The sequence below is a fragment of the Lathamus discolor genome, chromosome 9 (assembly GCF_037157495.1).
Source record: "Lathamus discolor isolate bLatDis1 chromosome 9, bLatDis1.hap1, whole genome shotgun sequence".
NCBI classification, from domain to species: Eukaryota; Metazoa; Chordata; class Aves; order Psittaciformes; family Psittacidae; genus Lathamus; species Lathamus discolor.
In genome coordinates, this window is record NC_088892.1 from 4,433,216 (window position 1) to 4,498,404 (window position 65,189).

Genomic DNA, 65,189 nt, shown 5'->3' on the forward strand with positions numbered 1-65,189 from the left:
TAGTTGGATCTCACTAGATTCTGCCAGTCTTTCTCCTCCAGGAACCCTGCTGGGCACTGAGCCATGGCAGCTAGCATAAAGATCCTAAAGGCACGTGAAGGTGTTCAATACATTGTGCGGATGAGAAAACAGAATCACTTGTGCAGGCTTGCAGCAGCTGTTACTATAGGGTTACTCGCACCCTTGGAAAGAGAACTTTTGCATGCCTCTTGGACAAAATGGGCAAAGAGATTAAAATCACCACAGACAAAAATAAGCACACATGTCCGTCCGTGTCCGTCCCCCCCCCAGTTCCCTCCCCTTCTTTTATCCCCTCCAAAAGGCCATAGTTACTGGATTCTGTGTGTCAGGTGATTCTGAACTGTAAAGGATGGCAAAGCCTTTTTGGCGAAGCTGTTTTAGCAAAGACAACCAGTGAAGGTATTTTTAGTATCAGCTGCATGGAAAATACTTCTCAGAGGCTCTGGTGTCTTAGAGTGAAGACTTGTTTCCTCCTTTTTAGTTTCTGCTGAAAAACAGAACTTCAGCATTAAATAACAATAACAAAAGAGCAACGGTTCTGATGGGCAAATACGTGTGGCTGGCACTGGCAAGCCCCAGATTTCCCACAAGAAAAATCTGCATTTCTTCCATTTCCAGAGTTCCAAGGTGCTCAGCTGGTCAGAATAAAAGCTGGGCTGAGTTTCCATGGTTTTGGGTACCCCACACTCGAAAACATTCCAAGATTTCCTTTCTCTTTCTGCTGTCGGAGAGGAATATTTTTGTTACCAGAAAGACTTGGATGTGAATGTTTTCAATTCATTATCTATTCGCAGTTTCAGGAGCCCACGGAACGGAGTGAGTATTGTGGGATGTGTTCAGTGATGAACTAAGGCAGACCCAGCAGGCTTCTCTGTTAGGAAATGTTCCCATTTTGGATTAAAAACATATCTATTTCAAACAGAATCTGCCTCTCCTTTGGACAAAAGTAATGTGTGCATCTGTATTAGGACCAGAGGAAATTATTAGCAACATGATTTAACCGTGCTATGCAACTGTAGCTCTGTAACAGCAAAAAAGTCACTAATGAGCAATGATTTTTCAGTTGCCATAAAAACACAGGCAGGCAATTAGAAATTACTTCTCACAGTACACCCAGTTTTTACCTTTTCAATATGCCTACTTGTTTTTTGAAAAGGAAAAGCTGATTACCATCTGGGGGCCCAAATACGCAGATAAAAGTAGAGAATGCTGAAATGTTTGCCATCGTGTGTTCCTCTTTCTGTTATCTGATCATAGCATTCACGAGGGGTTTAGAATAAACAACACATTTATACACTTTAATCCGCATATATGCTTTTCACTTCCTAAGTCATTGTACTCCTTTAAATATTCCCGTCTAATTCTCCATCAGAAGCCAGACAATCAGGATAGAAATACTTACTTTCTGCTTGTTATAGTGCAACTTTTGACCAAACTCATACAAATTCTTGGTATTATCTTTCACTCAGTATTTGCTTTTACATACTACGGAGGCTTGAGTTGTCAGCAGAATAGATTTGCTGTCCATGCCATGGCATGAAATCTAACTCTGTGTCTTTATTTCAGGCTAATGTTAATAATCATATCATATTAGTGATATTAATATTAATTTAGACATCGAATTGTTTTTCCTCTGGCTCCTACTAAGGGCTGTAATTTGTTTCTACATGTTTTCATGCATTCTTGCACATTACAGTAACAGACACACAAATGTGGAGCTGGTTTTTTCATTCAAGCCATGAGAGCGTGTATTGCTTAACTATGCATCACAGAACAGCAGCAGTGCTGGCACCGATGTGCTGCAGCAGCTAACGTCCAGGCTGCTGCTGTGGTGAAACCCTGATGCCTCCCAAACTGACTGGGACCTCTACAGGCTGCAGCATCTTGGGCATCCTCTTCCCAAGGAGGCTGCTCCAAACAAGGTTCTCATCTCCGTGGTGGAGGACACTAAAGACATACTGCAGACCACCTGGGGAAAGGTCCACAAGTGACCGACCCAGAGAGCACAGGCACAGCTGAGGTCCAGCCCCTTTTCTGAACTCCAGGAAATATTGCCCATGTTCTGCAGGAGCCAAGCTCTCCTCTAATATAGGTAATTATGGCAGCGAATATGCCTGGCAAGCTCATGATTCCGGTAAGCAGCAACCAAGAGCAGGAACAGTCTTTGGCATGCTAAAATTGAAGTTTTAACCGCATAATCAGGGAAAATAGATCTATAGGGAAAGTACATCTTCAACCAGTATAACTGTCTGCAAAATCCCTCCAGTAAGTTCAGGTTCTTAAGTACACAGTGCGTTTTCACAAGCATCCTTTTAGATTCTTACAGTTGACTTACGTCACTGCAATGTTTCACATGTACAAGCGCAACTATAATCAACTTCATCTTTCCTTGCTACAGAGACTGCGGCTATCAATCAGGTCTATTAGTGACAACCGAGTGAGAGACGGAAGCTCATGCAGAGAAGAGAGCACCTGCAGAAGATGTGATAATGTTTGCTTTCTGCAAACACTGGTGGGGTCAGCCAGGGAATTGTTTCTGAATTGCTGTTCCCAGATCAGGCTCTTCTTAGCTTGTTGGCCTGCGGAGTGTTGCGCAGTGGTTTTATATTAAAGACAACTTTGTGACTGGATCAATTCCAGCAAATATGTTTCCATTGCTGACAAACTTTAAAACTCAGCTAAACAGGATGTACTGATAAACACCGCAACATTGGCCAAAAGTTTACTATTGCTTTTCATAAAGCCCATATAACTAATCTGAAAATAAACATCTGACAACCTCCTAACTTCTACCAACCTCCTTTGACAATTGATGGAAACAGGACTGTCTGTAAAGCACAGCACTGCATTTTAGGGGGGGGCTATTGTGGCATTCTTACTTGAATCAGAGCCATTAGTTCTGGGTTTCTGAGGTTTCTGAGCAGTCAGACATCAACAACTGTATTATCCCCAAGTTAGGCAGTAGCCACAGCGATGTTCTACTTCATGGTCTTAAACCAAGACAGAGAAGAGAGCATAACTGCTGAGCCACAGGGACAGTTGCATACTGTAAGCCAGAGGCTGATCCTGAAGAGGCAAAACAGGTCAGATTTTTGGTGGCTTCATGGAAATCCGAACAATTAGATCTTTTAAGTGGGCGAAGTCCTAGCCTTGGTACTGTATTTACTGCCTGGGATAAGAGTGAGCCTGGATTCCACTCTGTTGCATGAAACAGTTTCAGAAGTGCCACTGTTTGACCTCAATAGCAGCACGTTCCAAGTGTAAACTGAGCTGCCTGCTTATTTAGTTCAAGAGAAATGTCAAGCAAAGATCATAGGAGCGCTATAAAAAGCCATTGGGAAGTCAGACTTCATCAGCAAGAGGACTTTGTGTCAGGTGAAACAGAGCATGCACCAGCTGAAGTTCACACGCAGCAATGACCGGCTATAGCCTGGTGGTCAGGAGGCGAGAGCAAGGCTGAACTTCCCCGGGAGAACCAAGCAGAAACCTTGTGAGGGTTTCCATGGTCAGCTTGGAGCTGTGCTTGGAAAGGAGGCAGGGGTGCTCTGCACAGAGCAGCACCCAGCTCCGCTTAGGACCTTCTTCAACACAGCAGCCCAGGAGATGCTGAGCCGTCCCAACAGAGCAGCAGCAGAGGGAACATGTAGGACCAATGTGATTTTGGGGCAACCGTGCCTACGCCTGGCTGGGACCGAACTCAGCAGGGCCAGGAGAGGAGCAAGCAAGTCCCACAGAAGCGGGTAGGGGCTGGGAGCAGGCACCCGCCCCAGCACTGAGCCACAGGCAAAGCAGCACCTTGCAGCACCCCATGATGTCATGTAGGTCGTTGTGCTCGTGTAAACAAGGCTGGTGTGGTGCAGACGGGACGCTCCACTTCCTCCCGACAGCACAGTCGCATGTAGCTGGGTTTCTGCCTGAAAAGGTAAGGCTGCTTTTAAGCTCACTCTTTGCCATCTAGAACCAGCGTTAATGAGCCTGTGCTGCCTCCGATGAAAATGTCGCGCTCTCCAGCTTTCCCCTAGGGGCTGGCTCTTTCCAGGAGGAAATTTGTGGCACTTTGAGACTTGAAAAAACCGGCAGCTCTGCATGTGCACCAATCCTCTGTGTGAGCACATGGAGGAGTTGAAACAGCAGCTGCTTGAAATTGCCGTTGCACGAGAAAGCAAAATGCTGTAACGTGAGTAACTAGTGGTTCTCCATCTGCTCTGCTAGGCACAAATTCCTTCTTTTGCCTGGTTTCTCAAGGAATATGTTTTATTTTAAAATCATATTTGACAAAAAGGGAATCTTGCAAATCTGTTTTTTCTGATGGTGGCTCATATTATCATGAAAAAAAGAATCTACATGCTGCATGTCTTTGTGCCATCCAGTGCTCTTTGACTGAGTTGCAGCGGTAGGAAAGTAATAATAGTCAGGGGTCACAACATGACTAAATAGCAAGAGTGCTTGGACTTGCTTTTGTTAATGAAAATCTAGAGGCAGTCTTAATTCATAATTCCAACTGCAGTCACTGATCAGGATTAAAACTTAACTTCATGCACCGAAGCTTTCAAACTGTACTTTGGAAAAGGTGCTTTACTGATGGGCTTGCATTCACTTGCACTGGCAGCTTGGCTCTGGGAGCCCAGGAAAAGAGCACATCTGCAGTGTGGCAGCTCCAGCAGGATTCACAGTGGGCAGCCCCAGAATCCGAAATTTCTTAAAGCAAATCAAAAGGGAATCACACCGAAGGTGAGTCGGTGTGTCAAATCTAGCTCAATGTAGGAAAGGACTTCAGTGGCAGGCTAGAGCAGTAGGATGCATGAAGGAGGAGTGCGATTTTTATTCAAGGGCATGTTTCCTGGTGTCAGTGAAAGTTCTGGGACCTTGGCACTGGTGCAAACACCACCATCCATGGAAACCGCACCCATGATGGGTGTCCATCCATGGTACAGCCCTCAGCCAGCCTGGAGCAAGCGCCCCAGCAAGGCTGCCAGCATCCTGCTGCGTGTGCATGCCCTGCCCTTCAGCTGCCTGAGCCCCAGAGATGAGAACTGGACTAGTGTTGCAAAACGAAAACAACTCATCACAAGGGATCAGCAGCCCAGATCTGTTCTTTGATGTAGAAGAACACCACCGGAAAAAGTACCCTTAACTGTAGAGCGTTCCACTTCTGACTGCAGAGGTTTCATACCGAAGTATGAGTGCAATAGCGCAAGACATCTATGGCCGTGCAATGAGGGCAGAGTGGAGAGGCACTTGTGTCTCCCCCAAATCAGTTAACCTGTCTGCTGATGGACGTTCCTATGCTCCTCAGTCCTATCAAGATTTTTCCTAGAAATGCCACATTTAGTTTCCAAACATTCAGCTGCAATAATGTGCCCACTTAATTATGTCCTTCTTGCAACAGCCTCAGAAATAAGAATAAGCTCCATCAAAGCGCATCTTTTCAGCACTCTTCTACCTGTAAATACCAGCAAGGAGAAGTATTTCTGGGAGTGTTTTTTCCCCCTAATATCAGTTATTCAGCAACACAAGAGCTTTCCAATTTGGGGTCACCCTGGAAGTTAGCATCACAAACTCAGGAGATCGTACTCAAACTTCCGCCTCCCACCACTCAGACAGCCCTGGTCCTGTGAGGTTTGAAAAAATACCTTAAAGAGGAGGGCAAGGAGATGAAATCTTGATTAACTCTGACACCTTGTGGACAATTAGCAAATGAAGACAAAGGCCGAGGGGTAACCTCTCCATGCTGTGGGCTCCACCATGGTCCCAGGCATGCTGCAGCCCAGCCCTGTGCTGATCCACATGCCTGGACAAGGTTGCTGCAATCAGAAAGTGAAGGCTGAATTCTGGTGTCAAGCATGTGCATTCAGCATCACCCTCATGTTACAGCAGCTGCATCCTGGACATGGTGGTTTATTGTAAATGGCTCCATTTAGAGGCTGGTTTGAGTCAGCAGCCTAAACTTGATCATTCTGATTGCTGACCCTGCAGTCTGGTCCTTAGCTGTCACATGAAATGTAAATAAGGGCTAACTGTACCTAGGGATCTCAATAAGCAAACTGACTGTTATGACTCATTTGAACTGAAGAACACGTGTCCAGTGGCCAGCATTTAAATATAAGTGCATCCCTAAAATAGAACATTTTGCAAATGTACCTAATCCTCCACAGTTTCAACGGCCACCAAGCACTTGTGATTTGCAGGAGCACCAGGCAGTCAGTGTAACCTTGACATCCAAGGGAAACCAGGCAGCTTGTAACATTGGAAATGGCTTTTTAATGGCTTCTTCACAAAGTGGGAGGTCAACCGAAGGGGCAGAAATTGGGTGTAGTGAGCAGTGCTCTTACTGGAGACAAAGGCAGCTGATAGCATGTCCAGTTAGAGCTGCAGACAAACCAGATGGAAAGGGAGCACAAACTCCCCGGGCACCAGAAATTCATAGGACTCTCAAAAAATGGGATGTAACCTGAATTTACTGCCCTGAGAAGCAACACCCTGTGTGAACAACCCAGGGCTCATCTCCATGCCCTGTCCATTCCCTGTCAGTGTCCTGATGGAGGTAAGGCCATGGACCAGGTGCATCTTTTCCCTTGTTTCCAGCACCTTCCTTCCTAACAGGCATACTGTGGCCTCATGAGAAGAGCAAGGCTGGGGTGTTCTGGGTGGAGAGCAGCTGGGAGCATGGAGCAGAGCATCTCATCACAGAGCTGCCTTGGAGCGAAGGTTCCTGGGAGCAAACAGCAGACTGGAGGGATGCCCTGGAGGGACAAAACCAAACTGGGAGGGCACCTTTCCTCCATGCACTTGTGCCATCTTGGTCAATGAAGGTGATTAGATAGCGGGTTTCTTGACTGCAGCATTTCTTTGATGTTTGGTGTAACTGAAAGATGCAGCCCAGCTGCTGAAGCTGGGGGTGCTGCAGGGGACAAACACGTCGACCTTGCGTTTTGAAGACTGTGGGAGAGTGAAAGACAAGTTTAAAAAGAAAGTTGGCCTCAGCATCTGTTTGAGGAGCCCTCAGAAGCAGTGGTTAGGTGCCCCTGCTCACCATCAGCATCAGCCAGAGCCACTGCATCCGTAGTGAGGGTGGCCTCTGTGCCATGCTGGGATCTTGCCATGGCCTGGGTGTTTCTGGGGCCTGAATTACAGCCCTTCAGTAGCAGCTTTGAGCAGTGTCTGTACGAGCTGCCAAGTCCAAGCACTGCTCAGATTAACAAGCTGAAAAAACAGCTATTTGTGTTCTTTGTCACTTGAGAGCTCTAAAGTCTTCTCTTTTTGTGTAACATGAAGGAAAAAAGCATTAGTAATAGGGTACAAGTTACTAATATGCACCTATAGAGACGCTTCTTCTGGCAAATGCCCCTTGCCAATGGAGCAGGATATGAGTCAGAAAGAATGAATCAGTGTCTGCAGTGCCACATGAAATAGGAAGCTGATATTCAATGTTAAATGTTCTGTTAGACACAGGAGGGAATCACTATAATGAAAAGCAGAACCCTATGGGGAAACACCCGATAAAACCAAACTCCTCCCGCCTGTGTTGCCTTACTGAGACAAGTCCCAGTTACACAAGCTGACAAAAATATGGCCCAACAAGTCAACATGTGACATTTTGCCATCCCTACTTGTGTGAATCAAAAGAAAATCAGAAGTTGGTAGTATCTAAACCCAAAATTATCTGATGGAAAATAAGAGTTAAACTGAGGCTGATGGAGTGGTGAGAAATGGAAGTTCAGGATCAGATTAGGCCTCTGCTTGTGATGTTACGTCAAATACGTGGCAGCACGTTTCAGGAGCATTTACATGGCTGCATTTACACCAGCCAGATTTCTCAAGCCCTCTCACTGCTACCCTTTCCCACATATCCTGTCCCCATTGTGCCAGAGAAGGGGGGTCCATGAGGTCCACTGATGGGGTCAGGAGACACACCACCCACCCAGTAGTTAACCTACAGCTTAATGACAGCTATGATTCAGTGGTTGGCACCCACCTTTTGCTAGTTGGGCCACGTGGTTACTCACATGCAGAAGCTGGGCTGTGGCACACGTTTCTTCCATGTATGCCTGCCCTGCTACCCAGAGACAAAACCACATACGGCCTTGAGGAGATGGCCAAAGGGGTAGGCAGCTTCTGCTGCTCCTCTGTTAGCAATATGGCACAGCTTCACCCATGCTTTGCACTCAGACAGCTGGGAAAAGGGACTGACACAATAGGAATGGTCCCCCACCTCTGTGTGAGTAGCTGGAGTCCTCTGAAAGGGCAGCTGTGGGGAAGATAGCAGGATGTTTTATATAGAAGACATTTCCAAACCTCTACTTCGTATAGAATAGTCCAATAGGAAACGCAAATATGAATACTGACAGCTCTTGCAATGCCTTTGCCTTTACGGCTCCTATTTTTGTTCTCTACAGGAATGATCCACCCACCCTATACCACAACAGATGTTTCCAGCAGCGCAGTCATGACACACAGCAACCAGACCTGCTCCAGCCACAACATAACGTTCAAAAACAACCTGTACGCCACCACGTACACCCTCATATTCATCCCTGGCCTCCTGGCAAACAGCGCTGCCCTATGGGTCTTGTGCCGCTTCATCAGCAAGAACAACAAAGCCGTCATCTTCATGATCAACCTGGCTGTGGCCGACCTGGCTCACGTCCTCTCGCTGCCATTGAGAATATATTATTATATTAACTCCACGTGGCCTTTTGGGAGATTCCTTTGCTTACTGTGCTTCTACTTGAAGTACCTTAACATGTACGCTAGCATTTGTTTCCTCACCTGTATCAGCATTCAGAGGTATTTCTTCTTGTACCAGCCATTCAAAGCCAAGGACTGGAAGCGGCGGTACGACGTAGCCATCAGCGCTGTGGTGTGGGTCTTTGTTGGGGTGGCATGCTTACCCTTCCCCATCATGCGGAGCTATGGGCTAGCCAAAACCACAAATACCTGCTTTGCAGACCTTCAAGTCCGGCAGATTGAGAGCAAGCTGGCCACTGTGCTGATGATGGGCACAGCAGAGCTCTTTGGGTTCATTGGCCCACTCACCATTATTTTATTCTGTACTTGGAAAACAAAAGACTCTCTTCGAGGCTTCCAGATACCACTTCAAAACAGCAGTGAGAGGCGGAAGGCTTTAAGGATGGTTTCCATGTGTGCCATCGTGTTCTGCGTGTGTTTTGCACCATACCACATCAACTTCTTTTTCTACATGTTGGTGAAAGAAAACGTCATTACAGACTGCTTCCTGAGTACCATCACGCTCTATGCCCAGCCTTTTTGCTTAAGTCTTGCAAGTCTGGACTGCTGTTTGGATCCAATCCTGTATTTCTTTATGACTTCAGAGTTTCAGGACCAGATATCAAAGCACAGCAGCATGGTCATCAGGAGCCGGCTCATGAGCAAAGAGAGTGCCTCATCAATTAAGGAATGACAGGAAAGCCAGCTTAAAAGGATGAAGTTATTTCGTATGAAATCTGGGACTGTTCCATGATACTTGATGACCAGCTCCATTGTGGAAAATCCTGCAAGTTTCTGCAGGAGAGTTTTGTGGCAGTGGAAATCTTTTGGTGTGCAGAAGATAAAACTCTGTTTAAGACCCAGTTGTAGGAAGCTGAAGAGTGGCCTCACTGGCGTGACTACACTTAGTGCTGTGCCACACATGCCTGACCTATCTGGGCTAGAAAAGGTACAGGAGGGAGTGACAAAGCTTTCGCTAGGAAATGGTGGAGACCTCCCAGAAGTTTTTCTTCTACTTTCCCACCTCCATGGCTCTATGATCAAGCCAAAGACAATCTCAAATTCGTACACTGACATCTGCTGAAGCATCATCTCTGCTAAACACACACAATGCATACAAGAACCTGAAAATGGCCAGTAACAATAAATGGCATTATTCTTTCTGCAGTCAGTGCTGCAGATGCATGAAGGTTGGCAGCTTGCTTCGGCATGGCAGCCTCGGCTTTCCACTGCTGAGTGCATCGCACTGGTCACCACACTTACCTCTGCTTCGTCTTCCCTCACTCCCCCTCCTGCTCTCATTCATTATTTCCTCCTCACCAAGCTCTGAGTTTGCTCCTTAATTGCTGATACATCCTGTAACTTGCACCTACTGCGGGTGTGAGACCCTCTGCAAGACAAATTCTCCCAATGGCTCCTCGAAGATCTTCTTTTTCTCCAAGAAACTTTCTTCCCCTTGAAGCTGCCTGTGTTGGCAAGGGGTGCACCAACACGTGGCCTTTGCCTTTGGATCCTGAGAAACAGGATCGCCAGGAGCATGCTGCAGACTGGGCACGGTCGGACTCAGCACTGGTGCCGGTGGATCTGATGACACCAGTGGTAGCATTCAGGTCCTTGCTCTCTTCTGTGTGGTGTTTTTGGGCCCAGAGGTACCTGCAATGGCTCTGCCCCACAAAACCTCAGCTCCATGAGTTCAAGTGGCACATCTTCTAAAACAGAGAGGTGTCCTTGCCAAGGTGACTTCGGTAACAGAGCATAGGCTAATTCCTCAAGTAAATTATTGTAATTTTTTTTACCAGCTCCTCTTGTGATCTTCACAATTTACACTTTCAAAATCAGCTATAAAGATATCAAAAAGCAGTGACAAGAAAGGATGCCATTCGCCCCTTACTTAAAATTAGTGACAGCTCTTCAGCCAAGTTCACCCACTTTGTGTAATGTCAAGGGTATCCTTATGGCGCCTGGAGACTGTTTGGCTGAACACTCACACTGATTTATTGCCTCTGAAAACCCATGTTTTTTTCAAAAAGAATGTGTACAGCTCTCCGTAACCACCAGTATCTTACATGTTGCTACAAAAATAGAAGAAATACCAGAAACACTCGCCAAATATATATTTTAAATCTAACTACTCCATTCTGCTTAATTACATTTTAACTCAAGCTAGAAATTTTCTGCATCTTGTATTTTCCCACTTGACTGATTTACAATAAAATGGGGAAAAAAGCAAACAATAGGCAGGTTTAAATAAGCATTACACTGGCGCTCCTCTAAAAGACAGTGAAGACATACTGATTCAATACAATAAGCTCTTGTAATTCTCCTCCCATTTGTGAGAAGACGATGTGGCTACAGTATGAGGAACTTATCTTTCATGTTTGTAAGTGAAAATACCAAAATAATGGCTATCTGAAGGAGGTAACCGTCACAAAGAGAGTACTATTGAAGACTTGTACAGTTTTCTGGAGAGAGAGCTGCAGGGAAAGCAAACAGTCCACCTCCCAGTGAAGTCAGTGGAAATGTTTTCTCTGGTTTAAAGGGCAGCTTGTTACGCTGATGATATACACGTTCACACACTGCAAGCAGTCTCTTAAAAATGTGAGCGGAGATCGATGCTCAGGTACACAGTTAAGCATGCAGAATTGTTGCCGATTTAGCAGTTTTCTCATAAGCGGAACACTATATAGTATTGTCAGTGAAGGAAACTAGTTCCAGTGGTTGTTACGAGGATTTTTACTGACCTTGATCACTTAGCATGTGACTGAGAGCTGTTTACTGTGATTTCTTGTACACTTCTCCATTTATCAGGCGAAAGCAAGTCAAAGGCACTGTTATGGTAACTATGTAGCTTGTTCTACATTTTTCTTTCCAAAACCTGATGCTTAAAAAATAAATGCATTTTCTTCAAATATAAAGCTGAATTTCATAGCTATCACTTATGGGATCAGCTCCTCCTTGAATCAAGGAGTTCAAGTGGTGAAGTGCATCAAGTCTTAATATTCTTAAACAGATTGCTTCTTTGCTTGCCTGCAGAAAGATTTCTACCCCATATGACTGGTGTTTATACATTTTTTAAACTACAACACTTACATTAGATTTAGAGGTACTTGGGTGAAGAGAAAGGTCCTCCATAGGAATAGCTGTGCTGTGGGTGGTGCATGAACATGTGGGGATGAGTGACTGCAGGACTGCAGAAGCCACTTCTTTCGATCTCATTCAGCAGTCTTTTTGCAGATCCAAAGCTATATGGCTTAAAAAAGCACTCACAGTGCTGACAAGATTAGTAAAGCAAAAATTGGTTTCTATAATCCCCTACATAATGAAAGTTGTAACACATCATGGGCATACCTGCTCCAGCATCTGAATGCCCAAAGAGTGATGGTGGCTCTCCCACTCTTAACAATGAATTTGATGTCTCCATGAGGGTTAACATTCCCCATCACCATGATGGCATGCACCTTGGTTACTCATGTTCTCCTTGTCTTCCTGCCTCATTCTCTGAACTCCATTAGACCCCCCTAGAATGGTCCTTTTTGCATACTGAGCCCCAGCCTTTGTGGAAGTCACACACTCAACACTTTCAGCCTTTCAAGTCAAACCACTTTGATGTGCAGGAAATGAGACAAATTGGTCTAATGCTCTCTTCTACTGTGTGGGAAAATGCACTGGTTTTGGCTGGGGTAGACTTAAGTCAGCTGTGTGGTGCTTCACTACCGGATGGGGTTTAACCACAACAGAAAGTTAGACAAGATGGTCATGATGGTGAGCTAGCCACGAGAGCAACAACACAAAGTAGAAGAGATCTGAAAGCAGGTAGGTTATCAAAGATCATCAATTTGGCCTCCACAAACCCATATGTGAAACTCAAGGTTCAAGTCTTCCAAAACTTCAGCAGTGTGCCTCAAGAGAAGAGTAGACAAATCCAGTCTTGGCGTTGAAGACTGTATTTGAGCTGCCTTCATGGCTGAGAACTGCTGGATCCAATGCAAGATGTGGGGCTGCAGGTTCTGGCTTTGCATGCCAGAGCTCTCACACTTTCAAAGGCATAGCGTGCCCAGCTCCAGTTCCTGTAATTCACCCCATTTCCTGTGACCGTAACCCATGGAATTATTTCCTGTTGTCAATATAATAAACATGATATTGCTCCTGGGTTATCTCTTGTGTTGGTCACACTGGCCAGGCCCACCAGCTACAAGGAGACATCTTCAACCTTCTTGAGCAGACACAAAATGAAGTCTTTGGACCAACTTGGGGCTTTCTATGACTTAAACAGAGATGCCACAGGAAGACAGCATTTAACTGAATCAAGAGGCTGGGTACACCTATGCAGGTTTGTGAAGGATGGACCTGAAGGGCTCCACTGGCACCTGGTGTGGAGGAACCCTGTGTCAAGCCTCATCCCAAAAGGAAGTTCACAGGACGGAAACATATTGAGGTCTCCAAGCCACCTGCTCTGACAGCAGTGCATGTCCCCTGCTGGCACAGCCCTGTGCAAAACTACAACATGATACATTCTTCCTCTCTAGAACAAGAGCCATGCACTAGCTAGCAAAAGAAAACGTGCTTCTTTGCAGTGCCAGCAAATGGCCACCCCTTCTTAACCGGCATCAGAGGTCTGGTAATTCCTCTCCTGCTTGAGAAAGGGCCTCCTGTGCTTGACATCAAATGTACACAGAAAGAAACCCCATGAGATTTAACACCTCTTTGTAGCCTCAGGTTCTGAGCTGCAGGAACTTACTGGTACCTCAGCTTCATTTTCTTTCCTTAAATAAAGTTACTCACTCTGCGCACAGTAGAACACTAAATATGCTGTAAATGCAGGATAACAGCTCAACAATATGAAACCCCTTCACTGCATTTAGAAGATTTCAGAGATGTGACTGGTGCATTTTGACCAAAAACGCTGGGTCTGTGACAGGGCCTTAGCCCGAAAAGGTAGGACCAACAATTATTTGCTGTAAAAATACATCAAAGCTTCCTGAAAATGCTGCCGTGTTGAGAACAGTGTGCAGTAGCAGGAGGGTCTATGTGCTGCAGGACACCAGGGACTCCCCCAGCCCCATGGGCCGTACGCCAAAGCTCCAATCAAGCTGCAGTAAGTCTCTGCACAAGGGTGAGTTGCTTTGCGTGGGCAAGACCTCCTCCTCCTGAATGGCCTACTGTTTTTCATACATCCTTCAGGTGCATCCTGTCAGATATTTCTAAGTGCTGAGTGCTTAAAGAGATGCTGATCATATGCATTTGGCCTTCTGCCCACAGGATACCAGGCTAAAGGTGAAGACAACCTTTATCTGGAAGCCTTAGATAAAGTCTCACAGCTATTTAAAAATTCCTTTGTGTCTTCTGCTTTTGAAAGTAGAACATTGTATGTGTAAAGTGCATGTTTAGTGTCGGTAACGAGCCAGAAGGACAGAAACGCGAAACAAAAATGTGCTTGTAGTTGAAAAAAGAACAGAAAAGTTGATTAATATACATAGTAGGAAGAAGCTTGAGGCTTGTCCATCCATCAGTCTTTTACAACCAGGACCATTGCAATGTTCGGCAAAATTACTCCAAAAAGCCTATGGGCAGGGGAAGGAATCAATGTGGTTATGAACCCTGAGGTGCAAGTATGACCCTCCCCATGGTCTGACATCCACTGACAGCCAGATGTGCTGTAAATACATTCCTAATAATAGGGCTCGGAGAGGGCTGGATACAGCGCTGGATGTGTGCTGTGGACACAGAAGTAGGATGTCCTAGGCAGGATATCCTGATACGATAGCCACTTTGGGATAAAACTTTAACCTCTGGAGAGGGATAGGGCACGGTGCCAACCTCTCTTCTGTGAACGCTTTGCAAATACACAAGCACTCTGCTTTCTTCCAAGGATCACATCAGCTGCTGAGAAAGATGCACAGGAAGAAAACCTGGAATGATAAATAACTCCAACGTCTTTTAAAATCACCTTGTTCTCAGCTAAGAGACGTGGGGATTCACAGGTAACTAGCTGCTAGCAGGATGCATTTACATGATGGATAAGCAAGTGGTAATGAAGAAGCGCATAGATAGGTCTATAAAGGGTGGTATATAAACTGTATATAAACTGGTCTTGCCTTTGCCTTCATGAGGATGTTGACCGATGGATTTAAGTAACTGCATTTCCACTGACCACAGGACAGTTCATGTCCAGGGTCCTCTTTTCCCTCCACTACTGTCATGAAGCACCACTTCAGGGCATGGGAGCACACTCAGGTCCCCACAGTCAGCATTGCTCCCAGCACAGAGAAACCCTGAAACGGCACAACCAGCAGAGCCAGTGGGTTCAGACGGTGCAGAAAAAGCTGCTCGCTTGATCCCAGACCCTGAGCTGGTGACTTATTCTACAATTAAATGTTATAGTAGCTTCCTTCTTTCATTTCTCTTCCATAGTTAGGCTTCTGTTAATTTTGTGGGGTCATAGGACCAGTTACAGAAACTAGATGAGTACAGCAAGAATAGTTCTATTTATACATTACCTACAGTAAGAATGGGAAAGATGCCAACAGCTGTATTGTCTTCACAAGCCCGGGGCTGTAAAAGGGGACCCTATATATCAGGTAAAACTGTTCAACTGGAAATGAGGCAGCTCATAAGAAGTTACACTGCAATATATGCCTACCAGTTTCCAGCAGCATAGAAAGAAGCTGGTCATGCTTAGCAGGCAATAAGAGGTCTAAAAATTATACATATGCAGATATATACATACGGGAAAGGAATTAAAGGAGGCAAAAAGAAAAAATAAATTGGGAATGATGCACGTTATGTTTTGTGGTTTGTTTTTTTGGTATTTTTAAACAATAGTATTTTGGGAAAATCTCTACCTTAAACCATTATATTATTTCAGAAATAAAGCCCAAGCCCATTAGCTTTAGCCTTGATAGTCTGAGGCTAACCAAACCTCCAAGAAAATAAAGGAAAATTACTACCTTCCAGTAACTTGCACTGGCGCAGGTTTCAGTTTTCCTTTAGCAAGTACTTATTGGAAGATGTTTGCTTCTGTATTTTATAGTTTTTAGCAAGCAACTGCAGATACAAGCAGAAGCAGCTGGACCGAAAGACGGCATCGCCTAACACAACTTCTATGCGAGACAGAAATCCATGTCCAAGGTCTCTATCACACGGCACTTGGATCAAATGATGTCATCGCCTTCCCAGTTGTTTTAACGTCATTAGCCGTACACGTTTTGCGTGGTGAAGAGAAACAAAATACAGGATTTCCTGTTCTGCTACCACTCTACTGGGCTGCAGATGCCGGCAGGATTCCAGTGCTCTGAAAACATGTGGAAGTTTAACAAGGAGTCGCTGGGGCTGGGATTGCTGCGAGAATTGGTAGCAAATAAAAGCGGAAAGCTTGCTCCTCCTGCTGTGTAGCATGGATGTCAGCCCCCTGAAGGATGGGAGTCACAGGAAGGTAAGCTGGATTTTGCTGTGTGCTTTCATCTGTAGATCGACACTATCGCAGCTTTGAGCAATGTTACCTATTAGCTGTTTTAGCTCTTCCTCAAGAGATCTTATCAGGCAGAAGCTGGTGCAACATCCGCAGCAGCTTCTGACTGTGCCCATGTACTTCTGCCTCACTCGGCTCCGAGGGGTGGGCGAGTGGAGCCCAGTGCATCCAAGCAGGCTGCTGTGTACGGCAGGGCACAGGGAAAGCCGGCTTTATCCCAAATACTCCAATTTTGACATTACTGACAGAAGCTGCCATCACTGACCAGCTCTGTTTGCGTACTTCCTATTAGTGCCTAGATTAAACAAACAAGATTATTGCTTAAAACAAGAGTTCCAGAAAGCCTCCGCTACCTCAAACCAGGAGCCTATTTCAAGCCAAAAGTGTATTTTTATTTCCTGAACTGCTTTTCTCTCCAGCATCCCAGGCCTGGGCAGGGTTGAAGGGAGGCTGCTCTGCCCCACTCCCCCAGCCCTGGGGCTCTCCAGGCATGCCTGGAGTGCAGCTTTGGGCTGGTTTATCCAACCAACCCATGGAAAAGATGAGGATGAGCTTTGCCAGTGGATTTGGGAGCAGTAAATGTAGTACCGCAGCAATGTAGGGCTGGGTGGGGCGCACAGTGATTCAGAATAGCCAGGCAATTTCCAATACTGACAGCCACATACGCCTCTAGAAACAGACACTGATTACACTCAGAAAAAGAAATACAGTGTTTTAATAGTGCCTTAACCACCTAATTGATTGCAAAGTTAACTGATGTTTAATTAATTGTACAGCTGCATCCACAACCTGTGGTCTTACTCCTGTGGCAATGATATTGGTCTCCCCTCTCTAATTTCAGTGTGCTGCTGGATAAAACTCAGCTTTGCCACCTACAAAGTCACCCCTCACCTCCCCAAGTCTTGCCCATGTATATCTGTGCCTGGATGAAATAGGAAAACAATCAAGGAATGGCAGGGAGTATTTTATATATAAAGTTGCTGAACAAAACCCTTGCCAAAGCCCGTGGAAGCATCTCTGCCCCAACACCAGCATCACCAACAGTAAAACATGGAGGGAGCTGGAGGGGCTTGGGGCAAAGAGCAGACGGAGGAAAAGCAAAAACTGGGAAACAATAATAAATACAACAACCCATCCTTTCAGGAAGCGCTGCAGTGAATGGGCACTGGCTGAGCCCGGACCAGCAGCGGCTCGGTGGGGGCTCCACCTAAGAAGCAAAAGTGCCAGGTACCAGAAGTGACACCCGGCTCCCCCAGCAAGAAACAGGCACTACTGCACTCCTGGGAAAGCCAGCAAGGAGGCTCCCCATGGTCACACCTGCAGGGACACAGATTAGGATTTGGGCTGGGACACGTGGCAGGGAGGAAATGGCAGGACAGGGACACCAGGCACTTTAGTCCTTCCCACAAGTCCAGACAAGCAAGTGCCACCTCTGTCACTGGCAGACCACGACATGAGCTGGGAATAGCTGCATTTCCCCATCCTCTGCAGCAGTTTTTCCCTCCCCACTTCCTGCAGGGATGTAAAGACCTGTTGCCTTGCTATTATTTTTCCTAGGATTAAACAGACTCCGTGCAAAGGGCACCAGCAGAGAGCAGGGCCAGCGTGGAGCACAAGCCCCTTGTGCTTTTCAGGCAGGTGAGGAGTGCGTGGGGATGCTGCACAGGCCTAAGAGTTTTGTTTGTCACTGTCCCCTTGTGACAGATGTCCCTGCTCCCCTGCCGTGTCCCAGCTTGGTGGAGAAATCAGAAAGCTCTGACCTGGCACTGCCAGCTCAAGCAGTCTGCAACCAGAAGGCTCACGAGTCCAGCATCAGCCAGGGTTTCACTTCAGCCTTGTTTTTTTGCAGCCAAACCCTGGAGAAATAAGCAAGGGGGAGAGAGCAATTTGGGAAGGACTCAGTTTGGAAAGCAGGGCATCTGCACAGAAACACAGGGAAATGGACCAACACTGCGGGCAGTGAGCAGCCAGCTGAGAGGCAGTGCCTATATTTTATACATATATGTATATATATATATATGGGTATGTGTGTATAAATGTAGAGACTCCCTCCTGAAACTGAAAACGCCACAATCCCTCTGGAGAGCTGCCTAGGTGAGGAGGAGCAGGGTAGAGGAGCCTTCACCCTGCACCTCGAAGCAATGCTGGGCTCTGCCAGGCAGTCCCTGGCTGCAAGCGATGAGCTTTTAGAAATCCTTCTCCATGGCAATGCCAGGCTCAGGGCTGTGGGAAACAGCACCAGTGGCTGCTGCTTCATTAAATACCACTGTTGAGGGTTTCGGTGGCAACAGGAATAGGTGCTCAGGGCTCTACCAGATCAGGCTCTGGTCTCCAGAAGGGAAGGGGAGGCTGCTCAACACTTCGCAGGCAGCTACAGGCTGTTTCCAAGGGGAAAACTGCACTGTTTTGATGCAGATGATGCCCTTGGTTTGTAATCTCTGCTGCTAAACCACCTTTTCCTGAACGAGCAGACCATTTCCCCCAAGCTCTGCTCACAAATGGCAAAATCCATCACCTGTCTGAAGAGCTGCACAAGTACCTATGAACTCCCCATGACCCACTAATACCCTCAGCTGGCTCGAGGAGGTGAAATGGGCAAATGGATGAAAAGAATTCCTGCTGTAACTCAAAGGCAGATGTATTCATCTTCCTTCATGTCCTGAACTGTTGCTGGAGGATAATTTCTGTTGCTACAACACGATGCCTGCACAATGTGCCATGAGTGCCGGAATTGAGTTAGCAGGACCGGCAGAGCAGCTGGCATGTGTTTGGCCAGCTATTAGCTTATAAATGCAGCCTTAAATCTGGAGCCAGAGCTCTGATAGATCTGTCTGCACCTCTTCCACTGGCCTCTGCTCTGGTCAGCTGCCTGCCAGCACCATCGTTTGCTGATGTTAATTATTGCACTTGCTGCTGATTTTATCATACCTCTGCATGGATCCAAAAAAACAGTATCGAGATCCATTTGAAATCCCTATTTACAGTCCTACTAAGATTGCTTGTAGACAGAGAGAGCACCAATTTGATGGGAGCTTGACAGAAAACTAGATGCAATAAACATGGTCCTGAAAAATCACAGGGAGCTGAAGTAGCATTCTGGCATTAACAGTAAAGAGATTAATGATATAGACCTCAATTGCAATGTCACTAAATTGTGGCATCACCTTAAAGGGTGGCAGGGTATGAAATCCTGCCAAGCGCATCCAAAAGTAGCTGCATGGAAGATGCCCAGGATGCTGCCTGTAAGTGGGGTCTGGGCCTGCACTCTTCCCAACACACAACTTACTCTTCTGTACTGAAGTGCATTTACTCCATGTGGGGAAAATATTGGAGATGTTGGCTTTACAGCATCTGATTTTATTCCTTACAGAAACTCTTCACCTGCCTTAACTGCCCCATGAGTGAAGAGACTCAGCCAAGATGGAGAGCAACGCATCCTTCGGGAACTGTACCAACCCCCAGATGTCCTTCCAATCTACCCTGTACGCCACCACGTACACCCTCATATTCATCCCTGGCCTCCTGGCAAACAGCGCTGCCCTGTGGGTCCTGTGCCGCTTCATCAGCAAGAAGAGCAAAGCCGTCATTTTCATGGTCAACCTGGCTGTGGCTGACCTGGCCCATGTCCTCTCACTGCCTTTAAGGATGTATTACTACATAAACCACAGCTGGCCGTTCGGAAGCTTTCTGTGCCAGGTGTGCTTCTACCTGAAGTATCTCAACATGTATGCCAGCATTTGCTTCCTCACCTGCATCAGCATCCAGCGGTACCTCTTCCTCCTGCATCCCTTCAAAGCCAATGACTGGAAACGGCGGTACGACGCAGCCATCAGTGCTGCTGTCTGGCTCTTCGTTGGGGCAGCTTGCTTACCCCTGCTTGTAGTGAGGAGCCCAGCCTTGTCCAACAACATAAACACATGCTTCTCGGACCTGGGGGTGAAGCAGCTCAGCCCAGGAGCCTCCATTACACTGGTGACGGTAGCAGAGCTGTTTGGGTTTGTCATCCCCTTCAGCATCATTGCCTGCTGCACTTGGAAGATGTGGCAGTCCCTGCGGGAGGGCCCGACTCAGCTGCAAAACACCAGTGAGAAACAGAAGGCTTTGCGCATGGTCTTGATGTGCGCGGCTGTCTTCTTCATCTGCTTCACCCCCTACCACATCAACTTTCCTTTCTTCATGATGGTGATAGAGAACATCATCCAGGACTGTGCTATTCACAGGAGCACGCTCCGCTTCCACCCCATCTCCCTCTGCTTGGCGAGCCTCAACTGTTGCCTGGATCCAGTCCTCTACTACTTCATGACCTCCGAGTTCCAGGACCATCTGCTTCGCCACAGCTGTGTCACCCTGCGAGCTTGGTTCACGCGCCGCGGAAACCTCTCCATCGCTGAAACCAGCCACGACATTCGTATGAAGAGAAACCTTCCACGCCTCAAGTTTTTGTCTCTTCCCAAGTTCTTTGGCCGAATAAACAGCATGGAAATCCCTGCCATGCCTCCTGATGAGCTTCTGCTGGAGTCCATCTCTTGAAAAGCATAAGCCGGTTTCTGTCCATGTAGGTGCTTCTCATAGCTCGAGTGAAGATTGTGTTAGTTCTCCAAATATGTCATTACCCTTGTGTGCAGCAGATGACAGGACCTGACCTAGAAGGATATTTTGATGCTGGTCGAGTTGTTGCTGCTGGGGACTGTTTGTCTTACATAGTTCTCTGTTGTGATGTTAAAGTACCCAAAACAGCTGTCATGATGCCAGTAATTCTCTTGTGCTGAACTGCAGCCAGGTTCAGATCCCTCGTTTCTCTTGTTTGAATGCTTCTACGTACTTGTCATTTGCGAAAACCCTTCTGAGTCCTGAGGTGTAAGCAGGCGGCTCAGCCTCAGCACAGCTCGGGCAGGAAGCACTGGGGGAGTTTTGGACCCCAAGCTGCGCATACCTGTGGATCACAATGACTTAAAGCATCCTCCATGCTCACATGGGGCTCTAGATCAGGACAGTTCATTATCTCCATGTAGACTGAACCTCTTCTCATTGCAAAAAGAATCAATCACCTGGACCTAATCTAGATTGAAACACTAAACTTTATCAACATCTATCAAGCAAAGAGTATTAACCCATGTCCACATCGGTCTTGAAGGGAGTTTTCAAACAAACTGGGCTCAGTTCCCACTGCTGAAAAAGGCACTCAGAGCCAAGCAAAGGAGTCCACCTGGCCCTTGGGAGCTATGGGATTCTCAAATGGATATGAGGGGGTAAATAACTTGGAAAACAGACAATGACTGGATATCCCATGAAAAAGGAGGAAGGATGAAGGATGTCTCCCCCAAGGACATCTACTTGCAGAGACCCAAGGCATGCCACAGAAGGGAGGAACAGTAGTTGGTGTTGCCATGTCTTGTGTTGTTATTAGGAGCCTTGTGTTATTTGGCATTTTGCTAAAGCCTGTGGTTGCAGATTAAGATGCTATCCAAGCCTCTCAGTTTTACTTTAAAAACCAAAAAAGGTCCCAGCCTTCACTGGGTACTGAGAAGAGTTTACAAAGCTGACCCAGCTGCGTCCTTAAAGCTTCAAACTCGGGAGGAAATAAAATGATCTCAACACATATTTTAGCATCATGGGTATTACTTTAAGTGCTTGTAAATGGTCTCATTAGTCACATGTCTGCTCTCAGAGCAGTGACACAGTCTGTAGAGGGGGACACCCCAGTCTGGGACCCACAGAGGTCCTGTTGCCACCGTGGCCCTCCGCACAGTGGCCAAGCGGCCAGAGCAGGGGCTGTGGGGTTTCCTCCTTGTGGGTTAAGGTATTGATGGCTGCAATGCCGAAACCCCCTCAGGGAATTACATAAGTAAACATAGGCAGAGGGGGTTTGATCGGAAACAGCTTTGCCGATAATTGGATGCACATTTCCAACCCATGCAGCGTTTCTGGGAAGCGTGGAGCAGGCAGTGGTTTACTCTCACGTTGCCAAGGCTGGTCTTAGATGAGAGAAGATCCAGACAACCTGGAACAATTTGCTTTGGTACTTACAATGTGCCAGCGACAGGCAGAAAACACGCTGTCCTGCAGCTCACTGCCCCAGACCAACTCCTCCCCTCAAAAAAAGGGAAAAGAACAATAAAAGGACACATTTTCCTTGTTTGCTGGCGGGGGGAAGGAGCATTCAGGGCTGAAAAAACTCAGCAGCGTGCCCAGGCAAACAGGAAACCTAAGCAAAACCTCTCCAATGCCGTGGCTGGCAAGACCCGGCTGTGGGCAGCCGCCACAGACAAGACAAGTCAAACCACCAGCACCTTAACTGGGAGTCTTAACTTTGTCCCGTGAGTCTTTTGGGAACAGGACAACCCTGAGTGGCTGTTGGCTGACACCCAGGTAGCCCTCCATTACCACAGCTAGCTGTTCAGGAGTCCTGCCGACTGACTGCACACCCCATTGTTGCAGCTCCAGCCTTACTGGCAGCACCAGCTCCAGGTTTCCCAGTGGCTCCGGTCACCACCGGGACCTTGCCGGCTTGTTTTCAGGTTGCACAGCACTTCTGAAACTTCTGCCACGTCACTTCCCCCTTCCAAAAAGAAAACAGGAAAAAGAAAAGCAAACCAAAACTCTCACTGATCTGTCACACGCAAGCGTAACCTCAACCCTTACTCAGGCTGCCCCCGCTGCATCCTGGGCTTGCCGGCACTGCAGGTTACATTGGACATACAGCACAAAACCCCCTTCCTGGGTTAGATGCACTGGATAGCAAGGATTTTGCTGGCTTTTACGCAAACCAAACCCTGAGGGAATACCCTTTTCCGGTGCAGACTGATGCTTTCTGCCGTTCGGAGGCCACAGGATGCCTGTCAGCCCTCCTGTTTTATCACGGTCCACCCAGTTCCACTACCACAAACACCCTGGCTGGGTGCCAGGACCCAAGCCACAGGGATTTGGGGTCAGAGAAAGCCTGGATGCTGTGAAAGGGGATACAGATGGACAGGGATGCTGCCGGTCACTGCTGCTGAGATGACAGTGCTCGGGAGTTGCAGGGGGCAGCAGGCAGGAGTGGGCTGGCGATGTTTGGCTCTACAGTATCCCTACGAAGACTTAAGTAAAAAGCTGCTGCATTGAAGACTCGTTTTCCCAAGACCAAGGTGTGAACCAGCTTCTTACGAGGGAAAAACTCGAGGCTGAAGGGAGAACAAGGCACTGGGGGCTGACATGTGGGGAAAGGAAGAGAGGGCAGGGTGGATGAAGAGCTTGTCAGGATTTCTTTCTCAAAGCAAAGAGCAGCAAAGCCAATGGCTCAGCTGGACCTCTGCCAGCACCCATCACATCCATGTACCCTGAGCTTTCCACATGCAATTGATTATTCTATATGGATTAATCCTTTCTGACCGGCTGTAACTAGAACTGCCTAGCTGCTTTTGTATACGTGTGTCCATCCATATACACTTACACCCCTGCACACACACTACACTTCCATATAAACTATGCAGTACTTGGGCATATCCTAGAAGATGTGTCTTGTGCACAACGCTTCCTAAGGCGCCACAAGGAAAGAGGGAGGGTTGCTTTGCTCTTTGCTAAAAATACCCTTTTCCTCCCTCCGTGACCACACGCTTCCAGTCCAGCCCTAGCAAAGTGACTTTGCCTCTGGAAAACCACTCATCCTCAGCTCCTGGCGAGGCTCACACCACCTACCCGGTGGCAAGACTCAGCCTCTCATGAAATTTGGCACAGAGCTGACAGCCACCACTGCTGGCAACGAGCTGCTCCTCCATCCACCCACCAAGAGAGGGGGAAGCGCTGGGCCTGGCAAAGGAACAGACAGGCCAAAAACATCGATTCTGACTGCAACCTAAATGCACGGAAAGTGAATTTTGCTCCTTTAAACCGAGCCGAGCCAGGGAGCGGTTTCCCAGACAGTCATGATTTCATCAGACCCGAGTCCAGCTTCTGGATTCACAGGCTCGGCCAGCAACACCCTGTGAAGCCCGAGTGTTCAAAGAGACAGCACCATCTGAGAGACCCAGGGCTCTCCATCAGTCCCCTCATGCAATGCAGGGTCCTGTTCACAGCACAAGGGAAAGGGTTTGGGGAGCTCTGCGTCAGTGCCATGTTCAGCGCCATAAGGGTGAGTTCTCCCCAGAGAAACAAAGCCTCAACCTTGCAGCAGCCAGCAAGTCCTTTCCAGCAGGAACTGCCATGCCGATTGCTCAGTCTCGCTCCTCTTAGCAGGGGATTTTTTAGTCTTTAAAGACATTTTCCCCACTGTAGGTGGATGGGGCAGGCACCGAGGCTGGGGAGGGAAATCCAGGACTTTCAGCCCCGAGCCTGCTGGCAGCATCATGGCTGCAGCCCTGGCTCCTGTGAGCCCCACTGGAGCTGAGAGCTGCGGGCAAGAACCTGGCACAGCAGCAGGGCCCTGTCCCTGCTCCCCCTTTGCGTGCATGCTCCTGCCCAGTGCATGCCCTCCCCTGCTCTCCCTCTGGGTGATCACCGAGCAAAGCATCGCAGCCATGTGGAGTGAGGACATTCAGCCTGTTCACAGGAATTGTTTCCATTAAAGCCTGCCAGTACAGATCAGAAAGGACTCTGCTTTTGTCTGACGATCTCCTACAAGGTCACGAAGCACAAGCTCGGATGAGCTAAAAGTTTCCAATTTTTCTAAGATAAAAATATAACTACAAAACAAACTACAAGAAATATAAAGAAAACAATAAGTATTATATCAATTTTTCTGTTATACTGTAAAATAACTGCTTTGCGATTTGGTGCCCAGCTCCAAGTTCTCCTGCTTTCTGGTGGCCTCAACTTTGGCAGGTTTGGGGAGGGTCTGGCCAGTGCTGTCACTGTGCACCCCATGCGAGGGGACATTCAGCATTCAGCTGCCAGGAAAGAAGTGGAAGGAACCATGTGGTTCCAACCCACATACCCTGAGAAGGGGCCATGCCAGCACTGCCACACACAGTAGCTCCTGGAGTGACAGGAAACAGGATGGATGCTGGCAGTGATGCGCACCAGCGGCACAGAGTGTGGCACCAGCAAAACAGGATATGGTTATGCTCTGAAAGGTGTTTTTGAAACACGAAGTCTATCTGTACAGTAAACACAGTTGCTGCCCCAAGCCCATGCCATGCTTTCTTATAAATACACTGACTTCTGCAGAAATGAAAGTGCAAAACTGAGCATCCATCACACGTTTGATTAGATAAAGCCAAGATCATGTCAGAGCCCAGGTGCTATGCAGCCATGGGGGGTTGGTGCTGCATTATCCTTGGGACTGGCCTCAGTTTTGTTAGTAGTGGTGCCCAAATCATGCCCCTGGTCCCCTTGAGAGGCAGGGGGGTGCCAGGGTTACGCAGGGAAAGGCTGGTGGGGTAGGGCCTGGGGACTGCCAGGTTTTGCATCACAGGATTTGGGGGTTAAGAGGAGGGAATAAAATGGGTTTTAAAACCTTTTAAACCCTTATATCACAATGGTGAAAACACCTCGCAAAGCCCAAGAGCACACAGCAGAAGAAGCTGCCAGGAGGCATTGGCAAGCACAGGACAAGTTTTGCACCCCAGCTCCTGCTGCAATTAGGGAAACACGCCAGGACTAACATGAACTGAACCAGCATCCTGCACCGAGGGCTCAGAACACCTCTCAGGAGGCTGCAACAGCAACAAGCCCCGTTTAAGCAATAAACCCCAAACCTCCACAGCTTCTAGTCCAAAAGCATCAGCAGAGTAATCCCTGCACCCAAAGGGCCAACACTGCAGCGAAGATCCCACAGTGCTGAAAGCTCTCGCTCCCACACAGCATTAATTAAAACACATTACTCAATCAGCAGGCTTCAAGTAAAAGGCTAGCAGCTTTAGTGAGAGCATTGCCTGCTGAAACAGACACGCATCCCGCAAAGCATATTTTGAGAGATGCGGTCTGCAAAGCCCCAGCAAGGAGCTGTGCCACCGCAGCGATGACAATCCCAGCACATTTCAAGGCTATAGAAGCCCACGATGTGCCCAAGAGATTAACTTCCTATAAACCACAATAAGAAGTAGTATGTAGAGCTACAAACCATGCCATAAGGTGAAATTATACAAGTAAATCAAGAACGCTTTAAAGCAGGAGGTACCAAAAAGACCCTGGTACCTGCTGCAAGTATGGAGTGCTGTGGTGCAGGGACAGCAATGGACCACACTGCCTGGCCCCATGCACCCATACATCCTTCTGTAGAGATGCAGCCCTCCCCACAAGTCGTGATGTAAAGTAAGGCCTGCTCTCCTCAGCAGACAAGCAAGAAAAGTGAGCACACACAAATTAAGAAGTTGCAAAGGCTACAGAAATGGTTAAAATGGCTAAAAAAAGGTCACTTTTTCGAAATAACCGACTGAATTGGGAACTCTCTCGGTACTAAGCTTTGCTCGGTACTTCCGAAGGTGGAATCGGCAGATGGAGAGCTGCCAAGTGCTGCCGCTCACAGTCATCAGCCCAGCAGTGCCCTCTGCCGGTGGCCATGGGCCACGGAGCGCCCAGCGGGTGCTGAGCCGGGGGCCGCTCATGGCAGCGGGTGACACTGCTTCACGGCACAAGCGTTAATCTGAAAGAGAACAGACCTCGGCTCTGGCCCTGGTTTGCGAGCGGCAGAAATCCACTGAATAGGAAGATAACGACCATGGAGCACCTCCTGCTTTTTGGGGAAGCCCAAACGATCGGTTTCGATGGGACTTTCCAAACCCGCTTAAAGTGCTGGGGCAAAACCATCCAGATGAGAGTGAAGGCTCCTTTCTCAGCCAGCTGGGGGAGGGAGAGGAAAATAACTGATGAAGCATCTTGCTTCGTTAGCATCGTCAGCTCTGCGGCTTTAGCAGAAGGGGGCTCTGCCAACAGGCGCTTGCCCCTGGGAGCCGGCACATCGAGTCCCAGCAGTGGGGGAGGCTGCTGGGGTGACAGCAACATCACGGCAAGCAGCCTCGGCTGTGACACTGCAGCAGTTTCCAGGACACCCCAAAACCAACAGCGCCTTCGCGTACATACGTACATATATATGTATATCTATATATAAACAGCCATAGGAAAAGACAAGCAAGCGAAAGGGCCAGGTCCAGCTCGGCCCACGGGCAGGAGGAGCGCACAGACGGCGCTGCCGGCTGGGGAGGGCCCCGCTCGCCTCCCGCGCTGCTCCCTCCCGGCACTTGCGCTTTTGCTTTACACATCGAGGGGTGGGACCGGCCGCCAGCACGCAGGCACCGGGGCCGCGGGGTCACAGCGGAGCAGCCCGGCAGCAGCGCAGAGGTAGGTCCGATGTCCCTTTATCCCAGTCACCTCTAGCTCGGGATAACGGGTTGGTACCGTGCTTCATCTGTTATTGCAGCATAGACTTGGTGTGTCTTACTCGCAACACGCAGTGCTGAGGGGATGGGGACACTGCGCCAAGAGGCAGGAGGGTGCAGCGTTAACCCTCCTGCCCACGAACCTCCAAAAGTAAATAAGTAGAAGCAAGGCTTACCCCAGGTACAGGTGGGTGAGGAGCCAATATCTCCATTTATCAGAAGAATGAGCTGCTGTAAGTGCTCACTAATGGCTAGTGTATATGGGGGAGACAAGGGTACAGCTTAAGCCAAAATAGCCAGCCATGAAGTTTCAGACCATATTTTCTATTACAGTTGCATGGGTTCAATAAGCTGCCTTTAAAAATAACACCAACTGCGGTGATTCTGAACCTTTGCAAAGCTCACAGCTGGTGTAAAGGGACTTCCTATAAGTCGACTTTCTGAGGCCATGCAGCCCCATCTCCAAAAGCACAGGGATAACTGGCCTGATTTACTCGTTGCTCCAGGTCTTTCTTGTGTTCATCCCACTGTATTTGTCCACTGGGTTTTCTTAAGTGGTCTGAAGAGGCAGCACATTGACTTTCCACTGAATTTACACTTAACCAGAGCAGGAGGTGGCAGGGTTGTCTGTGCCCGGTGAGCACATGGCCACGCATCCCTTGGGGGCACACGCTCATCGTTTGGGTGGAAAACCCACAGCTTTGATACTCATTACCACATACATCTACCAGGGGTGTCAGGGTGGGCCAGTAAGGGGAAGACTGGTGGGGGATTAGGCTAATAGACAACATTACTGCTGCGGGTTTACTTTCCATTTTTAACCAGGATAAATATTAACAAATGAGGACAAGAGATTTTGCAAGGGATTAAAGGCCAAAAGCATCGTATTTCACGTGGATTAAACCAGAGTTTGTTTTTTCCTGCATATTCTTGGAATTTACCCAGCCAAAATCCCCCTGCTGTCCCCTGCTGCCTGCCTCCCCACCCACCCGCACAGCCAGGGCTCTCCATCCCTAGGGAGCACCAGCAGGGCTCCAGCTCTACTGGCCCTTCCCAAAATCCTCTATTCCAGAGGGAAAGTCTCCCCGGAGCAGGGTCCAGCAGCTCTGCCACTCCTCCCAGAATAGACATTGGTGGAAAGGCAGGAAGCACGAGCAAGGCAGAGGGTTGGCATGCTACAGTTACCTTCATAATGAGCAAATGAGAAAGAACAAATGGAAAGAAACCTTTTTGTCCCACTGTGCCAATGCCCTCCAGCCCTAACCTGTAAAAGCTTGGCCATTTCACTGCTTTTCCCCCCCTAGAGCAAGTATTCACCAACTTTAGTGACTCATGTTTGAGGAAAACCACAGAAATTGGATAGGATGAACAGGCGCTTGCACTGGTACTCTGCAACTAAGTCAACGTGAAAAAGCTGCTCTCATCTGTAGCGCTTGCAAACACAATGTTAGCAAATATATTTTGGCAACTCAGAGCGTGTCTGGTGTGGGATGCAGAGCAGACACGGCGCAAGGAGAGGGATGCTCTGGAGGCTGGTGGTACCCAGGCAGGGAGGTGCTGCTGATAGGATGCCAAGATGCCCAGGCTGGGATAAGGTAGGGAGGACATCAGGGCTCCTGCTGTCAGGACAAGCACAGGAAAGCACAGGAGGCTCAGAGGATGCCTGACAAAAGTACCATGGCCTCTGTAGACAGATGCTACCAAAAAGGACATAAAAGAGACATCTCCACAGTTAGCACAGCAAGAGACAATATTGCTCTTCTGGAAGAGGATATAAAACCTGAACATCTATCAGAAAACTGCTTCAAGGAAGAAAAACCTTTATCCTCCCTTGACATTTTAAAAAAGAACTGAAGCACAATCCTGCGCAATGGTCAGTTTATATTTCTATTATTTCTATTTTTAGCTAATACCTTATTAATTCTTACTGCTAGCAGTTATCTCTGCCGAAATAGGACAGTAGCACTTCAGGCGACCTAGAAAGCAGTTACCAAGAGAAGCCTGGCAAAGGACAGTGCTGTCCTGCTCTGGTCCCTGGCAACCTCTCCTGTCCCCACATGCACAGGGAGGGACAGAGCCACCACTACACTGCCTCTGCTTGCGCAGCTTCAGCAGGGAACTGCGTTTCTATTTGCAGTTACCCCTGTGCATGTTCTGCTTTTATTTTAGGCTGTGGAGGAGACAAAGGAAACCCGAAGAGAGGCTTCAGCCAGCAGCACGCCCAAGGCATCCCCCAAAGGGTAAGTCTGCAGATGACACTGACCATGATGACAGATGACTGGTGTCAGGCGCAGCACCAGCCTGTGTCACCCCTACCGCAGGCTTTATGTGTTTTTACAGCACGAATACCAGCCCCACACCAAGCACTGGGGGCCTGCACACCTACTGCTCACCTGCATCGCTCCTTGCAAGAATGGTGCTTGGTGGCAGAGTTCATCCAGGCGCTCTTTTACCCTGCTCTTGGGAGGGAGCAGGAGGTGCTGGGCAGCATCCTGGGTTCTCTAAGGAGAGGAACAACAAGGCACAACGCTACAGCAGGGGCAGCACCTACAAACAGTGCCCATCCATGGGCTGCCTTCCTCCAAGCTGGCTTTTCAGAGCTGCTGTGGCTTTGCTTCCTGGGGTAAAACCCAATGGATTTGCTAACGAGGGCCCTGGGTTGACCTGGGACAGTTATAACCAGCCTCAGGTGTGCAGCCTGGGGGGCATGGGGCAGAGTCCCATTGCACTTCAGGCCCACAGGTGCTGTGGCTGCTCTCCCCGCTCTGGCACTCATTTGTATGGAGAACATGGATAGATGGCTGTCATTCCGCATGGGGAAAATACGTTACACCACATGTGCCGGGCTTTAACACGCATTAACCAACAGCCTCTGTGCTGGTTACAAAGCTTACCTGGTGTTTCTGGCTCATTAAGTACAAACAAGGAGCCCTACCCCAGTGCCCTGGTGTGCCTGGCTGTGGGGTCTCCTTGGCAAAACAGGGCAGGGGGAACCATTCAGGAGACGAAGGAAGCCATGCCTGGGCAGAGTCTTGCACCTAACGCAGCAGCCAGCCCCCTGTGCCAAGGGGAAGTGAGCGCAGAGCATGTGAAACAAGATTTCCTCTTTCTGGGGCTTTTTTTAGCATCCTGTTGGTTTTTACATAGCGCGTTTGGCTGAACTTTGCCACACTGCTGCTCGGGATTTCCAAAGCGCAGTTTCTCGTATTGTTGTTTTCACCCCCGTTCCGAGGGTGGCCGCTTTCACAGGGACATTTCTGGGTGCCCTGGGGTGAGCACCCTCACTGCTCCCCAGCTTTAGCTGGGCTTGCTGGGAGCTCTCATAATGTGGGTTCACAGCCCCAGGGGGAGGCAGAAGATGGTGCAAGCACATCCCTGCCTTGGGGCTGCACTGGGGTGTTGCAGGAACCTTGCTGTGCAGTGGGGAGAGGGGAAATGCAGCCCTGGTGAGGGGCAGCAGGAGAATCGCGAGCGTGCACGTGTGTGTGCACTGGGCTGTGAGCAGACAGATGGGCTGTGACTGCATTTTGTCCTTCCCTTTGCATGTCTCATGGCCCAGCGATGGAGGTAAGGTGAACTTACCCCCACAAGGGATGCAGCCAGAGGAGAAGGAGCATGATTCAGCCTCCCTGACTGGGAGCCCCGGGGAAAGAGATGAGAGGAGAGGCATCTTGTTTAAAGAAAAAAATGAGTTTTAAAAGTCACTGGAAGGAAGAGCTGGGTGCAGCAGGCTTGGGGCTTTATCTTGTGAGCATGCCTGTAGGTGTTCCCCAGGCAGATGCAGCATTGCCCAAGCAGTGTTCACAGGAGCAGTGCCAGCATCTGCAGGCATGGGACACCTCAGTGGACAGTGAATGGTGGCACTGCAAAGTCCCCGAGCTCCTCTCTGCTGGTGCTTCAGAGCAATCATCAGGCAAGAAGCTGAGACATTGTGGGTGAAAATCAGCTCAAGGTAAAGCTGTGCAGCTCCTTGTGAGCCACCCTCACTCTGCCCAGCAGCTGCCCCCTTCTTAGTGAGTGATGCTGGTACCTGGGAAGCCAAGAGGAAAAGAGAAGCTCTCCAGAGGTGAGAAGATGCTCCGGGTCAGTCACTGCTGCCCTGGTGCCACTGCCTGGGCGCAGTCCAGGGACCTACTGAAGGCAAAGGGGGATTTGAATGGAAAAGCTAGAGCTGGGAAAGACACAGCTGCAGAAACCTGGCAACAAGTTAAATATGCCCCATGACTGGGGATGACTTGTGCTCGGTGGTACAGCACAGGAGGCTGGCTTGTAGCAGCAATTAAACACGTTTTCTATTTATTGCGCAGTAGTTTTGCACCCACCGTCACTGGGCGAGGCATAGTGCTTGTTAGGTGGGAGAAGAGCTGACACCACAGATGGGCATAGCCATAGGTTTCTGTTAGAGAGATGCTCTTACTGCTTTTGCAAGCTTTTTCGTACCTTTTGCTTTGTAAGACCTGTGTCTCCCCACAGCGTTATAAATGAATCTTTCTGTCTTTCAGCTGCAGGGCCGCTCTGGTTGTCAAGCTCCCGTGTTGAAAGACGTGCCTGAAATGCCACCCAAAAGGTGACAGAGGAGCAGTCCCCGTGGCAAACTGTCAGCTGCTTTAGCACACGATGCATTTCTCGGTGTGGATCCCCTCTCTGTCAGTCCTGCAAGCAACTAGAGCGAGGTCTGGTCATTTCTGACACAAAGCATGAGCAAAGCACACGAGCAGGACTTTGATTAACACCCTATAACTAAGCTTCTCCCCACAGTGGATGTGATGATCTGGTAACTAAAGCCTCACACACGGATGCCAGGGCTGAACCTGCTTATTTAAGCACCGACAACTCAAGAACAACCTGGCTGCAGGATCATGCTACCATGCTGGGGCTGAGCACGGGTCTGCAGCACAACCATGACAAACAGTTCGACCTGCACTGAAACAGACCTCAAGCCCTACTATGCGGTTACATACACTTTCATCCTGATCCCTGGACTAATAGGAAACACATTAGCTTTGTGGGTCTTTTATGGGTACATGAAAGAGACTAAAAGGGCTGTAATATTTATGATCAATTTAGCCATTGCTGATTTATCACAGGTTTTGTCCTTGCCCCTGAGGATTTTCTATTACTTGACTGGGACATGGGAATTTGGAGGAGGTCTCTGCATGTTTTGCTTCTACCTGAAGTACGTCAATATGTACGCGAGCATCTACTTCTTGGTTTGCATCAGCGTAAGACGATATTTGTTTCTTATGCACCCATTCAAATTCAGTGACTGCAAGCGCATCTGTGATGTGTATATCAGCATCATTGGGTGGGTCGTGGTCTGTGTTGGCTGTTTGCCTTTCCCACTTCTCAGACTCCAACAGGATGCTAAAAACACGTGTTTTGCGGATCTCCCTGTAAAGGAAGTTGACCTTCCCATCTCCATTGTAATGATGACGATTGGAGAATTGGTGGGGTTCGTAACACCCCTACTCATCATCCTATACTGCTCATGGAAGACTGTCTTATCACTAAAAGAAAAAAATTCTGCTTCACATGACCTTGGAGAAAAGAAAAAGGCTCTAAAGATGATTCTTACCTGCGCACTGGTATTTCTGATTTGCTTTGCACCTTACCATATCAGCTTTCCGCTAGATTTCTTCGTCAAAACCAAAAGGATTGAAAACGGATGTGTCCAGAAGGTGATCTCAGTGTTTCACGTTGTGGCTTTGTGCCTTGCCAGCTTGAACTCCTGTGTGGACCCAGTCATCTACTACTTTACTACAGATGAGTTCAGGAGACGCCTTTCCAGGCAGGATCTGCAAGACAGCATTCAGCTCCACAGCCTCAGTTACGCAAGGAAGCACTCCAGAGATGTGCTCAGGAAGGACACCATGGACTGCTAATGCTGGCCTTCCACAAATGGTTGCCAGGGCTTCAAATGTTCGCTATAGTTGGGGGTTTGGCCCAATTTATTTTTTCCAACCAGTTCCATTTCTAGCTTGAAAGCCATATGGTTTGAAGCCATATCGCTGCCTTGGATAAGCTTTAACCACAGGGCTCTGCTTCAAGGGTAGATGACCATCAGGCCCTTCAGGTCCTCTTTTCACCAAAGAGAGAACAAATTATTTCTCTCACTGATAACTAACCCTGCACCATCACGCCTTCATTAAGGGCAGCATCATTAAAGCACAGAGGAAGCAAGCCTTTAAGTTTACTGTAATGGAAACTCACTATAAGCAGTCAAACGTGCCACCCAACAGGCTATGAGAGATTTTTATGAAAGGCTCAAACGTGGATGTATTTGTAATAACAATTTCTTTAAAATCAAGTAACAGAAGGTTTGGGCTGGACTGGCATTTCATTTGCACCTTCTTTTGTAAGACTGATTTTTCTGTGAACATCTGAAATGTTACATTTTGAAACGCAAAAATACTGTGATGGTATTAGGCTTTATTTAATGCAAATGTTTTATAATTTATGGGAAAAAAATATATATTTTGTAGAAAAAATGTGAATCCCAGAGAGCACTCAAACACAAGGACTTATTTTCTTTAAAAAAACCCTTTTAGATAATAAACCCAAACTCCACCTCCTCATCTCCACAGGAGTCTGAGCCAGTGTGTCTGTACCTGAGTATGTTGCTGGGTAAGGACGGATAATTCATGGAAACCATGAAGGACATTGTAATTCATTCACAGCAATGAAAAAGGTGTTTTTTTTTTTTTTTAATTTCCTTTTGTATATGATTAAAAAAATCCTTAAAAAAATTATTAAATGTAATTCTTGGCCGACTCTCCTGTCTGTAACTACCTGCATCCCCAATACACACTAACACAGACCAACATGTGGCAGCGCTTGGACGCTGACCCCTCTCAATCACCTGTAGAACATTTCAGGTGCCTTTTCGGAATGATTTCAACCTCCTTGAACTGGGGAGAAAAGCAAAACACGGGCTCACAAAGGGACAAAACACATCCCTGAACAGCGCAGCAGCTCATCTGCCCCCCAGGGAAAGGCTTACCAAGACACAATGAATTCCTGTCACTGAAGGCCAGCTCCAGCGCAAGCCCATCGCTGTCCTTTCAGGCCTCTGTCCCTGTGGGAGGAGAGCAGGATGGCCCTGTAGAACCCCACAGAGCTACTTTTAGCTTCTGAGGGGAAAAGATGCTACACAAAGTGGTGTCAGGAGTTCAGAAATTGTTCAGTAAGAAAAACCTCAACAAGCTTCAGTTTTCCCACCTAGAAAATGCTGTGGGTGCACATGAGCCGTTTCGTCTGCTGCCATAGCAATGTGGTTTATTCATATCAGCCTTAACGGTCTCTTTCTACAGGAAGTTTGGTGTAATACAGTTGCTCACATGAGCCACGTTCAGGAGGGACCTGCCTGTCCCCTCCTGCAACAGCACCTCTGCCCTGGGTGGGGTTAGCTTGGGCCATGCTCTCCATCACAAAGGTCTCACAAGCCCTCTGCTGATGATGCCACAGACATCAAGACATTACTCAGATTAAGGGCAGGTGTATTTTCATGCCCTGTTGATGGCTCAGGATCCATGATATCAGCCCATGCTTGAGCCCTGGAGCAATCACACACCAGCAGAGAGACGCTCTGCTGCATTTCTGCCACCCAAGAAAGCTTCAAGTGGGGATGACACATGGCACACAGGGTTTGGGGAAGACAAGTGATACCCAGCCACTGAAGCATCAGGGAGCACTTACTGTTTGACCACTTCTCTGCCCAGCTTCGAGCTCTGTGCTAGGCAAGATCTGATTCTTCACCTGGACTTGGCTCAGCTCTGGCTGCAGGTCTCCCTTAGCCTGTTCAAAGACAAAAGAAGCTGATAACTCCCATGGAATATTTTTCTCAGGAAAGCTTTCGCGTAATAAATCTGGTCTGCAGCACTGGACTGGGAACCTGAATGACAATAACCAAGAGTAAAAAACAACCCCAAAACATCCCCTTCTTCTGCATGAAGTATTTCCCCTGGTTGCTCAAGGAGCACCTCTTCCCCAAGAGGATTGTTGTACAGGTTGTTATACTGAGAAGCAAAGCACTGAGGTCTCTGCCAACAACCTCACCAGGCAGACTTGGTGCTGAAGCAACAAGCGGCTTTTTGACCCAGAGTTAGGTTTGATTTAATGCTAAGAGAAGGTACTGTGGCAAGGACACAGGCCCAGGGAATGTCTCAGGGAACGCTTGAGGCCCTGAAGCCGTTCAGAAGCACCATCAGGTGTTTCAGGGAAGTCTTATTTACACCTGAAACAAGGCGAATGAGGATGACAGAGCGCTGGGTGCAAGCAGAGCTCTCGTTGGGTTTCTGAATGCAGCACAGCCCCGTTTCCATCGACTCCCACACAGCCCCGTGCCTCTGAACCCACGCGCTGCGGAAAGAGCAGCGCTGGCTGCAGCGGTTTCATCACCTCTCGGCTCCCTTTGTGTCGCTGTCATTGTGACAAGAGAGGATGGGTCTTTTTTGGTCTTCTTTTTTCACACCGAGACTTAGAACTGCACTGCAAGCGGAGGCTGCTGCGGAAGTGGGGGAGCGCGCGCCTGCCCTTCGTCCTGCTCTCCTCTTGGTGCCTTTGAGCCAGAGCACAGAGCACCAGGGAAGCTCGCTTGCTGCTGACGGTGGGCTTGGGGAGTGGGTGACAGTCCTGCCCAGGCACAGCCATCCTCCACCGCTGGTTGTGAGGCTTCCTGCAGCTGCACTGAAACTATCGTGTCCAGAGCCATGAAAAGCTCTTTTCCAACCCATTTGACCAGCATACACCTGAACCCACTGATCCCTTAAGCCCAGCAGCAACGAATTCCCTACTTTAGCTGTATCTGGCTCAGAGCAGCCACCTGATAATATCTTTCTGTGCCCCTTCCTCTTGCACCACGAGAAAATGGTTCCCTTTTCACCCCCTCTGCCCAACTCGTGCCTCAGCAGAGGCTAGCTCTTGCCTGTGCTCAGGGCCCCAGCTACCTCCTGCCCGATGGCTGCCACCGGGTTTAGGAGCAAGGAGGCTCCAACATTTCAAACATCCAACATCATCTTCTCTGCCACCACCAGCCATGGCCTGTGAGCTATCCATGTAACCCAAAGATCCGGGGCCCCCAACATAAGAACATGGAGCGAATCCAGGGGAAGCCACAAAGATGCTCAGAGGACTGGAGCACCTCTCCTCTGGAGACAGGCTGGGAGAGCTGGGCTTGTTCAGCCTGGAGAAGGCTTTGGGGAGACCTTAGCGTAGTTTCAGTGCCTAAAGGGACCAACAAGAAAGCTGGACAGGGACTTTTACAAGGACATGTAGGGACAGGACACAGGGGAGTGGCTTTAAACTGACAGAGGGGAGACTTACGTTAGATGGTAAGATGTTCTTCCCTGTGAGGGTGCTGAGGCGCTGGCACAGGGTGCCCAGAGAAGCTGTGGCTGCCCCATCCCTGGCAGTGCTCAAGGCCAGGTTGGACACAGGGGCTTGGAGCAAGCTGCTCCAGTGGGAGGTGTCCCTGCCTGTGGCAGGGATTGGAACAAAATGAGCTTTGAGGTCCCTTCCAACCCAAACTGTTCCGTGAATCCACGATTCTACAACCTCCTTTCTGTGTGAAAAGGCTCCTCTGACCCAAGCAGAATTTTGCTTTCCCCTTATGTGTCTTTTCTCCCCGCAGCTCTAGCTTTTATTTGCTGTTCTCATCTGGTTGCTCAACGTCCTCCAAAGACTCCCCATTTCTCAGTAACTGGTGGCGCATTTTCCTGCTCCATTTAGGGCTGCACCAGCAGCAGACTTTGACACTTTGTACTTCACTGTTCACTTCCTTTTTCGCTTTGCTGCTAGAGGCTAAAAAAAGAGCATCATCCCCAGCATCGTGAAAACAGCTCATTGGCCGTAAAGACACACAGAGCATCAAACACAGCATTGCTGGACACCACTTGTCAGACCACAGTAACTAGAAAAACCACAGCGAGTGAGGCAGGTACAAGTCAACCCTGTCCAGAACAAAAGCAAAAGAAGCTAAAATCTTGTCAGGGATGGTTTGATAAATACCCTGATGAAAAGAAAGCAGACAAGCTGGACCTGTATGGGCAGCACCTGGTTCACACTGCCAGTTAAGTCAGCACAGAGGCGCTCCAGCATTTGGGCTGTACTTGCCACAGTAACGTGTGTGTCGGCCCAGCAGCTACCCTCAGATCAACCTGTTTCTCTCACCCTTCCCTCGAAGGCAATGATTTGCTCTACAGAATTTAATGGCAGGGATTACACAGCTGAAACAGACAAATGGAGGAGGACTTTCTGAATTTCTCAAAATTCAGAGAAAAATATGCCACAAAGTAGAATGTTTGGGAGACTTGGTGTGAAAACATGACATTTCAGTTGAAATGGGAAGTCAGGGGTGCAGGGATCTTAGTTTTTATCATCATCCACCTAAGGAGAAAGAACAGAAGATCATGGCCCAGTCCTGGGCAGAGGGGACAGACACAAACATGACTTTTGGTGGTTAGTGCCACCTCCCCAAAGGGGAAGACCTGCCTGCTTGTTCCTGCTTCCAGCTCTATTTCTGTACATTACGTCAAAGCAATAGGGGATATACTCCACAAACATCACGAGCTCGGTTGAGCTCGGACATGGGTTTTTGGTGGCACTTAGCATGTCATTTTAAGGGGTCCTGTCCATGTGTGGGTGATGACTGAACAGCAGCTACCTCTAAGAAGACGAGTCTGGCAACAGGTCCACTTGCCCCTAGAGCCCATTTCAGCGTGAGTTAGACCTCAAAAAATAACTCTCATCCCACTTGGACCCAGTGCTCTGTCTGGACACACACAGAGGCATCCACATACAGTTAAAGAGAGGGGAAAAGCAAAGCTTTTTTGGGGTTTGGTACCTCCATGGTCAGCAAGCGGCTGACTTACAATCATCAAGACTGTAAGTTTTGTTACAGTCTGCTTCAGTTCCCTTCTACCCCTGCTTTTTTTCTCCTAAACATAAACCTCATAAAAAAAAGCGCCAGAACACCCAACAGGGGTAGGATGAAGACAAAGGACATAACCAATTGTCATAGCTTACTGTGAGAATTAATGTCCTGGGTTTACCAGGAGCCGTTTTGCTCCTTCTTAGTAACTGGTGCAAGCTCTGTGTTTTGACTTCCAGCCTGGGCAGAGAGCTGATAACACCGATTGGTTTTAATTGTTGTTAAGTCATGTTTATTCTGGCCAAAGACTCTGTGAGCCTCATGCTCTGCCAGGGAGGAGGGGAGGCCGGGAGGAAGCAGAGACAGGACACCTGACCCAAACTAGCCAAAGAGGTATTCCATACCACAGCACGGCATGGCCAGGGAGGTAACTGGGAGTTACCCGGAAGGGCACAGGCTCTCTTTGGGGAGGTCGAACTCGTTATCGAGTATCGGGTATCGTATTCTCTTGTTATTTTCTCTTATCAATATTACCATTGGTGGTAGCAGTAGTGGGTTTGTGTTATACCTTAGTTACTGGGCTGTTCTTATCTCAACCCATGGGAGTTACACTCTCCTGATTCTTGTCCCCATTCCTCCGGGAGTGAGAAGGGTCGGGGGGGGGGGGGTGTGTGTGTGTGAGTGGACGAGCTGTGTGGATCGGTTTAAACCACGACAATAAACAAACCCCTTCACTCGCCTGCCTACCCATTTTCCCCAGTGGGCTCAACCATGACGCAAGAAGCGACCATCTTGGTAGGGCTCCAGCTTAGTGAAGGGCATGGCTTTTGCAACCACAATGTGCAGCCACTAGTGCTCTGCTCCAAGCACCCCATGGCCAGTGTCAATTCCCTGCCTACCGTCCCAGGGATCCCAAGGGAAAAACTCCGTTTTAAAGCTTTTAATCCACCCAAGCTCTTGGCTTGGCTGCCTGGTTTCTCTAATCCGCCATCAGCCTGCGCATCCGTCCCGGGATTCAGCGCCGTTATCTCACACAAACTCCACTATTACATGCCATAGTCGATATTTAAGAAATGGTAACTCCCTGCGGTCAGACTGAGGTCTGCACAGCTAGAGTGGAAGTTCCCAGGAGACCTATGCAAAACAGAAGCTAAAGCTCACACGGCTATGAGTTACTAGCTTAATGAGAGGTTTCTTATGAAAGCGAATTAACACTAACCATGCAGGCTCTCCACAGCACAGTGTGGGCCCTCAGGGGCTGGTGGTCAGCGTTTGCAAGGGTGAGTTTGCCTCCATTTGCATCAAAGTACCCCTTGGAAGAAATACCAGATGGGGGACCACAACACTGTCTTCTCAAAGGCAAAAGGATGAATGCAACAGCAATGTTGCAAGGCTGAGATTTTACGGCTTTGAAGAACATGTCCATGGTTCTCAGTGTGACAGCCACAACCAGCATGACCCCTTCTATATGGAACAGTGTACAAAAGCAATGGGGCAAACCAGGCCTCCTCTGACCATCTCCCTATGAAGCAATAGTACTTTCCTACAGGCTATCAGGGTTCAGCCCCAGAGCATCAACTCACCAGGCCATCAGTGTTCTGTCGTAGATCCTAGCTCTGCAGCAAGGGCCCATCTTTCCTTGGTAGCATTAGAGTCTTTTGGTAAGCAGGCTTTGGCTGGTTAATGAAAAGACAGAAGAGGAAGAAAACCAAGTGATACTGGAAAAGCAAGAAGAGTTTTGTAGTGGAAAACCATTGGCTCCATTAAGAAACAACAAATACAGTGAGTCTGCAAAAAAGATAAACGCACATATCCAGTATATCTGCAAACAGGATATTTATAGAAGAAATACGGAATTTGAGATTTGGACCTCACTTTTTTTCTCGTGGACTCAAGGCATTCAGCCAGAAATTTTTCTTTCCCTTCCAGTTAATACAAGTCATTTCCTATTGAAAAATCAAAGGTCTTGATCTGCAGTGAAAATAAGGCCTCAGAAGTACTCCAGCCATCAGCAGTTCTAGGTGGAAGCTCTCCTCCACCCATGTATGCTTCTACTTCCTAGCCATCTCCGCCCAAGGAAACCTTCACCATAGAAAACCCTTTCAGGCAGTCAGTAACAGCAGCCTGTGTCTTTGGAGCATCACTCCCGCTTCTCAGCCTCCCTGCTATGTACCGCATTCAGTGGTGCTTTGTGAACTGTTGGGAGCTTTGGTAAGAGCAGAACAAACTCGGACATCAAGGGAAGCAGCTTACACTGCCGCACGGATGGATCAGATAAGCAGGAATGCTTTCATTGCGTTGCAGACTACAGACTTAACGTGAAAAGCCAGCAGTTAGAGCTCAGCTCTCCACCACCAAAGCGCTATTGCTCACTTGGGTTAGGGTCAGAATCTCCTTGCCTTTTTTTGATGTAAGGAAGCAAAGCTGTAACTGCTTCCAGCTTCTCACCTGGGTGACAAGGCACACTCGGGAGGGTAGGGGAGCCTGGACGGTGGCTTCTGCATTCCTCTTATTTTTCAAAGCATTAACTAGTGAAAGGGTCTGAGAAGACGAAATGACAAAGGAGCTACAACCACCAAGCACAGAGAAACCGAAGTACCAAGTTACTTACTGTCATGTGAGAGGGCAGTTATCACTGACACCACCAACCCACAGAACCAAAAATCCCTACATACCCCTTCCTCCCAAGGCAGAAAACATAGGTTTATCCATCTGTGGATCTACCCCTGATAAATTCCACAGGCTGTCGCTCTCACTCCAGAATAAAAACACCTGGTTCCATTCCAACGAGGGATTAGGTTTGTAGGAAGGAAGCTCCTTGTTCCAGAATCAGATGTCAACACACGAGCTTAAACCGGAACAGCTTCAAACGTCAACCAGCCCTAAAATGGAACAGCTCACACAAACCTGAATGCTTCCGTAACAGACACACATCTACAGTCACAGTGAGAATGACTTAAGACAGTAAATTCACTTTCACACTTGTTAATGTGGAAGTCGGTGGTGCCACAGCACAAAAGGAGAGAAAATACGCTCAGGTAAACAAAATGGTTGAACTAGAACAAATAATTTCCTTGGGAGGTGGAGAGTCTTTAATTATCCTCATGGAAGCAAATACACCCAAATTGCCTAGGTAATATCACAAATATATACACACATAATTAAGAAATAATTGTAATTAAATAATGTGACTGTAATTACACATTATTATTTTGGTTGCAGTCTTGAATCAATCGGTGCCAGCATTTGGGCCCTGCGCTGCAGCGGGCAGCCAAACCATCCCCCACACAGCTCAGAATTAGGACAGTCAAAGCGGCTTTAATCCTTCCAAGCCTGACCTCAAGCTCGGCCTTACCAGAGTGGTAGCTCAGCCACACAGCTAGCTGCTGTGCCACTGCAGAGGCTTTGTGGGCTGCACTGCATCTATCTGGCCCTACAAGTGTGGTGCTCGTTTAGGGCATGCTAGGAGAATGTGAGATGAAACGCAACAGATGGGGAAGCAGTAGGGTGGAAGAGGCTGTCTTTAGTCAATCATAATGGTTTGTTTCTTCCTAGCTTTTCTGAGTACTTCAAAGAAGACCAGAAATGAAAGCATCAACCTACAAAATCTGAGGCTGCCAGCTGCTTGATCATTAATGAAGGACCTGCCCAACGCAGCCCCCCCTACTGCAAGCAGAGCTGAAGCAGTTGGGAAAGAACAAATCCCAGACACAGGGAGATTATTTAAAAATGCTAAACCAGAATTTCCCTGGGAAATTCAGAGCTGATTTCGGCTGATATTTCTGCCATCCTTCACTATCAAGTCTGCTGAGCACATCTGTGGTTTTGGTAGCTGTCCCTGCAATGCCAAGAACTAGTAAGGCTACAGAAGTCAGCCCAGTGTTGCCAAGTCCTAGCAGGCTCTTTGTCCTCCAGGAATCTGCACGTACACTGTGACTCTTCCTGTGAGTGCAAGGTGAGGTTTTCACTACCACGCTAAGCATGGCTGTGCTGCAACAGTCCATAGTGTAGGGTTGTGAAAATGTCTCTTTTAGACAACCGATTTACCAAGTCTGAGAAGCTCCATTTCATACCAGTTTGAGACCTGGGTACATCTTTCAGATGTCTCCATGCTGTACCCATTTTTCCTTCCCTGGATCTGCTTCTCAATATATTTCTATATCCAAGTAACAGTTGTAATTTCTATGATTTTTTACAAAGTCAAGCTAGAGGAAACTCTGAAGTTCTAGTGTAGACTATCACCTACTTTAATGGAAGTGTCTAACACATCACCAATTGCCCACATCTTACCAGTCACCCTCAGCCAGAACGCCATCAGGCTTCTGCAAAGGTTAACAACATCTCCTCCAAGGCACGAATTCAAGTCTGTTCTTAATTGTGATTTTTCCTCAAGCATGACTTTGATTATAGTACTTAAACTTGAAAAACCGTCACATGCAATGCTGGAAAAGGGATCATCCAAAGCACTGGACTGCAAACTTCACATTCATAAACGTATTTAACACCAAGTATACTGTGTCAGAAAAATAACCTTCAAGCTAGTATAAAGATCACTTGTCAGTAAGTGCACAGTGGTTGTTTTTTCAGTAAAAGCACATGTAAATAGAAGCTACTCCAGCAAATCAGTCTGCATTTGCACCTTGCTTATGTTATCCTTTCAGTTCCCACAGCTGTGTCTGAAGGCCAATCTTACCTGGATATTTAATGGGGTTTACACAGAGGTTACAGCTGTATTATAAAAATGCTCTTCACTATGGATAAAAACAAAGCAAAGACACTAAGCACCACCTAGAGGAAGCTTTGAACAAACCATTTTTAGATTTTGGCAGAATATGCAAAACCCTGTACATTAGAATAAATACACAAAGTTTTTGCCAGTTACACACACTTACGGCCAAGCTCTTGCTGCCTGTGCCACCTACTGGTGCAAGAGACTCTTCCAACTTGCACTCTGCTTCCTAAAGACTGGCTCATCCCAGGAGCTGCCCAAACTGAGACAGCATTAGAAGATCCCAGGAATACCAGCTGTTTTCATAGAAGCAACCTTAAAACTGCAGTCCTTTGATCGCTGAATGGCCACACCAGCCAAAAACGATCAGGGGCAGATGATAAGCCCTGCACACGACCAAAACCTCAGCTACTTTCTCAATGCAGCAGCACTGAGCAGGTAAGAACAATCTGTTCCTCTGAGCATCCTGGCTTATTGCCTAGAACATCAATATGCTCCTAAGGAACTGACTTCATTTAAAAGCTTTATCAGACAAGAGTAAGAGAAACTGTTTCAGCCTATCTGGAAGCACGCCTAGCATTCCTGCTGCATGTCTCAAGGTACCCAGCAGGTTAGAACAGGAGCCACCCACAGCTGGAAGGATTTCTACTTCTCATTCTCAGTAAAGCCAAACCTCAATGCTGTGTGTGGATGCTTCTTGCTCTCTGCAGCTGAGATGTTTCCAAACCCTTCCACTCAAGACAACCAAAATAAATGAGATGGCCAATCCCCCAAGGGTCAGGTTATCTTCTCAGAGAAGCCGAAGAGCAGCAACTTGCCCAAGCACTTGAGTTTGCAGCAGCAACTTCTCAGTGCAGCTACTTCCCCCAGTAAGACCAGCCTGTTTCAGGTAATTAGAGCTTTCCACAGTATTCTATTTCAGACAGTTTAAGTACATAATTAAATACTCTCCTACACTTACTATTGCAGAGACAGAAAGACCAAAGCTGTAGTTTGGGGAGTGTGTCCTCTGCATTGCATCACTATGTGCCTTGGGAGAAAAGCTGCACTAGTTTCCAAGACAAGGCAACGGAATTCCCTATTGCCGAGGACCCACCCTCTGCTCCTCTCCTCTGCCTAATCCCATAAACAATGACTGAGAGCAGGCTCTCCTATAGTCACTTCTCACTCCCTTGTTAGCTTGCTTACTGCTTTACTTCCAGTTGTATAATCCAAGTTACTTTCCAGGAAAGCCAGTTCACACTTTAGCTCCTGAACAACTAGTCACAGAAATCTCACCGCAGCTCCCATAGCTCTGAGCTCAAAGCACAGCAAAGCTCATGGGTAAATACTGAGAGGTGTTATAATAAGGTTGCAATTAACCCTTTGCTACCTTCATCAATTATGATACGCTAAAAAGGCTTCTCATTAGCACTTCCATAAACACACTAAGACAAGCAAACCTGTAATCATCAGCCTCATCCACACCAGTATTCAGAGGATGAATTACAGAATACATCCTCCCTTTGCTATACCACAACTGACAGCTACTGCCCAGGAGCCCGAAGTCGCTCAGCAGGCAGTTCACAGCTCTAAACACTATTGAGAATTGCCCCATGGGTGATAGTTTATCTTTTCTTCCCTCTGTTCCTGAACTTATGCACCACAGAGGCAGAGGTAACTCAGCACCACAAGCTGAAAAAGAGTTAAGGGTGAGAGGGGTAAGAGGGAAGAGCACCGTGCGCTGTCCCAGACCCATAACTATCACCTCCCTCACACGGGCCATATGGCAGGATATACTCTCAACTCCATGAAGTCACACAAACACCAAAGTTTTAGAGAAACATTTATTATAGGGTTGCAGAATTTAGGCCAATATAAAGTCCCTTAATAAAACTCTCAAGTTCATCAACTGCAGGACACTAACTCTTCATTATCTTTACACTGCAGGTTTCAAAAAAAGGAACAATGCGCTGACTGCAGTAGTAACGCTACTTGCTCATAAAAAGTTGATCTAAAAAGTATATATAAGCCAGAGTAGTTTAAGGTTACAACTACAGTCACATTCACAAGTGAGCTATACCAGAACAGAGTCTTGAAATAGGAAGCTACAGAATAAACCAATTCATAACCAAAAAAACCTGACAAGCTTTAAGAGCAATTCTATCTGAATCTAACAACTAAATAGCACAAAACCAAACTAAGGTAGAAGAATTAAACATAAGCTCAGGGAAGGTTCCAAATATACATACGAATTCAATACAGTAATTGCACAAAAAGAAAACAGGGTAGTGTTAAAGGTTTATGCTGAGGCTGGATTTTACATGCTTCACACATGGTAGTTAAAATAAACCTTTAATGATATGGATCAGGTTCTTTAGCCAGGATGCGGAGTGCAGAGCTATTCTACAGAACTACACAAGATGTGCAAACCACAGATTGTTAATATTAATCATTCTGTGAAAGATTAAGGTGAACAGAACTGGTTCCAGCCAAGGAATTGGTTAACATTTTTATATATATATTTTTCTGCCATTCCCAGATTACACTAAATCAAACACATTCAACAGATAAACTGGTATTAGCCTTCTAAAAAAACCTTACTCAAATTTAACATTTACATGAGACAACTAAAAAGTTATACCAAGGATCAAAGAAAGCTGAAATGGTGACTTTGTCTTTTGAAATACAAGCAATACACAGAAAATGCATAAGGCTTTTGATTATCACTGCACATTTTAAGAAGTCGATGTCTAATGCTCAGACTTCTCAACAGAGGTGTGAACTAGTCACCTCTCATCCAACACCTTTCACTGTTGACAGATCTTTGTTTCAACAACGAAAGAGTTTTCAAAGTGTCTGATTGAATGACAGTTCTCCACTGAACGTTTCTGCAGACCTGGGGAAGAGAAAAGATGAGAACTTGAGTAAAGCAGAGCTATAACCCACCAGTGAGTATTTACAGGTTTTGTAACATTACGAACAGCAGCAAGATACAATCATGCAGTACACAGTGCTCCCACAACCAGGCACTGCCATCAGTGCTTGGTATCAGTTTGGTTTCTAACAAAGCACCTCCCACACTGTCAGAACAGTAACAACCGAAGTGGGAGCCATGTAAAAGCCCAGGGACAAAGCAAGCAAGCACTTTTTTCTAGCATCCCTGTCACGACCTTAGTTGTAGAAGAGACAACACTAAATAGCTTATGGCAGTTTCTCATAGGCCTGTTTAGCCATAGAGAAAAGGAAAAGCAGATTAAACTCTTCCCTGTAATTTCAGTAACTCAGAAAGGGTGTAGGAAAAAACCCTGGTTCTTTATCAGTACTTCCCCCTACTCGGGATGTAGTAATGCAGAGTGTGCTTCTATAGAGATGGCTTCACCTTGAGCCCTGTGAGGATTTGCCATGTGGCTTATGATCTCACTCAAGTTTTCCCTAACAGCATTAAAGTGATTTTCTCTATTTTGGGACATGCCAGATTGGATCTGACACAGGCAGTTCACCTGTAGCAGCTGTGAATCTTTATTCAGAGACAAGAACATAGCAGTCTTGCCATCAAAGACAAGCTGCTAATGCCCTCCAATGTACAACCATTAGGGAAGAAAGATTTATAGCTCAACAAGCAGAATTGTTTAGAGTAAGTAAAAGATGCTATCCACTGAAGTCTAGAAACACTAGCTCTTAAACAAAACCCAGTAGGGCACTACTTGGTTTGTAAGCACTTCAAATCCAGTCTGTCCTTCAATTCATCTCAGTCTTAACTGCCCGGACAAGCTACAAAGCTTCCAATGCTATCTAACCAGGAACATAACTGAACAGTCAGGATGACCTGTTGAGTTCCTCACATGCCTTCAGTTACAGCTCCACGCAAATGCCACAGAACCTGAGGTCAGTTTCATCTAACTGATGAACCCATGCATCCTACGAAATCCAAGAGCCAATGCAGCACCAGGGAAGCAAGACTACCTCTCCACAGAAGTTAAAGTTTATCCACTTCAGTCTTATTGTTTACTTGTGCATAGCTTGTACACATTAGAGGAAAAACATGCTAGAAATTTGACCCAGAAAGCAAGACAAGCCTTGCTCCTGAATAATCTTCTCCTCAGCAGCAGTCTTCCAGCTGACTAGATTTCCCACCCTCTTTCACCTTCCTCCCAAAGGCAAACAAGGTTACAGGACAGAGACAGTACCAAGCAGCATTATTCATTTACTAGAATCTTTTTATGCAAATATTCTGCTGTGAAGATGTCAACACGATGTTACAGTAAGATTATTTAATGAAATACCATAAACATTCTTTGCAGTTATTGTTTGTAGACTAGTCTTAGACACAGCAGCAATCAATTTAGACTTGTTCATAAAAGCATCTTCACAAAGCTAAGAGATACAAGCCTCTCTCCCCCATAAAGGTAGCATTTACTGTTTCTTCATGTGTCCTATGCTGTTAACTACAGACCAGTCTTCATGCTCCCACATACAGAGCCTTCTATCCAGCAACAGGATGTAGTCTCCAGCAAACAGGAGATGTGGCTCCTGATGCTGTAAGCTGTAACTGAAGAAACTCTTGCCCAAGATGAAAACCAGAGCAGAGAGTTCTGACAAACCAAACATTTGCATTCTGAAAGGCTGTGAGTGCCAAAGGATCTTTGTCTGGTGAGAGCAACAAACTTATGAAATGCTTTAAGAACTACAGTGAACTAAAATCCAGAGTACTACATTTCTGTACTCCAGGCCTGCTCCCACTATGTCGAACTACTGACACCTCAAATTCAATTCTTTTCACAGAATAGCAGGGAGTGGTGTGAGGAGATGGACAGCAAACAGAGCTCAGAAGTTCCTATGAAGTGTTCTTCCTCTTTCACACAGGAAGTCTGGGATGTCCAGAACTAGTTCAGTTACTTCGTTTTTTTCCAAATCAAGTGAACCAGAAGATAATGCTTTTACTTTGCACTCCTGCAACCCAGTTTTAGGTAGCAGGGACAAACTAAGCTGCACCTAGAGACTCACATGATCAGATGGATTATGTGAATTTTAAGGTCAAACTAATTTACAGTTTCAACCAAACAGAAAAATGTTGTAATCTCTAATCCCATAACTGAAACTCTCAGCATGTTTGAATGACACCACTGATACATACTTGAAGGTAGGGGAAAAAATACCTATTTGTTCTCTGATTAGTCTCAGCTCATGTTGAGCTCTCACAACTCCAGTAGTTGAAGTATTTACCCCTTCCATCCTAAAACAACAGGCTTGGTTTCTTACTGATGGGAACTCACCTGTTATCTGGTCTCTGCGCTGAAGTCTGAATGTCTCTTTTCCAACACAGAGCTGGTAGATGAAGATGCCCAAATCAGACACATTATCGATCTCCTCTGTAACCACCATTTCTTCACGGACTAGGTAAGTCTGGGGCAAGTAAGAGCCAGTCTAAAAGAGAAAAAAACCCTTGAAATACAGCATCCTGCTAAAAACAAATATCATAACATTTTTTTCTGCTTCAGAAGGTCTTCAGGCTCTAGATTCCAGCTTTACTTCTTTTACTTTACACAAAAGGTTTATTTGTATGCAACAGAAAGTCTGTAGTTAAAAGAAAAGTATTATAAAAGCTTCCATGTATGGGGCTACATATCTAATACAATCAAAGCTGCTCCACCTACAAAAGTCTAAACCAGAACATTACAGCACTATTGAAACAAATTCTCACCCCTCATGTCCAACTCAGAAAAAATGGGGGCAAGGACACACACTTAAAGCTTTATCTCCAGGAAGATTAAAAATTAAGACACCAAGTTAAACTACATGAGCCAGCCTCTAGCATCAGGTGCTGAGTTAATGACTTTTTTGAAAAGTACATTTGATGCATGATTTCTCAGTATTGCATTTAATTTGGAAGTAGCAGCAAGCTCTATCAGCTTGGCTTTTAAGTCATCTTGGAAAAAATAGTAGTTTTGGTCCCTGAAGAGTCACAGTGCTTGCAGTGAGCTCATAACTATAATGCCACTAAATGCCACTAAAACACAAGCACAAGTTAGCACTATTTTTTTCATTAAAACTCTCACGGGGCAAGGGAGCTTTCTGGTAGTAACTTTCAGGTTTAGGCTTTCCACAATATTTGGAGCTTTATCAAAGTCCTTTATAATAGCTAAATTTAACCGTATTTGCTAGTTGCTTTCAGCTTCCCTAAAGCTAGGTATTAATAAGAGCATTAAGCATGAATCTGATCAACATAATATACACTGACAGCTGGCCTTAACTTCAGTACAGTGACTGAGCCAGGGGGATTATGTACTTTGATGGCAAGAGGACTGTTCCAGCAAGAGGCTGTGGTTCAGGAGCAACACCCATTCTTATCAAAAGTGGTCTTGTCAGCATAACTACACAGAAAAGTTTCCACGTACCGCCAGTTTTGCAAAGAGATCCATCAGATTCCTTGGTGGCATAACTATGGATGTGTTCAGCGGAATCACGTAGCAGTTACCCAGTTGCAAGTCAAGATACGCAGTCAAAAGCTATTTTGAAAACAAGTTTTTAATTAAGCTTGACCTTTGGCTATTAGAACACAGTTCTACAAGGACTAAGAAAGACACTAACAGCTGAATATCATGCACAACAACTATCAAAGAGGTATGTTCAGGAACTGTCTAGTACAAGAACTTAACAGTCACCACTTCTGCAAACACAGTAGTTACAGCTCTTTTACAACAGGACTTCAGTACACAAGCGACAGCTGACTATAAAAGCTGCTGCTATCATAATTCTAAATTAGTACAGTTTATATTAACATAAAGAAAATATTTGGGAGTATGCTTTCATAACTGAGGAAATCCAACCAAGCACAGTGCAACGAAAAGATATCCAACTGCTGATAAACAATCATTCCCTGTAAACAGTTCTTCAGAAAAAGTCAAATCAGCATTGCTAGTGAGTGCAAAAACTGCAGAAACCAAGATTATCAACATATCTATTTATTATGACTTTGCATAGCAGTTAGCCAGAATCAACTGAAGTTCTTAAAGTTGCCTGAATCCTTTAAGTTATAGCAAAGTTTCTGTCAAAACAGCAAAGATGAAAACTAAGTTCTGCAAACACAAGTAGCGCATCTCAGCTGTGTGGTGTTCAATGCTACCGTTAAAGGCAGCACATACAGAGGTCAGTTCTAGTGCCTTTACTGCGATTGTATCTGCCCTGCCAAGGTTTGCTTCACAGCCTATGACAGCTTTTACAGCTAAGGATAACTGTTAATACTACCAACACAACTTTAGTAAAAAGTCAACTTAAAACCATCCTCTCCTCTTTGCTTTAGAGAAACTACATGCAACTAACACATTGACAGCAAGCTTTCAAGGTCTCAAGAACAAAATCCCTGAAGCTGTTGCAAATACCACCTGCTCCACAGTTTCTCAGTGAGCAACAAGACTATTTCTTCCTTACCCTTTCACACATACTCACCCTATCAAAGTCATGAACGATTGCTGCTGGATCGCTGTCTGAGAACTTTGGAACAGGGACATCGATGATGGCTATGTTATCATCCTCTCGAATGTCAGCTTCTTCAGCAATAGGCAGGAAATACGGTTCTACTGCACGATCACGATTTTCATTTTCAAAGTAACACATTTCACCACGGTACACCTTATGCTGAAAGTAAGAGCAAGAATAATTATTTTTACAGAAAAAGTTCCTTTAAAACTGGTATTTCTAACACTCATGCTATGACAAAGCACAGGTCTGTCACAGCTGGGGCTCTTATAAAGGACATCAAGATCTTCATGTCCCAGTTATTGAAGGTTTTCTATTACAGAGGTAATACATTTATAATTACACTTTTTTTATTCCGCAATACTTGAAAAAGAAAGAACTTTGACATTACCTTAGGCATGAAGTACTTGTAGATACAGGCTCCACCAACAACCACCCCTGCCAAGATGAATGCTAGACCCAGCAGAGTCAACAGACATCTCCCAGATGAGTTTTCACCTCCATGTGTGGCAATTTCCGGATCCTTTAAATAAAGGGAGATGAGAACTTAGGAGGCGTAGCTTTTTTGAATTTAGAGCTGTTATCTACTGCTTCACTTTGACCTACCATTTTCTATTTCTTATAGGTGTGTATTGAGAACTGCAAGCCAAGCATTATATAAGGAAGACTGTTACATGAAATACTACATCATATTAAGATCAGTTTTCAAACAGCACTGAAAGAGGGTATTTTCTTAGTTAGGAGATGCTTTCTAGACAAGCCTTTATCCAAAAACTGTTTGAGCCATAAGGAATTTAAGTAATTGTAACAAAGGATACAGTGCTGCAGCTGCAATATAGCACAAGGAAAGCAGGATTTGTAGAGCAAGGTCATTCTAAGGTACACATTGTTTTAAGGCCTTCTACCAAAAGGTTATTTCCTATCCTCCTCCTGCTAACAGAAAAAGCTAAGATGCAACTTTGTCTATCAGCTAGGGAGCAGACCTCTGACACAAGTCAAACATTCAGGTTTTCGAACTTGTAATAGGTACAAATCCACTACGAAAGAGAACCATTCATCAGCCTCAATACAGCTTTAAGTTATGCCAAGTAAAAATAAAGTCACCATGGCACATCCTACCTTGCAGCTTCAAAATACTCCTTCTTCCATCCAAGTCCTAGGGAAGTTTTGTTTCTAGTACCCTGAAACTTACCTCTCTAGTTCAAGGGTTTGTTCCACACCCAGCTCTCTCTCAAACAGATGACTGCATCCAAAGGAAACTACTACCATCACCATGTAATATGGTGGTGGGCTATGTAATACCAAGTGCAAAGTTAGTGGTGGTGTCTGAATGACAAGTTTAACCCTCAAGAGTTGTTTCAGTGCCTTTCTAGACTTCCAGGTGAAAAGCTCACACAATGCAGGCTGAGAAGCGACAGAAGTACTGTCAAATACTCAACAACCAGAAGAGACTTTCTCTTTGAGCCAACACACACTGGGTTTGGGTGTTAACAAGCACAAACAAAACGCAACCAACCAACCAAACACCAACAAAAAAAAAAAAAAACAAACACCCAACAAGCCAACTGACCCCAAAGTGTTAGATAATCTGTATGTCTGGCCAACTATGTGCCTTTAATGATTCGTGACTCTGGTATTGAGCACTTCGTTTTCAAGACCTGCTCTTTGTAGTGGTCAGGAAGAAAAGATTTCACAGCAAAAGATCTTTTCCTTTGTGTTGTTCCTACAGTCAGTAGCTAGATTTAGCACAGCAGCTTCCAAGGCTTTTCTTTATTTGGGTCTCACTATTTGCACTCCTGTAGAACACAATATACTTAAGTGACCTGTGATCACAAGCCACAGCATTGTTACAAAGGCTGCATGTATTTCCATGCTCAGCGAGACATAGCAATGTAGAAGTCAAATGCATCAGCTATGCAAGTACTGAAACAGAAAACAAGCTGTTTTGCAAAAGTCAATACTCCTACATTCCACACGCACATCCTCCAAACAGAAAAATGTTGATTCAGCAAGACAAACTGCTACAATTGGCTAGTTAAGCATTTGTCAGAAAAAAAAAAGAAGCCACTAACCAACCCACAAGCAAGAAACCCCACATAATTTTTACTTGAAACTTTATTTGAAGTCAAAATTATGCTACTTTATGTTGCAGTATATGAAAACCATCTTTCAGAGTTAACTGGCTTTTAAGATCAAGACTAATTATGTTCTCTTCACATTCTGTCACTTCCATCTACACCTTTCAGTTCAGTAACTTATCTAGCCTGCAAGTCTGCAGCAGATTTTGGCACTACAGACATCCCACAGCTTGGATGATGTCGACATGTAATTAGCTACACTTGCTCTACACGTATTTCAAACAAAGCAAAGGTATTTATCATATTAAGAAGCACTGTAGGCAGCTCGAATCTGAGAACAAAGAGTTGACAAGGCTGATAAGAGAACACAATACCAAGACTTCGCTCCAGTAGGTTACAAAGCCTCTGCTCAAAAATAAGTGATTAAAAGAACCACAAAGAAAAAGCAGTTCTAAAATGTGCTGTAAGCAAAGCAAACTAGGAGTAAGAGAAAAGACAAATCACTTGTGTTAACATCTGCATCTAGCTCAAGAGACACTGTTGACGCAGCCAGCTCCAAAGAAGCTGCAGGGAGAGTATTCTGCTCAAGTGTTTCATGCAGATATTCTAGAAGACTTTTTCCGTGCTGTTTCCACCAACATTAGCCATTAAGCTTGTTTGCTCTGCACAAATATTCCAGAAAAAGGAGACATTAAAAAATACTAGAACAAGCTTGTCTTGGAGGAAAATGGTGAACTTGATGGGCACATGAAGGACTAAGCCTTGAAGTCAGAGTGAAGAGTTGTTAAAAAACCCCACATACACATGTGCAAACACAGAGAATGCTGTGACAGATGTAACAAAACAGCATGCGTGACAAATTGAGAAGAGCAGCTATCAAGAGAAGAGAAGCAAAGGTTTAACTATATACTAGAACTATTATGCTCAGAATTTGTATGGTACAAGGCCAACAAAGTAGCTGATGAGTTTGTCCTACAATTAGCCAGACTGAGGATATTTTCAAATTTTAAATTAGTACTTGATCTACATTGTTTCCCTATTCTCCCCCCTTCCTTTTGATTTAATAATTCAGTGCTACTATGTTAACCGTGCACACATACAACTCCTACAGCTCAAGAGTCCTCTGAGCAATAACACCACCCTGCACCCCTTCCCCTTTTAAAGGCAGGCTATTTTAAGTGAGGCAGAAGATCTGTAGGCTGGAAAGCAGGCTGCTTTCCTGATTACACCTTAGAAGGCACAAAAAGGGGGAAAACAGGCACTAGAGGCCAACCCCACAAGTTTTATTGGGTTTTGGCCCTTTTAAATGTATTCTCTTACTCCCTGATTAGGAATAAATCAGTAGCTCTAGAGAAGGATTATGGGATGGGCCGAGTTTATTTACCAAGACGCTGATCTTCACCTCACTAAAATATCGAAGTCTCCCACAAATTTGGAAAGTTCAGTTCAAGTCAGCAATATGACAACTCGCGAGGAAGGAAAAGCCAACCTCAGGTTTCTATTTAAAACCCTTTATGGCAGGTTTCTTAATTTAAGCGAGACATACCAGAAACCCAGACACCTCACCACAGCGCTGCTCCAGCTCGCTGCCTGCGAGGGTTTCTGCGCAGGAGGGAGCGAGCCCTAACCCACTTTGTTTGCCTGAAGACGCAGTTGCGAACCGCCTCTTCCCTGGAGCCAAGCTGATGCCGAGAGCACGGCATTTACATCCCTGCGCCTTTCCCGAGGCTGGAGCCGAGCCCCGCAGCTCGCCGGAGCGCTGGGCTCACCCGCCTGCTTGCTGCGGAGGTTTAAAACCCCGTCAGGAAAAGAGGCCCTGGCACAGGCCCAGCTGCGAGATAAACACCCGGGCCTGCCCCTGCCTGCCGGCCAGCCGATGTCACGCCAGCCCCGCAGCTTGGCACCGCCCGTGGCCGCCCGAGCGGCGGCCGGGCTGGGAGAACAGCTGTGGGGAGGGAACCGCAACGCGCCCGGGCCCCCTCAGACCCGCTGCACCCGGCAGCCCCGCACTGCACCGGCCCCGAGGGCAGCGGCCCCTCTCATCCCCACACCGGGGGCACACCGCAGGGCGGCCGCCACCACGCTGGGAGCCTGCCCGGCGCCGAGCGCACCGAGCGGAGCGGCGGGGCTGCCCGCTGCCTTCCCCAGCCCGCAACCGCTGCGAGAAGATGGCGGCGGCGTCCATGTCCTCCTGCCACCACCTCCACCACCGCCGCCGGCCCCCTGCCCCGCTCCTCCAGCCGCCGCCTGGCAGCAAGCAAAGCACGCTCCCCGCACCTTATCGGCCACCAGCGCCTCGGCCGCCTCCTTCTTCGGCTCATCCTTCTGAGCGAAGGGGGAATTGAACGCAATCTTCACCATGGCCGCTCCTCCGCACCGCCGCCTCCCCGCTGAAGAGCCTCCGGGCGGCGGGGCGGGCCAAAGCGAGCGGGCCACGCCCCCTTCTCCCCGCCACGCCCCATCACGCCGCCGGGCACCGCCCCCTGCAGGCCGGGCGGTGCGCAGGGGCTCCCTGCGGTCAGCGGGCGGAGGGGCGCAGCCCGGCAGGGAGACGGGGCATAAACTGCCTGAGAGCCCCCAAAAGTTCCTTTTCTCTTTGTATTGGCGTGGAGCACCCTGCAAGAGGCGATCAGGTCCTCGGAGCTATGTGTGTGACCTGAGGCAAACCAAGGGCTGATCAGACTCCTGCCTGGAAAGACCCGCATCCTGAAACCAGCCTGGCATCGGGGCGAGGCTGCCTGTGCTGGGCAAGGCGGCGAGGGGACAGCAGTGGCGGCAGGAGGCAGCGTCTGTCACACGTTTCTCAAGCTTGGCTCGTGTTCTTTCCTTCTAGCTCCATGCACTATTCGTGCAGACAATCGTACAGACGCCTAATGCTCTGTTTTACACTAGGAACGCATCGCTGGTGAAGAGGAGGCATCTCGGGGCCACAATCAATATAGAATCATAGAATTCAGCGTGGTCTGAAAAGACCATGAAGACTACCAATCCCAACCTTTACCCCAGGACTCCCAAGTCCGCCACTAAACCATGTCACTAAGGCTCTCTAGCACAGGGATGGGGATGGTTTTAGTCAAACTGCCCCCCTTCTCTTATGAAATATGGCCTACGGGATCTTTAACAGCCAAGGAGACAGACAAGGCATCAACATTCATTTCATGCCTACAAAGGAGGAGAAGAAGAAAAGACTTAATGTATTAGATTGTCTGAAATTATCTTCTCCTTCGTATGGATGAAAGTGTGTGTCTGTCTCACGGGTATTTGACTTTACATCTCTAGAAAGAAATCTGGTTTGAATCTGGTGCCTACGCCATTGAACTCTTCCTCTCAGACAGCTGTAATTAAACAGAACTGAACACTGTGCAAATATTGCAATAACTAATTCCTCTAAGTGTAAGCAAGATGCAGCGTGTATTCCAGCATTCAAAACATGTTCCTGTTATTCCGCAGATGCAATATCACTGTTATTTCCTTTCAAGATCATAGCTTTGATTTTGCTCCCTTTCATGTTAATAGGAATTTTGACTTTGACTTCAGTCAGAGAAAAATAAAGTCTTTTATGTCTGCTTAACCTGACTTTGTCTAGTAACAGAAAACACTTTTACCTCATTTTATCAAGAAATGAGAAAAAAAATAAATCATGCTTCCTAGCTTTAGTCTGTTAGGAGTAAGTTAAGCCATACTCTCATTGAAGTCCCTGAGACACAGGTTTAAAAACAGATTAAGTTTCCTATATGTCCGATGTGGTATAATTGCTTTGTGCTTAAACAAATTGACATTATCTTCCAGTTACCCAACACCTTTACTGGGAGAAGAACACAGAAATAGAACTGGAATAGACCCTTGCTACTTATCAGGATTAGTGTCTCTACATCCCAGCTTGCTCACTGCCTGTGTTCTGTCATCTGATGCAAGGGATGGACACACCTTGAAATCCTGTACTCAGATAAAAAAGAAAAAACACAAGGTTTTTACTCGCTGAGTTTGCAAAACTGGAACTTTCAGAAGATTTTGTGGACTTCTATTCGTGGCATCTGTGATAATAATTTATTGTAATGTGTTCAAAACTTATTTAAAACAAGTTAAAATATGCAGTGGCCAGGAGAATGTAAATCCAGTATCATCAAACAAGTTTTCCTACCCTTACACACCTGATAATAGCAATCAATTCAGTCAGTAACGCTTCGTCCCAAATGAAGCTCCTCCTACAGTGTCCAGACTGTATTTTGTAGAGCGGTTTGAAGCACCAGCTCTGCAAAGGCAAATTCCATCCTGGGCTGCATAAATATAAGAAATTTCATGTATTTTTAGCATCCCACAATCATCAGGCTGTTTGACTGAATAAACATTAAAGATCTCTGGGGGTGGCTCCACTCCTTCACTGCTCAAATGCTTTTCCATTAGTCGCTTCTTACCAGTCCAGTTTTCTTTCAGACTTTTGCTGTATGTTGGCTGCAGTTTAGGCCTGGACATCCCAAAATATTTAAACAAGTTATGTCACATATTCTATTGGATTCCACAATATTTCTGATTTTCCTTTTTTTAACGAGAATGCACTGGGTTTAGTTTATTGGTATTTATTCTGAGATCATCTTTACCACCTCGAGAGACAAGAGATTATCCCTTTATCCTTAATTATCCTTTCAATCCTTCTGGTGTCATAATGTTAAGCACACTGCTTAAAAAACTAACAAATATACCAACTAAATTGTCTCAGAGATTGGGGAAACTTGCCAAAAAAGAAGCTTGAACTGGTGTGTTGTACCAGTTGTGACTCTGAATGTCAATGAACAAGGTTTGTAAGGTGAGGTAGCATCTTTTATCGGACCAGTCATTGGCTCAGCAGATAATGCGACTTTTAGCACGGTTTTGAGCAATTCTTCATAGCACTAAAATGAATTTTTAATGTGTAGGAATATTTTAATTATTCTAATGTACTTTAAAAAAATAAGTCAGACTTTAAAATACATTCATGCTTATGCTGACTCCTCCTCTTGTGCATTCCAGAAGAAGACTTTCTTACCCTTTTGGAACAATAGGATACTATAGTAAGAAGTATTAACATTATAGTAAAAATATGGTTTGCAAAGCTTTCTCAGGCTTTGAAGGTACTATGTATGTGCATAACATTCAGCTGTGTATATTGTTCTGGTTCAAACAAAGCTATTATCAGGATGGCTGCAGTCTGGCAAGACATCTAAGCACATGTTTTACGATTCAATGGTCACTCACAGCTTAATGTTAAGCTTGTGTTTAAGTTTTCTGTTACACCTGAATGTGAGTACATGGTTAAGTACTGAAGTGCTTCACTTAGGTTGAGCTTCACACTCTCACTGAACACCGGGCAAGTCCACAGGCAATGAGGACTGTTCCCTGCACAGAGCCTTAGACGCCCACAAAGCATTGCACAACTGAGCCCCAGCCCAGACTCAAGGTAGCACATATGAAGAAACAATAATTAACACGTGTAATTAGTAATAGTCTTAAATATGCACTATGTCTATCAATTTTTTTCACAATTAGCATAATTACTGAAGGAAGGACAGCAAAATGTAAACAAGTACGTCACGTAGGACAGCTAAAAATGAAAGAGAAACTACAAACTTTCTCCCCTTATGAAAGGAGACTGTCTCCAAGGTCACTGTTTTTTGTTAATCCATATGCCTGGAGTTCTTGTTGCCTCCAGTCTTTTTCTGGCTCTCTTGCTAAGAATTCCTCCTTCACCTCCTCAGCCCCTTTTCCCTCAGTCTAACTCTTGTATTCACTGTGTCCATTACTACTCTAATCAGTGACCCTGGGACCTCTTCTTTGTTTCCACCTCGCTCCTGTCTATAGGGCTGTTGACAAGGAATCTATCAGTATTTCAGACTACAAAACCATCATGCTGAGAGCTGCCAATATAAACTTTTGTAAAGGAACATTATTTTCCCACCAGGCTGAGATGAATTTGGGCCTTTGACTGTGGATCTCTATTTCTGGACAGCAAATGCTCTATTTGCTATACTGACTTCCCTTAGTGCCTGGCATGCTTTTCTTCACTGCAATGTTATCGGATTCATGTATGTGGCAAAGCAAGCATGCATTATTCACTTCTGCTGATTGTCTTGTTACAGAATACTACAAAAGAGTATTAGTTAAATGAAAAATGCCCTTTTTACATTTAGGGAAAAGTCATGAGTCCATTTTGTAGTGACAGACTGTGGAAGTGATGGGCACAAGAGCAAGCCTGAAGGAGACGAAGGCAAAGAGGTGATTACTGATTAAGCTACAAAGTCAAGAACACATCCTCTAACAGCCGTGCTCAGACTGGTGTTGAAGAGAATTCACTGCCCACACAGCCACTGCCTCACAGGAGAGAATTCCACAAGAAATTCCAGTCCTCCAGAAAATCTGCTGAGCAAGCAGCACGCCCAGAGCGACCAGCAACCCCAGCCGATTAAAATTCGCCTCTGGTGCAACTGCAGTGAGGCAAGCAGAATGACACCAGAGATATGCTAGGAACCTGGAGTCTAGGCAGGTCTAGAAAAGCATTGCTAAACACTACCAATAGACGAAATCCAATAAACACTCAAAGCTCAAACTGCCTTCCACTGACCTGACTGAATTCTCATTATTGGACACAGAGTAATGTTAACCTTGGCACTGAGGGGTGCCATCTCAGGTTCCCCCTTTTTCCTTTCAAGCAAACTTCCCCCCAAGGTCACCTTTATGGACAGCACACCCCTTTGGCAAGATGGGCTGATTCTCAGTTTGCCCCTTTGCTTGGCAGCACCACACTATGAGTCCGCCTGCCTGGGGCTGCTGCAGGGGACCAGGGGCTCACCAGGGGCTGTTACCGGTTAGACACTCTAAATGGGGAAGTGCTGGGGTTAACCCCATGCCTCCATCCTCGGCATTTTCTCTGTGTCCTAATCTCTGTTTGCTAGTAAGAGTTGCTGGGTGGTGTCTGAGTGCTGATGGAATGCAGTGCCCACACCTACACCCCACATGCAGCAGATATTGCTGCAATAGCCCAGGCTCTTCCCAAAGGCAGCAAGACAGACCAGTGCTTGTGACTGTGGTCGACGTTTGGACCTAGTTTTGAGCATGGGCATGGGTGCATCTCCTTTGGCCATGCTGTGAAACTGTGCTGAACTTGACATGCGCTGCCTATGATGCATCTAAGCCCAAGCTGTATGTACACTGCAGCTGTGTGAAGATGTTCCCAGCTCAACAGGGCTGTGTTGGCAGAGATTTATAATGTGCTGTCAAAGCTATGCATTGAGTGGTGCAGCTTGTTTGACTTGTTATGTGTGGGTTTGCTTTGCAATGTGTCGATATGGCCATGCACTCAGGGGCAGCCCTTTTCTGGCTTAATTAAAGTAGTACCTAGAGCAATGGTACTCCTGAGCTATGTAAATGGTTGCTGTGCAGGCACATCGCCAGTTTAACTTCGATTAAGTCTTCCAGTGAAGAGGCAGCTCTAAAAAAAAGCCAAGGAAACAAGAGCTCTGAGTGGGTCTGATTGTTTGCATCCCTGTGTTACATGCACACTAATTGCATATGGAGTAGCTGTATCTGTTAATATGATATTAATAATGGATTTATAGCTAGACAACATTCCAGCTGGAGTGTTTTCTTATTAGCAAGATGATGTAATTAGGCACTGAGTCTGCGCACTGCACTAAGAGGCTATAAAAGGCTTTGGAGCTGGGGTGGAAAATCACAGGTTAATCTTTCAAGGGCTTTAGCCCAGTTCTGTTAATCATGCAGAAGTATATCAGAGCTGGAACTGATATTATATAGTTAGTATAAAAGCTATAATGCTTTCATATGCTTTATATAATGCTTTAATGCTATAATTACAGAGACACCTTACCTGCAAATAGAATCCTACTTTCTCTCACTTTTCTACCTAAATAAGATTAAAGATATATTTTAGATATCATAACAATGTAACTAGCTTATAAGGAACTTAAGGAACAGTGTATTTTGTTATATCACTTTACTTACTGAACTTCAGCCCATTAATGATAACAGAAATCAATCTTCTACTTGCCTTTAAGTAATTAGTATTTCTGTAGCCAGCTGCACTGCCCTTTTGCTTTCCTTTACCTAATGAAATACTATGAACTTTCGAAGAAGAAACACTGATGGCAAATGAACTTACCTTCACCCTCATCTACTCCTATGGATGTTTTTTTATTTAGAATACAGGTGTCCCTTTTCATCTGTGTGAAGCCTATACTGTCAAAAATAGAAATACCACAGAACACCTGCCCCAGCAGCAGCCTGGAGTACAGATATTGTCAGTTAAAGAGATTTGTTGCTTTTTCTCATGCAGATTGTCAGAGAAGTTGTCAAGGGGGTGCAGATTTTCTGTCAAGGAGCAGAGGAGGTGATAGCAGTATCCTGTGATGCTATTTATCTGTGAGCAATGGGACTGCCAGCACTGAGAGGCAAAGCCTCATTAGAGTTGCAGTGTCTGCTCCTGGGTGATGATGAAAGGTGGCTCTGCAAGGCGCAGGCTGTTGAGCCCAGCTTGTGTTTCCTCTATGCGATACAGAGAGGAGGAAGCCCGTGATCACACACGCAAACACATGCACGAGTTTCCTCTTGAGAGTACACAGGAAGAAACGTGATCACACACACACTCTTATACAGCCCCAAGTACACACACACACTATGTTTAATCCCTGTATGAAATATTATGTTGTCAAAACAGACCCTAGCAAAGCTAAGACTAGAAAAACACTAAGGATGGAGAATCCTCAGCTTGCCTGGGTCACCTGCTCTAGTACTGCACTACCTTCCCACTATTTTTGCCCCCCATAATATCCAACTTGTGTCTCCCAAGCCACAATCTGTTGCCATTGCACCTTCTTTCTACCTTCTGACACTGCTGACAGGAATTTGGTTCTGACATTTCTGACTCCAGGCTGTTCCTCAGCTACGCAACTGAGTGCATGGGATGAAGGGTTTCCAGGAAAGCCACCCTTCTGTCCAAGTGAGCAAATCTTTGTTCTTCCGCAGTTTAGAAATTTCTTAACATTTCAGTAGCTCTTCCTGTCAGTTTTTACTGCTTGCACCCATTTCTTGGAGATGGCAATGGAGTTGCCTTGAAGGGAGAGCCGTGCCGAGGTGGCAGCGTGTTTACCTCTGCTACTTTAAGGATTTCATCATAAGAGAAACACAGTTCTTGACAGTTATGGTGCAATGTTTCATCTCCTGGTAATGCTCGGAAAGACTAGGAACCGAATTATGACCCTGCTTCGTGCAATGATAATCCTGAAATCCTCACGTTGGGAATTCACACAGGATCATTTTCCCAAAGGCCTAAGGACACTTTACAGACTCTTCTCTTGGGATTTCTAATATTTTCCAAAGAAATTAGAGTTGTTCACAGCCTGCTGCGCCTGCTGCCATGTGAAGTGGCGTCTACGTGCTTGTCATGCTCAGCAGGAAAATGAGTTCAGTCTCAGCACTACTTTAGTTTCCCATGGGGCTGTCAGGAGAACGATGACCTTATTTCTAGGTTATTTTCTTCTACTTCTTCCCAAGAGAATAGTCCCATTAGTGAAGGACATGATCTCTCCTACTGTGTCCCCCTTATTCTGTGTCATGTGCTAGAGGCTTGGAGACGGTGGCAATCTGAATCCAAATTTTACCCTGGGACAAGTGTGCAACACCTCTTTCCTGAAATTCAGCTACTTCCATTTGGCAGAGTTCGGTGCTGTTTCCTGCTAGGAGAAAATGCCGCTGAAATTAATGTCAGCATTAGAAATTCTTCCATATCCTGTATAACCATCTGGGAATAATAAACGCAGAGAATATAACAAATAGGTACATCTTTAGAATTGCTTGCTGAGAGCATTGCTTTAATTTCTTGGATAAGCTGCTTTTCCACCTTAATTAGCACAACTGTGTCTGGTTCATTTCAAGACTTACTGAAAATTCATACTAGCTGAGGCCAGTTTCTGTTCAATTACTGTACTAAGAGGATAAGGTGCAGCCACAACACTGGTTTCCATCATGCAGACATTGGAAATGGTCGTTCCACTAAAGTTATTGTGCAAGATTTTAGTTTTCATAATGCTCACTGTGTTTTAATCAGTCTGAACAGTGAGACAGGAGGGGTGGGAAAGCGCTGGGCATGGGAGAGAGCGGGGAGGGCAAGAAGAGGAAGAGGCACAAGACGGCAAGTGGTGCAGGGCAGCATGAAAGGAAGGGGGAAGAGGGAAGGAAGTATTGCTATAATGTAAAATCCACTGCTCTTCAAAAACTGTCCACCCTGCAGATCCCCATTCTGACCCTCTGTGCAAGTTACTGCAGCCACAGCAGGACGGGACTGAGAGCAGTTTTATAACCCTGTTTATGCTAAGGAAGTGTATCCTCTGTGTGTTCAAGTCGAGTACATCACTGTCTCTTTGAGTCATAAAATCACAGAATGGTTTGGGTTGGAAAGTACCTTAAGCTCATCCAGTTCTAACCTCCTGCCATGGGCAGGGACACCTTCTACTAGAGCAGGTTGCTCCAAGCCCCTGTGTCCAGCCTAGCCTTGAACTCTGTGGGATGAGGCAGCCACAGCTTCTCTGGGCACCCTGTGCCAGCGCCTCAGCACCCTCACAGAGAAGAACTTTTTCCTCTTTCTGCCTAATGTCTAAGCTAAGGGGAGGCAGCAGGAAGCCTGCTTGATCCCTTCTCCATGGCAGCTGCAGCAAGTAGCCCCATTGCTTCCCAACGTCTTGCAGCCTAACTAGGCTCCTGAGATTGTGCTGTTGGCCAGCAACGGGCAGGGTACCATGGCATATTCCACATGAAATACTGGCCAGGTGAGTTCTTGCTCCTCAGCAGGGTGACCAGCAGCGGTCATCCAGCAGTTGTGCTCAAAGGATGTCGGTAGCTGAGTTGCAGAGTGCTGGGAAGCCTGGAGTAGTAAAACCCTGTACTGGGTTGACCATGGCAATGGATGTGCTGATACAGCAGCTCATTCTCTCTGCTCAGACAGTAGCAATCAGCTACGGTTCAGGCCTTTGCTGCTCTGCTCTGCTCTAGAGATAATGTGATGATAAGAGTGAAATTCAGGGGGGAGATCATTGATCCAAAAGCTGGACCATTCGTTTGGGATCCATGCACAAAAGGAGACAGGAGGCCAGAGAAATAAAGATGCCAAGAGGACCATAGACACTTCAGTATTGTCTTGTAGTGCTGGGCATCTGGAAGATGAGCGCTTTGATACTGTGGACAGCTGTGCCCTCATCCTGCTCCCCTTACCAACGACAGTCCCACAAAACCAGCGGCATTGGTCTCTCACAGTGCCCCAGGCAGGCCCTGGCTCCCAGCAAAGACCAGAGCAGGGGGTTATTCATCAGCTTATTATCTACTCAACAACATCTGCCACTCTGACTTCCCCTCACTGAATTTGGACGTTTCCTTGGCACCCCCAAACATAAAAAGTCACGCGGAGAACACAGAGAGCCTTATCTGCCCCTCTGACCTGGATTCAGAATTTAAGAATCATAGAATCATAGAACGGTTTGGGTTGGAAAGGACCTTAAGATCATCCAGTTCCAACCCCCCTGCCATGGGCAGGACTCCTCACACTAAACCATCCCACCCAAGGCTTCATCCAATCTGGCCTTGAACACTGCCAGGGATGGAGCACTCACAACCTCCCTGGGCAACCCATTCCAGCGCCTCACCACCCTAACAGGAAAGAATTTCCTCCTTAGATCCAATCTAATCCAATTTGGCTCTTCCTTCTCCAACTCTCCTTCTTGCTGGCCCAGGTCCTTGCAGGGGTGGGGACCACTGGAGTTGTGCAACTATTGGTCTCAGAAAGGACGCCCAACACAGAAGGCTCTTTTTTTTTTTCCTGTGAAACCCACTTTCAGAGATTTTCCTAAGACTCCAGATGCCCTCAGAGGAAAATCCAAACCTCCCTTTTTCTCCCAGATTTTCCGCAATAGATTCAACTAGAAAAAAGACAACAATCCACCACAAAAGCACTGTACAAAAAAGAAAGGCTGAAGGGAAGTGAAATCAAAATTTAAATGGAATTTAAACACGCGGGTTAAATATTTCAGGGAAGTGCCTGTTGGCAAAGGTCAGGGAGGAAGATGCTGCTGGGAGGGATGGCTCTTAAATTATGCTGCTGATATCAAATGCTGGAACTCAGTAAAATATATATGTTGATATTTGTCTATTGCCCTTCGGAAACAAGTGTGGGATATATAAATAGGGGATTTTGCAGAAGTAAAATTGAACCAGAAGGTAAGCGAGGAAAAACCCCAAGCTTGCTGCTTCCCAGATATCTCCCTTTCATCCCCATTTATGCCTCAGCTTTTCCACACAGTGCTCTTTCTTCTACCAACTCCCCCCACCCCCCAGAATATCGCATAGTATTGGAGTATGATTTCTTACTGCTGAAGAAAAGCTGCATTGTTCAACATCTTCCTCTACTGAGTTATGCCAGTGGCACCTATTTTGGCAGAGTCTTCACAGTTTCCTCATATCTGACTAATAAGAGATGATGGAAAAGATGATTCATTAAGAAAGCACAGATACT

General features: G+C 46.5%; 4 protein-coding genes and 2 long non-coding RNA genes across 11 annotated transcripts; 3 read left to right on the forward strand and 3 right to left on the reverse strand.

Annotated features, from left to right (window-relative positions):
• The first annotated feature begins 3,441 nt into the window (after positions 1-3,441).
• On the forward strand, positions 3,442-11,663 carry P2RY10 (P2Y receptor family member 10). The gene is made up of 2 exons (XM_065689874.1): positions 3,442-3,943; positions 8,418-11,663. The coding sequence occupies exon 2, from the start codon at positions 8,420-8,422 to the stop codon at positions 9,440-9,442; it is 1,023 nt and encodes a 340-aa protein (XP_065545946.1). The 5' UTR covers positions 3,442-3,943; positions 8,418-8,419; the 3' UTR covers positions 9,443-11,663.
• A 4,085-nt stretch (positions 11,664-15,748) lies between these two features.
• Positions 15,749-21,817, forward strand: LOC136019548 (putative P2Y purinoceptor 10). Of its 2 annotated transcripts, XM_065689871.1 has the most exons (3): positions 15,749-16,180; positions 17,774-17,854; positions 19,587-21,817. In XM_065689871.1, the coding sequence occupies exon 3, from the start codon at positions 19,637-19,639 to the stop codon at positions 20,744-20,746; it is 1,110 nt and encodes a 369-aa protein (XP_065545943.1). In that variant the 5' UTR covers positions 15,749-16,180; positions 17,774-17,854; positions 19,587-19,636; the 3' UTR covers positions 20,747-21,817. The 2 variants fall into 2 exon arrangements, with proteins under 2 accessions (XP_065545943.1, XP_065545942.1); XM_065689870.1 differs by lacking the exon at positions 17,774-17,854 and having other exon boundaries at positions 15,751-16,180.
• On the reverse strand, positions 16,914-30,721 carry LOC136019555 (uncharacterized). Its single transcript, XR_010614946.1, has 2 exons — positions 29,904-30,721; positions 16,914-22,775 (listed from the first exon to the last, which is right to left on the reverse strand). It is a non-coding gene; the product is annotated as an uncharacterized LOC136019555 (long non-coding RNA).
• On the forward strand, positions 26,961-34,281 carry GPR174 (G protein-coupled receptor 174). Of its 3 annotated transcripts, none has more exons than XM_065689876.1 (3): positions 26,961-27,472; positions 29,680-29,750; positions 32,013-34,281. In XM_065689876.1, exon 3 carries the CDS (start codon positions 32,412-32,414, stop codon positions 33,390-33,392), a length of 981 nt encoding a protein of 326 aa, XP_065545948.1. In that variant the 5' UTR covers positions 26,961-27,472; positions 29,680-29,750; positions 32,013-32,411; the 3' UTR covers positions 33,393-34,281. The 3 variants fall into 3 exon arrangements, with proteins under 3 accessions (XP_065545948.1, XP_065545949.1, XP_065545947.1); XM_065689877.1 differs by lacking the exon at positions 26,961-27,472 and adding an exon at positions 27,479-29,383; XM_065689875.1 differs by lacking the exon at positions 26,961-27,472 and having other exon boundaries at positions 27,479-29,750.
• LOC136019553 (uncharacterized) lies at positions 31,161-40,098 on the reverse strand. 3 transcript variants are annotated; one of them, XR_010614944.1, is made up of 6 exons: positions 36,832-37,128; positions 35,206-35,304; positions 34,511-34,585; positions 31,951-33,305; positions 31,541-31,644; positions 31,161-31,431 (listed from the first exon to the last, which is right to left on the reverse strand). It is a non-coding gene; the product is annotated as an uncharacterized LOC136019553 (long non-coding RNA). The 3 variants fall into 3 exon arrangements; XR_010614943.1 differs by lacking the exon at positions 36,832-37,128 and adding an exon at positions 39,961-40,098 and having other exon boundaries at positions 31,161-31,644; XR_010614942.1 differs by having other exon boundaries at positions 31,161-31,644.
• Positions 40,099-44,918: 4,820 nt separating this feature from the next.
• ITM2A (integral membrane protein 2A) lies at positions 44,919-55,071 on the reverse strand. The gene is made up of 6 exons (XM_065689475.1): positions 54,920-55,071; positions 50,956-51,087; positions 50,535-50,723; positions 49,484-49,594; positions 48,362-48,512; positions 44,919-45,984 (listed from the first exon to the last, which is right to left on the reverse strand). Exons 1-6 carry the CDS (start codon positions 55,001-55,003, stop codon positions 45,896-45,898), a joined length of 756 nt encoding a protein of 251 aa, XP_065545547.1. The 5' UTR covers positions 55,004-55,071; the 3' UTR covers positions 44,919-45,895.
• Between the last annotated feature and the right edge of the window lie 10,118 nt (positions 55,072-65,189).

Excerpts from the sequence above, each read along its gene's own strand:
- LOC136019548 (XM_065689871.1), top strand. The coding sequence starts at position 19,637 with ATGGAGAGCAACGCATCCTTCGGGAACTGTACCAACCCCCAGATGTCC.
- GPR174 (XM_065689876.1), top strand. The coding sequence starts at position 32,412 with ATGACAAACAGTTCGACCTGCACTGAAACAGACCTCAAGCCCTACTAT.
- ITM2A (XM_065689475.1), bottom strand. The coding sequence starts at position 55,003 with ATGGTGAAGATTGCGTTCAATTCCCCCTTCGCTCAGAAGGATGAGCCG. Across the intron at positions 51,088-54,919 it reads AGGCGCTGGTGGCCGATAAG|GATCCGGAAATTGCCACACA; the intron begins GTGCGGGGAGCG and ends CTTTATTTAAAG. Across the intron at positions 50,724-50,955 it reads ACAAGTACTTCATGCCTAAG|CATAAGGTGTACCGTGGTGA; the intron begins GTAATGTCAAAG and ends TCTTACTTTCAG.
- P2RY10 (XM_065689874.1), top strand. The coding sequence starts at position 8,420 with ATGATCCACCCACCCTATACCACAACAGATGTTTCCAGCAGCGCAGTC.